The sequence below is a fragment of the Anopheles merus genome, chromosome 2R, assembly GCF_017562075.2.
Source record: "Anopheles merus strain MAF chromosome 2R, AmerM5.1, whole genome shotgun sequence".
NCBI lineage: Eukaryota > Metazoa > Arthropoda > Insecta > Diptera > Culicidae > Anopheles > Anopheles merus.
The window spans coordinates 4173352-4245440 of record NC_054082.1 but is presented as its reverse complement, the minus strand read 5'-3'; positions in this window follow the sequence as shown (position 1 = coordinate 4245440).

The window sequence follows — 72089 nt, the reverse complement described above, 5'->3', positions numbered from 1 at the left end:
GGTTGGAAAATTTTATTACACTAATTAATTACTACTAACGAATATTAATTGCAAGGTGCTTATGAGGCGTGAAGTGATTAAGCGCTGCTCTCGTCGAATGATCTTTTCCAGCACATTCGCTGGATACGGGATACGCTGTATCGTCCTTGCTGTGGTTTTTGCATTCCCCGCACACACCCGTTGAGGGTGTGTCGAGGGGAACCACGGGCCCAGGAAAGCGGTCCATGCGGGCTTGAGCTGGTGAGTGAGCAAAGAAAAATGGTTATTTATATGTGCCTTTTTTCTCACCAAATCGGCAGCAGTGGCCGCACCGCCCGAATGCCGACATTCCGATGACGAAAGGTGCTTTGAATTGTTTACACGATCAGCGCGAAGATGCTTACGATGCGATGGTGTATGATTTATTTGAAGCCGGTTTTCCACAAAATGGTTTGTTTTTCCAACCCCCCGAGCAACCCGACCTGGTTAGTGTTTCTTGTTAGTGCATATTTTTCCGCTGGGGGCTTCCAGGTTTTAATCGCTCGATGGCAAACATCGGTCCCGGTGGTTTTATTTTTTCTCGTTCGCTAGAAGTACACAATTACTGTCGGTGGCGAGCAGACAACGAGGTTTTTATTGCTGTTTTCGATTATGTTTTTTGTGTGTGTTTCCAATACATTTAAGAGTGCTTCGCGCAAATCGGCAAAATGATGGCTGTTCCGTGGAAAATGTTAAACAATTTACTTCAATCAACTTAAGCGATTTATCCTAATTGTTTTGTTATATTTTACAGATTATGTGCTTGTTCGTTCATTCCATTCTTTACATCATTGCTAGCTAAACCTTACTTTTATTATAGGATATTGAGAATTGCTGGAAATTATTAAAGTGCCATTTTCAAACCCGTACTTTGCCAACTTCACCTGACTTCTCCGCATCATTCTTCACCATCATATGAAGTAAAGCAACGTTCATCAACTTCGGCACCTTTACTGTTTTACATTTAAATAGATGAGTTCTCCCCTTCTAAAGCAGCAAACCCATTCCAGCCGATTCAGCTTGTCGAAGGACGCAAACTCTAGCCATAATTCCTATTACAGAAGTTCATCATCATCGTGCCCTGTTATGTCTGCATTGTTTCAGGTTCAGCAAAGATGCATCCCGTCCTCGCTGCTTTTACAAATATTAACAGTGCGTTGCTCGCCGACCCACTCGCAAGCCCAACAATGCGGAAACGGTTTTCTTTGCGATTGTTTATGATCAACAGTAATAGGCGCTTCCTTCTGTCTCGCTTTCGTAAAATCATTTTTCCAGCCGGCGACGCCACCACCGCCGCCATCTCTGCCGCATCTTCTTCTCAAAAGCCAGCTAGCCTTGGCTCCAATCGCGGGGCACGCTTGTTGACAAATGCTTTGTGTGCGGACGCTCTGTGCATCCGCTGGTCCGTGTAATAAAACAAAGCCGGCGAAAAAAAAAACCCCCACCGAAAGACTGCAGACTCTTGCACTCTAACAGGTTGCGTTGGATGCGGCCGCTTGCGAGCGCGTGGTGGGGGGGGGGGGGGGTGGCACAAGTCTTCGGAAGCATCGTACCGCGAATGAACCAGAGTGCCGAGTGCAGCTTCAGAAACAGGCCACAGAAATCGGGCATGTGCTCAGTGTGCCGTACTACCAGCAGGAGCAGCAGCAGATAATGCAGCCAGGCTTGCACTCTTAGAAGCGCATTGTTCTACATTGCTCGCGGTACAATAAGCGCATTTGTTGATACTGCGTAAAGCCCCGGCCCCTCGGCTCGCTCCCGGAGGCCCGAAAGAGCAACAAAGTTAAACAGTGAAAACTGTTACAAACAAGCCAGAGCGGTTTCATTTGAATAGCGCGAAACATCCCGCGAATGAGGAGGATGCACCCCATGCTTCCGAGCTCACAGCACCGGAACCAATACCGATGATAAAGTGTTGCTGTTGGATGCGCTCGACTCGACTCTCGGGGTCAACAGCGCTTGTAGCAACTAGCGGTCCAAGCGATCCAGCATTTTCCTAGTGCTGCCACTTGTGAGCAACTCGAAGTTTTCAGTTTTCCTACTCCCATCGGCTGCTGAAATTGCAGCCAGCAAAAACTTCACCCCAGTGTCCAGAAAATAAAATCTCACATCCACTCCGAGCTCTCCAAAAATTGACGAGATTCGGTAAATGTTGTAATTTCAGCAAACTCGCACACGGTTGAGCTAGTTTTCCAGCTTCAATCTGACGCGCCCCGATCGTCGTCTGCTAAATCCCGTTCGAGCATTCCATTGCGTGAGTGATGCATTCAAGCGCAATTGCCCGCCCGGACACATAAGTGCGAAAACAGCAGTTAACATCAACAAATAATAAAATCACGCCTACGCCTGCGGACAACAAATAATAAAATGACGTGCTCTAGTTTTGGGACCAGCACCATCTCCACTACCGGCTACGTTTGCCCAGCTAGTTTGGCTATTCGAAAGCGATAAAACGCGTTGGAAAATAGTGCCTCCCGAGGGAATGGCAAAGTTCTCCATCCGATGGACATACATCCCGGTTTTAGGCGAGGTTTTACAGCACAGCGTGATAATTGTTTCGCATTGTTTAACGGACCTCGAGTGCGAGCGAGCCCAATGGCGGGGGTGGAAAATGGTCGATATCCGGAAGGGGATTAGCTGAAGGGGAGGAAAACAAAAAAAACCCAACCCACCATGGGCAAACACACGCATACGGGGCTAGTGCAAGGCCGCGGCGCGACATGTTTATAGACACCTGCACGCACGGTGCATCAGTGTTGGTAGTCAGTCATGCACATTTCGCACTATGTGGTGGGATTTAAATGGCAGGAAACGGTCGCATGGCATAAAAGCTCTCGCTTTACATATCGTTCCGTGGCAGGGAGCGCAGCTCAACGCCCTATAAATATTGCTTTAATGTTTTGCACTTTACACATGATTAGCTTTTTGGTGCAAGTAGACTATTTACAGAAATAGTTTCACCGTACCGTACCGTTTCGTTCGCTTTTCACCGATCTTCAAACTATTTTCATCACGCATCCTAAAATGTATCAAGGTAGCGAACAGCCCGATGGCTGCGAAGAACAATCTCACACCAACGATGTACACACGCCATCTTCCAAGGAACGACCATTAGTTTGCGGTAATCGAGAAATCGTTTGCAAACACTCACACGCATCGCAAACAGACCAGCAAATGTTCGCACACCCGCACAAACGAAACACCGGCCGGCCACGCACGGAATCAAATATGGAAAATATAGACAAATAATAATTTATGCATTATTCAATTCCGAGAATGCGCCGGATAAAGGATCGATGTGCGCTTGCAAACGGGCTCTGGCACGAACATTTCCACCGGCAGCTCGGCACCACTCAAACGCACACACGCATCGCCCAAGAGAAGCGCGTGGCACAAAACAAACATCGCTTTCCGCGCCTGTCCTTCCGCGCCGGACGTGTACCTGTGGCTTTTGCCGCGTGCCGGTTGCTTAGCCGGAAACCGGAATGGCCGGAATTTATTTTCCGCTTCAGCACCACTCCTGCCATCGCGCGCTGGCACGCTTTGCGCTGGAGTTTGATTGATGTGTGCAGCGGCAAGGGGTGTGCGTGGGATGGGCTTCGGGCGGCCGACCATTACGTAAACGATTAGATATTGTTAGCATGTCATGATGCTGCTGCTGCTGCTGCTGATGTGTGCCCGGATATGGGCAATGATTGTTTATTGGCCATCGAATGTGGTTGTATCTTCCAGCCACCTAACACGCCCGACACGGATTCAAATGGTCGAAAAAAACACAAGTTTGACTGCCATTTTTTCCACGCTAAAGATAACGTTGCTTGCGTTGATGTTGATTCCGCGTAGAACAATATTGTGTTGTGCTGAGTCAAGCAAACATTTGCACAACGAGCCCGGTTGATTTGGACAAGGAATTTGTGGCTAATTTTGCAAAATTACGAGCCACATGAAATCACGTCATCATCACCTTCGGTAGCTTCCTTGCCAGAGTTTGAGCTGATGGTGGCTTTTTTATATGGTATGTCAAATGGTTCCAATACATTCAGACTTTTATGCGTTTTTTTGTTTATTATAGGTGAAATTAAGCTTTCTTCTTACTACGTTTGATTCAAAATCTGCTTGTGAATTGTACTCAGTGAATTGTATATTAATGTCAAATTACTTACCTTGCTTTGAATGCTCTACCACAATTTATCCTGTACAAGTCGCCCAAAACACTCCCCAAATACTTTCCTCGGACCAAATGAACCTAAGGAAGATACATAGCTCACCCCCAAAGCCTCCACAACTGCCCGAACACGTACACGCCAGCTCTATCTTTCAATGGCACAAGATTGACAATTATTGCGCCATAAATAGGCCCCCACATGCCTGCAAGTGATTTCAGCTACTCTTTTCTCGCCAAGGTGTGTGTGTGTGTGTGTCGGTGTTTCGGTGTGCTGGTGTGCAATACAATACATTAAGCCATAACATTAAGCCCGACTGGTTTCAGCCTAATCTACTAGCACACGCGTTCACGTTCAGTACAGGAATCACATTTTCAATTTACCTAAACGGCCAACATCATCGCCTCCTGGCGGTGTGGCACCCGCGTACGGAGCGTGAAGATCAACTCCTCCCGCTCCGCATCCGCCTGAAGCCCCGGGCGTTCCGCTTTGCCAAGCCTGGCGAATGAAGAAATGGTTGAGCTTTATGGGTTGTACACAGGCTGCTTTTCGCACAGCGCACAACCACCAACCGTAGCCCGGAAGGGGAAGAGTTTAAACTTTACGACACGAGCCCCCTCTGTGTCTGTGGCCGCGTGTGCTCGTTGCCGTGTGCGCCAACCACTATGCCACCCATTTCATCCCCGGAACTCCACCACCCACCATCGTAGGGGAGAAGTTTGACTGAAAATCGTTAAATCGTGCACACGGAAAGCGGATTACCGGGAGATTTAGATGTTGCGCGAAAAACGATTTTTCCTTTCTCATCGCCACACACACACACATACAGTCGGTACACGATTTTTCGGTTGCGTTTTGCGTTCCATTTGCCATCGTCGGTTCGCCCACAGACCCACAGTTGCACGTGTCCCCTCCTGCGCAGCTGGTAGGCAAGATTTGCACCGGTTGATTTATGGATTTCGATTTCACTGTCTTTAGTGCTGATGGTGCTGGAAGGTTAACAACTCCCTGTACTGTATACACTCTTCCCAGCGCATTTTTACCCGGGATGAAAATGCGACATGACAGAGCATGGAACCTGGGCGGACAACGGCATCACTTTAAGGCTGCTGCTGCTGCTATTGTTGGGCTCCATTTACACGCGCTCCGGCCGTTACGCCCGATTTCGTCGATCGACCTTCGACAGCCGCTGTGAGTGTGTGTGTGTGTTGGCGCTCTGGGTGAAAAATGGTTTTCCATCCACGTTTGCCAAATTTGCCTGCCACAGTGGAGGCACGGGGCAAGTGGCAGGATCGTTCACCGTTGTCCCGGGGTTGACAAGTTAAGATACACCACCGGAAATTAAGCCACCAAACATCACGCCATGAATCGGGCGACGTGCGTACGATTTTACATCGATGATCATGTACGCATGGCTTTTCGTTTCAGCTTCCCTTTACCCTCTGCCCGCTCCCCTTTTACGTCTTTATCGCTTGCTGTTTCGCTTTTCATTTGCGGAATTTCCAGCTGTTTCCGCGCGTTCGCGTTCTGGGTAGGGAAATTAATAAAAAATCACGTACCACGCACGACGGGGGGCGCACGTGACGTTGGTGGGCACCAAGGATCAATGCAACAATGTCACGTGCAGCCAGTGCAGTAAAATTGTAGCCAAGGTGTGTGCGTTGCACGGATGGGAACGGTTGCAATAACCATATTTTATGTGCTTTCTTTTTGTGGTGGGAATTTGCTGTGCTCTCCTGTCTAGTAAAACATTTCAATTCCTACAAGAGATTGAACGTAAATTGTTCGTTTAAAGACATTTTTAGATTTTTACATAAAAAAAACATACTTTGACTAGTTTATAAACCTTTCACGTCAATATGTAATTTGATTGTTGCTACTTTCAAATAAATAAACTGTACAAACTTCTCAGCTTCTCAGCTTCTCAGCTACAGTTTGCAGTCATCATTCAGATATGAAAAACATATATTGGCCACTTCGGCTCGGAAAATGCAGCTGTTTATTTGCCCATCAGTCAAATATTATTCTAGTTTGTTCCGCAACAGCCCAAGCTTCATCAATGAATCGCCCAAAATCGCTTCATTCTTCTCGGACTCAGCGTGCAGTGAAGCGTTGTTTAATTTATTAACCAAATATTTCCATCCCCTCAAAACACTGTCCCGTGCATGGAGGGGGAGATGTTTGTCTAACCGCTTGCCTGCACAATTCAATGTCGGCGCGCAATGGTGCAAGTGTTTCCAATGCATTGTGCAAACTTTGGCGCTGCCGTGCGGTTTACTAGCGCCATTTCGCTCGTTATTTGTGACTTTTAGCCATTCAATTAATAGGATTGCACCCGATACGGAATGGAATATTCACTCTTAATCCTTTTTACCACCGGAATTGGCATTATCCATCGCAAATAGAATAACTGTGCATTACCCGAAACTCGAACGAAACTGTGGGCTATATACTTCGTAAAATTGTTTTTTTTTGTTGCTTTTTCCCTGTGGACCAATGTACAAATCAACAGAGAGAAGCAATGTGCTCGCGATGGGGAGTTGGGGTGCTACTGGCAGAGCTGGAAGCTATTCGAAATCGGGCATAAAAATATGAGGCTTCCAATGCAGCATCCACGCGGGAATTGATGCCACCATTTCCATTGTGTGTTTGAGTGTGTTTGTGCACGCGCGACAGTAATTATGCTCGCGCGACCACTGAGCGGTGCACACGGGGCAAATGGCGCACCGGAGCGGCGGCATCTGGCCTAGATCGCTTTCAAGCTGAGATTAACACATCTTTTGCATTATGTGACTGTCATAAATCATCTGGTGGCTGGCTGGATGAGAGATTACATTCACTCCGGTGACCGGTGATGGTGTGGCGTTCCTGCCGTTCATCGCTGGTCAAAGCTCCGGAGCATCGAGCCCATTAGACTGTGGATGGATCGAGGGGATTGGTGGTTCTTAATAACTGCAGGAAGATGAGAACTGAAAGATCAGACTGACATCTGTGTGTCTGTCAAGGGACCGGAACACAATGAGCATGAATGAGTGTAAAAATGGATTCAATAGTAAGCCGCACAAAGCCACCAGCCAGAAAGAGGCATAATGAAGTGGGTTGATGTGAAAAGGAGAGTATTTTAAGATCTCTGAATCAAAAGAAGCCAAAGAAAAACTGTGAAAATTTTACAGTCCGCACAGATTATTAGACGACCTAATTATAAACTCATTATGGCTTTTGATTTTACTCATATCCTTACTGACTGATTCTGGAGTTAATGATTGCACAGTTACCTTCTCCTGCAATAGCTCTGCCCTTAAAAGGTATGTTCTACACTGTTCCCTTAAATCTTTAATAAAACAACCATGATAAAAACCAAGTCCTCCAAAACATCCTGCTACTAACATTACTGTTCCGCCTGTTTCGTTGTGCCTTCCCAGTTTCGTCCAACGAAAAACAACCACTTCACTGACAAAAGCTCTTTCAGTTCAAGGATCGCACCACACAGCTAATGGATTTAAAAGCGAACAACACTTGAAAACACGTGTTACAGCTGTGAGCTGCGTGCTTTACCGGCGCTACCATCCTTCCACCAATCGTGCGCTCGTGTTAGACTGCCATGCTCGACTGCCGTGACCCTTTACCGCTCCGCAAACCCGTGTTGCCAGCTTTTGCCGGTCCCATATCCACCTTCGTAGTCCACGTAGCCTAAATAATTAATCTTCATTTGCTGCTCGATGGGAAAATGGTATTTATGGGTTTGTCTGGGGGCCCACTGCCGATACGATTAGCAGGCTTGCCCCTGCGAAGAACAACACACGTCCAGTAAATAAACGGTGCCTAAGGAAATGCAGTTAAGTGCTCGCACCGGCCAAACTTGCTGGCGCGAATAATCTGCTTTAGTACTGCGGCCAGTTCAGAGCCAGTGCGAGAAAAAAATGCCCCGCTTCGCTCAGCAACAGCTACTACTGGCGGTAAACGCACTATAAAATCAACCCTCTCGTTGCTTCGCACCAATACTACCGCTTCTTGGACAACAAAAAATAACTATGCCACACCACTACACGAAACACAACACAAACAGAGAAACAGTTCGGTAGCTAAGTTAAACCGGCAGATAAATAAAACCAGTCCACCTCTTCCGTGGCATGTCCTATTTGTTATCTGTGAAAGGATGGAGCTGGAAAGGACAACAAAACGGCCAAGAAGTAGGCGAACGTAACGCCATTGCATTTGCCAATCACGGCAACGGTACACGTACACTGCTCGTACACGAAACACCACGAAACACTGTATCGAAGCGTTGGCCATTCCCGAGCATGCCCCGGTTCCAATTTTTCTACCAGCTGGCTGGCACGATCCACGGAAACCACGACACACCGGAAGAATCGGTGTCCCTGAGACGCATTCCCGTTTTTCGCTTCCAGGGCACCATTTTTCACCGTGCACAGCACTATCGGCCGACCCGTCCCGTCTTCCGCCCGGCTCGCAAGGAGCTCGTCACGCTCGATTTAACCGCGCTCGGAGCTTTTGCTGTGCAGCCAGCACCCGGGGCATCGCAAAACCGACCACAAATACAAATAATTGTGCTTCTCTCTTACTTAACAAACTGTTTCCGGTTTCTGCTCAGCAGCCGGCGCAGAAGCAGGAAAAATCGATAGGGAAATTGCCGGAGAGATAACTCCCGAAACCGCACGCCCGCACACCAAGCGACGGAACGGAAAGAAACGCGGCCGGAAATGCATCCGGATGCGCTTGCTGCGAATGTTTGGTTGCGGTTCGACGTACGGCACAGCCACTACATTCAACCCGGCGGTCGGCGTGCGAGACAAATGATACGATAGTGCAAACCATGGCGTATGAGATATTGTGCGATAGGCGAGATAGGGGAGCTTTGTCCATGTCTTTTTGTTCCTTGCCCGCGCGCGGTAAGGGCATTTTGTAACGGAAAGATGCTGCTAAATAAGTACGATATGTTAAGATACATGTAATATTGTACTCATTTCAGCTTACGATAGTATTTTAAGTAACATTTCAAATATAGTGACTTATCCTGCGTTATGAAACACGTTGGGTCGAACTTTTGTAAATTTTGATTCTCCAACTACAAACTCTAAAGAATCTTCATTAATTTTTACTATGTAACAGTATTACAAGATTTCAACCTACATCAAACTTCATACTACATCAAAGAATAGTAACAATATAGAGCCTGAAGCACTTCAAACTCATTTGATGTGGTCAATGATATTGACTGTAGCTTCGTGCTAAATCTCGTTATCCTCCAGCAAACGAACCATTGGAGTTTGGCTTCTAGAATCATGTGTGTTCAGCAATTGCATCCCATTTCCAGCATCACCCATATCCGCGTATTCGCAGTCTAGTTAAGCGATTTCCTGATTGAGTTCTCTCACCACAGTGGACCGATGTACTTGAGCGGTGAAAGGATGCGTTTTGATGTTCAAAGTGAGTAGCGCATAGAACCTCAATCGTATAGGAGATTTTAGGCTATTCAAAGCCAATGAAAGGATTTCAGATTTAAGCTAATATCAGTACAGAATCCCCTATCGTTTAGACGTCCATGACTTTAAATGATCACTACGGATGATCTCAAAATACCAAAACTCAAAACAATACCAAAAATGGAGCACTTTTCGTTTTAAATTCGTAGGCTGAAATTTCAGCCTGTCAGCTGTTTGCATTGTATAGCAGTTTTCGAGCAGCAATCTAAGTGGGTATAATATACAGGTAGGCTTATCTCAAGGTGTATTAATTGAGAAGGCTGGTTTTTATCGCTTCTGTGTCTGAATGAAGATTTTAAGAGTGTTTTGTATATTCGTCAAGCCTTCAGACAGCTTGTTTGAGCAAAAGTTTTCACCCGTCCTGTCAAACATTTATGTTCAAATTTGGTTATAAAAACATGTTATGAGACCACCTGCACTACATACACTTTGATGCTAGATTCCATCACCTGATCTCATTAATGCACCTTGGGATAAATGTAAACACCACCTTGTTTTGCCATTGTTTCGAGCAGGTAGTCGAATCTAATTCTAGCGATGAGACTAGAATAATCTAGACAGAAAATTGCAGGCAAGTTTTGTCTGTGGTTTTTTATGGAGTGTTTACATGATTTCAGCCTCCAACTGTCAAACTTCATACAAAAAACTGACTAGAATCGTCAAGGGCCCCAATAATGGACTATTTTCAGCTCCTATGTTTCAAGGACTTTAACTCACTTGCTTTCATACCTTCTTTCTCAACTAAATGTCTTCTCACCACAGTTCTTTATTTGACGCAAAGAAAATCGAATTAAAGTCATCCCAACAGCACTGTACGCTGATAAACACTGTCCCATAAAAAATAATAAGCTTACCCTGGCAGAAATACTTCATCGTCTTCTTCTGTTTGCTCTCACAAACTCTGCCAGCACAATTACTTGATACTCACCGTAATGCTCACCCGTCACATTGTTACCATTTGTGTGACGTGTTGGGTGTGTTTGTGTGTGTGCGGGTATTTTTCCTCCCAACTTCCGCAGGTGAATAGACGCGCATTAACCCAATCCAGCTGGGCAATTCATCTTCATCAAACTTCAATTCAGCCGTTATCGGTATTCAAATTTTCATCATCCCCACAACAATGAGCCATTTAGTCAGACTGAGACACCGAACGCCACAAAAGGAACCGACCGGGCACCCCCTCCCACACAGTTCCCACACCCGACCAAAACAGTGTATGGTAAGCTGACAACAACAATAATAAAAACAAAAAATCCCACCCAAAAATGTGCAAAGATAGCAACAAACAAAACGGAGAGCCTTTTGCCTTCCGGGATGTTTCTTTTCGCGCTGGCTTTTCCAAGCTTCTCATTCCCACACTAAGTGACATCAGCTAGAGCGGTGGCAGCGGGAAAAAAGTAATCATTCAATTATGATGTTTGCCAGACCGCGGGCACACTGGGTTTCGTGAGGTTCGGACGAACAGGAACGTGTACGGGAATGTGGTATTGCACAAGAAACGCAGGATTAAGCACCTTGACGAGCATCATGCTGCAAGGAAGCTGCTGACCTACTTTCTTCCAGCGGCAATCGTTTTGATTTCAAATTTACCGTTCCCACACTGCTCTATTCTTCCCTTTTCGGGGCCAACAACAAATCTGTGAAGAGCAGCAGCATCAGCAGCAGCAGCAACAGCTCGCATATGAAAGTCCTTCCAGGCATGGAGATTTTTCTTTTCATACGAAAAACTTGCTCCTCTTTGCGGATTTGCATGTGTTCCCGCGCTTAAAGAAACCCTTTGTTCCTTGTACCTTTTCTTTGTTGATTGTCCCCGGAGCGGTTTAGGCACTCTTTTGTCACTGCCGCCAGCTGTTTTGAAGCCATTTCACATTTATGTGCGTGATATGGAGCCATCAATTTCGCTGTCAATGCTTACAATCGCTTCTGGATGGGGCCAAGTTATGAGTTTGCCTTTGTCTTTGCTCCTCTTCTGCGCTCAATTGCAAGCAATGCTTGTTAATTGCAATTGGTAGGTCTGGGATGGGAATCGTAACCTGCCGCCAACGACTCTAATCCTTCGGATGAACACACAGTTTTGAAAGTTTTATCTTCACCACCCGCTACAAATCAACCACCCGTGCGCTCAACGAAACAACTTCGTGGGGACAGTAATCGAAAAAATGAGATACACCATGTAAGCGCATCCAACTGCACTACCACATTACGGGGGTTTAATCATGAAAATGCAATCAAAAATTCAACCAGACACCCATAAAACATAATGGAAATCGGGTCCAAAATGTTGCACAAAATAAAAGAAAACACACAACTACCCCATTCACGTACCCTCTTTGCTCGCCGGTACGTATGTAGCTGGGAATGAAAGTTTTAACTGCTCGTTTGCCAGCTAGCTCAAACCATCGGCAGCATCGGTAATGGTGGACATTCTGGTGGGTGGTTTCGATGGGGGTTTTTTTTACAGCTCAAGGGAAAAAACAAACATATAAATACAAAATATTCATCGATCCCTGCTAGCTGCATCGCTTCGAGCAAGATCCGCCGAGTGAGTGGAAAATGGAAGTGGAGAAAGCAGAAATCAAACACTAGAAGGTTCACTTATCTAGCTGGCGCTGGTATCGTCTGCCTGTACCTGAAGAACATCCCAAGCCTCGGTTGTAAGTTTGAAAAACAATTTCCAATCCACTCAAAGCAGCAGCTTTACGTTGCTTTCCATTCGCAATAAATGTGCAAATCAATCGGGAAAGCGTCATAAACTTTATGGTTGCTTTTTTCGCCCCCTTTTGGATGGATCTCAGGGTTCACCTTCATTACTCCGTACCATATACCGATAAGTAATGAACCATTCCGGTTCTTTAAAGCGAACTGCAAAACGAAAAGCAATACGAGGATGAACTGGTGGAGCTGTACTTTTGTTTTTATTTTCAAACAAAAATGAACATTGCGAAGCAGTACAAAGCAGTAACAGTAAGTTGAGACATTCTAAGATCTACAGAAAGATAACGGTGCTGCACAAATCATAAAAAATTTACTAACTAGAGCTACAAACTTCAAAGTAATGTATTAAAGCCATGTCCACTTCTTTTTACTGATCCAGTCATCCACCTTAGGTTTCATACTTCAAAAATCCCTCTGCTTAACGCAGCAAAATCGTATCTCTGTTCGTCACCGTGCACCGCGATACTAGTTACTTGAATAATAATCACACCGCATAAATTCTAACAGAATATACTTCCAACTCGAGCGGTTATAATTAAAAAAAAAATAACTACAGCAACCACCATAGACGACCCAAACGAAAGTGGACTCTTAATGGAACTCTTGCAAGATCTTTCACTATCTACGGGTGGCTTTCGGTCAAGGAAGTCGTTACGCGAATCTCCCGCGCAATGCTACATTATCCAGCGAACCGTACCAAATTCGCTGCAAAGTTCAGGCAAACGGAAACGACGAATCTTAATTAGTGCATTAGTGCACTCGCGCTGGGTAGTTTGCGCTGCCAGTGAGCACTGTTGGAACGGGGTTTTTTTCCTCCTGCGCTCGCGTCCCTCGTTTTGCATGAGCTACTACATTCAAAGTTCCGCATCAAGATAGTGTAGAGCTGCAATTGTAAATACATGCTAATTACGCTCGCTAATAAGTGCCGGCCCACAAATTTGCCCGACCATCCCGATGGAGGTGAATAAGGACACCCGCTCGGCACAGGTTTGCAATAAGATAGAGATGTAACGGGTGCACCGTCTTGCAACCAATACCTTTACCACCCATCGAATGCACTATCGCGTGTGGATGTGTCCCAACATGTGGATGCGATGCGGTCCTACACTGGGCACGCTGATTGCACCCTATTGTTGGGCAAACGTATCACGTCTTATAATTTTTATTCGAGCTTGCAATCAACTCGTTACGCCACGGCCAAGCGCGGTGGATTCCGTGCCACACCGTTAAAGAACTGCAGCAGAAGTCGGTTGCCGAGCTGTTCAACTCTGCCAGATCATCTCCTGCACAATGTGATTCAGCTCGAGCCAAAGTATAGTCACGTTCACAATGATTTACTTGATCGCTTCACCAAACGAACAAGATGGCGGCTTTCGTTGCGTCCTTGCCCCAGACACTACGTGCTACGAAGGAGAAGCTCTCTTCCCGAGGAACGTTAGGGGAAAAAAAACGCTGGTAAAGCATTCACTCCACTGGCAGCCCTTTTTCCACAGCATGACAATTTCTTAATTGAGGCATATCTGTTGCAGTTCGGTGCAAATCGAAAATAATTCAATTAAACATTTAGCCAGCGTACCGCATTTCTCACTCCCAACCGTGCGGCATACCGCATGCGGTCAGATACAGAGTGGTGGGCGAGGTTTTTGGACCGAAACGACCGGTATCGTTCTGCTATCTGCAGCTGAAATGTGCACTGAAGATTCAATTAACATATTTGAAGCACACACACAGTCTCTCTCTCGCTCTCTCTCTCCATCTTCCCCCGAAAAACCCGATGCGACGGATGCAGCCAACCGCCAATTTCGTGCAGCACATCTGGAGTGACGATGCAGCTAGCGTGCTGGAGTATTGGGACGTACGTCTGGGGTGCGAGAGTGTGCGACAATTTGGAGCCGGCATCCAAGCCGCTGCCAGGAGTCAAACGAAACCGGGTTGTCGTTGTCAATGAATTATTTATAGAATTCTAAGTATGATGGCCAATGTCTTCATTCGACCGGCGCACCGTACCGTAAGTGTGCGGCGTGGGATAGGGGGAAAAGCCGGCAGCCTCCGAAATGTGGTCGGACGTACGTATGTTCTGCTGCGCACGTACAATGTCACACATATGGATGGTGGCATAAAATTAGAATATGCTTATCCTGGGCTGCCAAGAGCCTCGTGCTGGTCGAGCGCTTCGCGGGTTGCATCAGGCTGAGTGGTAGCATATGATGTGATCTAAGGAAGTTGTGAACCAAACACTTTCCTTCTGTTGGGCTGCTTTGCTTTCCCTTTCTACACCGAACTTTATCAGTGAATATAGAAGAATGTGGGAAACTTGAGTAAACTAGCAAACTCTACAAATTGTTACAAGTAATACAAAAATTCTGAAACAAAGAATATAAACAAACCAAACATTGCTTTTATTGTGCTTTTAAAAACGCTTGACATGAGTTCAATCTTAACAAAAAACGAATGTCATTTTCAATCAATTACTCGAATCCTCCGTCTGATGAAATGCTTTTCTTTCTATTAAAATCCTTTGTTCCGTCGCTTGTTGTAAAAACTTCAACAAAAATATGTTCCATCAATACCATCGGATCGAAACACCCTCACCAGGGGCGGGAAGAAAAGGCATCCCATTGTCTCCTGTCGCGCATTTCGTTGTCGCTTTGGTACACACTTAACGAGCAGCAGCAAACAATTCCACGCCAGCTGCTACCCACTCGCCTACAATTCCAGTCATTACGCCGTTGATCATTTCGCAATTTAGAATTGCGAATCGTGCGACAATGCTGAACCGTAAATTATGATTCCACCTTTTTACTGCCCATCCTCCCTTCAGCTCCACGCACATATGGCACACCGGCACACCCAACCCGGGTCGGGGCCCGGTTTTATAAGCAACCGTTTTTGTTTTTTTTCGCGCGAGGCATCTGTCAATTTTGTTTTTCACAATTCTCAACGACGTGAAAAGCCTGCCCCGCGCACTCGGGGCAAATTTATTAAACTCGCTCGTACGCCCGCTCACCCGTCGTCGAATCAGTGCGTCATAAACAACGAACGCCCTTCTCTGCCCCTCGTTGGCAAAAGGGGATGGCAATCGTATCCTTCCGGTTTAATCTTCTCGTAAACTGCAGCGGCAAGCAGCAACAGGATCCTCCTGTCACCTTGACTCTCGATCCGGGCCACCAGATTCATATCAAAGGACGTCGCGCCGCACCTTACTGCCTCAGTCGTACGAAACAGTCATCATCAATATGACAACTTACTCCTGCCTTTCCCGCACCGTGCGAAGCACATACCGCTCTCCCTCCGCTCGCCCCGCACAGCTAATCCTCGACGGAAACGTTAAAGTGCTGAGTAATGTCAAAACGATAACAATCCTTCAATAAACTTTACCGCCGCTGCCGCGTTGGTTCCGGTTTCGGTTTATTTATCCGGGCATTCCGTCGGAACCGAGGGCGCGCACAGCTCCAGACACACATGATCGAGCCGTTCCAACAAAACAACATCAAGGGGGGGCAACAAGAGATGAGTTTTTCCACAGCGAGCCGTGTACGTGGCGCTCTGGGCATAGCATTCATATTTTCGGATGAAATATGAATATGAACCATTTTTTTACGATTCCTACCATTCCTACCTGCTTTTCTTCCGGCCGGGCCCCCGTGTGTGGAAAACACTCCACCGGAGCTCGGAACCGAAACCGGGCCAGAGAAGCAGAAAACAAATCAAAGCACCCGTGAGTCCTGATCACCGAGACCCAGGAAAGGGTGAGCTTCATCCAGACACAAACACCGACGACGACGACGACGACAACGCCACCGCCGTTCGTCTCCCAAACCCCCGGAAATGGGCTGGAACGGCATTCCAGTGTGGTCGACTTTCGAAACGGATGGCTGTTATTTACACCCAGCAGGAAGGAATCGAATTTCCATCAACTGATATGAACTCGTGCGGCGGCTGGATGCGGGGATGGGGTGGTCAGGTTGAGCTTTTTGCTGTGTGCGAATGTATGTGTGTTTTCTGCAACGTTGTGACAAAGTTTACCCACAGTAAGGCCGGAGGTTCGGGCCAACTTTATGGTTTATTATCTGCCATCGCGGTTTCAGCCGGGCCTGCAATATAGTTACATTTTTACGGCTACCGTTTTGAATGTTTTGTTGCGTTGTTTGGTTTGGGATAGTAAATGTAGATTTTTCTACACTTTATCGTCGCCAATCGAACGAATCGTCATCGTGACCATGGGAGAGACGGGCGGAAATTCTGATTTTTTTTTTGCCCACATCTACATTACAATATTGCATTGAAATCGTAGCTTTTTTCCACAACCAACAGGAAATTGTGATTTTTTGTTGTGGTAAATTTGAAAGTTTATGAAAAATACCGGAGCACAAGAGACGTCACCAAGCAGGGGTATAGTTATTTGCACGGCAAAATCTATGCTCGCAGACAGCACATGTCAGCACACATATTTGCTTAACTGTTCATCTCAAAACTACTCAACAACATTCATTCACTCGCTCGCCAGGGTACGATAAGTAAATGAACAAACGATTCGTGTAATGAAATTCATCATTCCACCAGCCACCATCCAACGAACGGCTCGCTGCGGCCAACCATGCCGAGGAAAGATGAAATTAAACCATGCCCAAAAAAAAATGAAAGCCAAACCGTCGTTGTACATCAGCAAACTACGCCAAGAAATTTGCGTATCAGCAGGATGCTGTACAATAAATCCGTACAAGCGGCTTATCGCGCTGTAAGCCGTACCGCAAGAAAAACATATCCTTTCTTAATGACATTAAACTACAGTGCACGCTGTGGGACCCTTGCGCCTTTTGCCTTTAGATGCGAGAACAACGATAATAAAAGCTCCGTAGGGTTGTGAAGAGATAATTTGAGGTACAATAGCACGCCATACACACACACAGCCCAAGCTCCGAGCTCATTTGAAGTACGCACTGGTTCATTGTCATTTATCTCGACGGCACGGCACGGCACGGCACTCCACATGGCGATCTATTATACCGTGTGCGCAACGTTTTTGACGAAACCGCCAATTTTGTACGCATTTACGGCAAAGCGCTAGGAGCGATAAGCGGTACACCGCAAGAACGCTCAAACAGCGACGACGAGCACAAAGGGACGCGAAAGTGGGGACAAAAAATACATCTCACTACGCCACCGAGCAACGCAACCAACCGGCCGTCACACGGAAGAATAGGCACGAGGCGCGGTGCACATGAGGATCATTAAAAACGTTCAGCATTCTTAAACTGTCGGCAAATCATTTGTCATGCGGAAAGCGGAACCTGCCTTATCGCGCCATTGAGCTATCCTTTGGGACTCTTTATGTGTGTGTGTGTGCGTGTTAGTGTGTGCGCGAGAGAGTGCGTTTGGTGCGCACCACGACACACTACCATGGCCGGTGTGTGAAGTACTATCCGTAAAGGAACTTTCGAGTCAGCAAGTGTCTTGCGTGTCCATCGCGCTGACTTTTACCGCGTGTGCGTTCCCCATTGATCAATTGCTGTCAGCACGAGTCGAATCCGTCTTCGTCGCCGGGAGATGGGGTCCTTTCTTTCTTCATCAACATCTTAAACCCAACCATTATGGCACGGACCTGGGGGAAGAAGGTGTATGCCGCATCAGCTTATCAGCCAACAAAGGCACAAGGGAAAAGGATTCTCCGTGCACAAAGGCCACGCTCGAGAGCGCTCGAGAGTATGGTGCATGGGGCGAGGGCTTCACGCGAGTGGTGCTCATATTTCGCATTATAATTGGTAATCATAGCCTACGCGTGACTCAACCTGCGCTGGAGAAATACGGGTGCGGATTAGATGAACCGCGGTGCGATGCCGCTGCTCTTTGGCGTACGACCCGCCCTAAAGGATGTGCCGGATATGTGCCGAAAAGGTATCACTTACATACGTTGTGCCATAGTTAGCGCTTAGAAATTCAATAACCTTCAGAAAACTCTTGAGTATTTAGTCCAGTGGTGGTGCGAATACCAGTAAACATATGTACGTCATTTTCGGGTAAAATTGTGATCACTATAACCGCTCGTGATGCAATGTGACTTTACCAGTACGTAACGAAATGATACTAGATAAGAGTACAAGAGCCATTGCAGTGTATGCCAATGTTATGACTTGCTTTATGGTAGAAGTGCTGTTTTCGGTGGAATGGTGGTTTGTGGTTCTCTGCTTTTCTTTGTAGTATAATTGGTTTACTCAGTTAAGCAATGATAGGAAATCCATTTCTGATTAATACATTTAATTACATACAGATGTAGCACTGGCCTCATAACTCAGTCATTGCATAAGATTCTCAGGAAGTTGTAAGAAGAACTTATACTCTGCTATATTCATTTGGCTCGAATATGTTTCCTCCTGTTTCTCAATGGCCATCAATGGCCTTTGTAAATCATTTGTGGAGGTTGAGCTTCCAGGAACCTCCTCTAGACTAACGCTGTCTAACGACCTCATATATTATCAATCCCTGTCGCTTGTGCCTTTATTGGTCACAGAAAAATATTTCATTTGGGGACTGCTTAATATCCATTATTTTTTATCTCAAAATTACAGTTATTATTGCAAACCACCATCTGTTATTATCAACCAACTGCTACGACTGTTGCCCTTCAATAATCTTTCATAAATGGCACAAATATTTGCTGTTAGAGTTCTCCTCTGTTCAAAATTTTGAATTCCAGAAGTTCTCCATTAGACAATTCCCTTTCACCACCCAGATATTATGATACGACTTCTCCTTACGGACGCTTTTCAGACTCTTTCACCCATTGCTAATGATTCATCTTGCAACTAAAACAATGCAAGCGCAGGTACCGATTGCCGCACATACCGATCCCATTATTGCGTGCCTTTTGTGCACGTGCTGACTTGAAAACAGTTTGCCCCGAATAATACCGGGTGTAGGCGCACGGGCTACCGAAACCGGCTGTGCGGCCCATTTCCGTCACGTTTCCTAGATACGGTACCCCACCATTGCTAGGTACCGATCCGAGGTTTTGGAGCAAATCTTAAACCGGAAACAGAAATTTTCCATTAGCAGGCGCGAGTCAGCCCCACGATTGGTGGCAATTCCGTTCTAATCCTGGCTGCTGCTACGCCACCTGGAACCGTTGCGCGGCAGCGCCTACGAGCTGGCGCTAGCTGGAAACTTTATCCCAATGAGTTCCCAAGGCATGCAAATTGCTACCGTGGTGGTGGAATGCGTCACGGCAACTTACCCAAAGTTTTGCACAGCGCGGGCGGATGTGCAATGCTTACCATTTTACTGGCAGCTGCAGTTTGCTGCACTTTCTTCCTCTCCGCGGTAGCTTTCAATGCCTATCGCACGCCTCTCTGCCCCGGCGACCACGAAGCTGTACCGAAACCTGCTCGGTTATTTCACGTACGCTCAAACAAACCCAAACCAGAATGATTTAGGGCACATTCTCGTGACGGGTGGTAATAATTTTGTGAATCCAATTTCTTTCCCTCTGCATCGCCTGTCTGCGTCCTACCGCGGGCACACAAGTGAGATCATTTTCCCATGATCCACCAACACAAGGCACAGTACAGCTGGCACAGTGTGCCGTGTGTTGGTTTCCCCGTGCCCGGTCCCCACTGTTCCTTCCACCCAATCAGGTAGAATATCTCGATTTCTGCATGTCCTTTCGCTCGCTTGCGCTACCAAATCGGGCAACACGGGAAACAGAGAGCGAGAGAGAGAGAGAGAGTTGAGAGGGATCAGGGCGATTGTGGTCTGATTTGTAAAACGGGTTGGTACGGTTGCAATTAGTTCTTCATCGTGTGGTGCGAGAAAAAGTGCACATGTGCATGCGGAACCATGCACACCACCCGCGGAGCGTGGCGTCGTTGCCGCTGTTGGTGATTAGAGAGTTTTATCTTTTGTAATTATTATTCGGAAAAGGTGTTCGCCGTTCGTTCGTTTCCACGCCGTCCGCTGCGCCCTTTTCAGCAAGCTTTCTTTCATGATTGGGGTGCGGAAAAATGCAAACCCAAAGAACGATAGCATGCACAGTCACAAACACACACACACACAAACACACCCATACACACGCTACACCATTCTCAGACGAGTGTACCCTTTTTGTAGAAGCTTTTATCTTAGGGAAATCTGATTAATTGCCATCGTGGGTGGGTATGTTTGTTTTCCGAGTCTGTTACCGCAACTGCTATCGGTTAAGGCGGGGAAATCCAACCGACGAACAGGTTGCAGATCGATGAGATACACAAGAGCTACACCTACAGACCTGCCCAGGAACGAATGCAACCACAGTGAACACCAGACCATTTAGTAATCCATCCATCTCTGTCGGTAACATTACACGGATTTTCCTGTGGTTCGCTTTTCCTGGACATTTCTGACTTCTGACTGTTGCGGCACTGCATCAAGCGGAAATGCCGGAAACATACGACTATTATGCACGATGGCTTCTCATTATTCTGCAACAAAATTATGCTGTATTTAGTTTTCCCCACCTTCAAAGCACTGAAACTTGTGTTGTTTTGTTCCCCTAAAATTGATATTCTTGGTAAAATCCACCAAATGTTGGCTTTGTTGAACTTGGGACAACATTCCAGGATGGCACACAGCAATCGATTGGTTGCTGTAAAGCCCAACTTTGATATCCCGGCATTTGTAAAAATAAACAATTTCCCGAATTTGCTCCAAAATACGGCATGACATTTGAACTTTACATTACAGCTTGCGCCAGAATGCCACATCATGTAATTTGCCATTCCCAAAAAGCACGCTTCAGTTCATTTAGTCAATGAATTCGCTGGGAAAAGCTAAATTGAATCCCACACAAGGGCAAGGCAATGTTGCCGATCGGTACATTTGATTAAATTTGTTTGCTGTGGAGTTGCAAAATCTCCGCAGCACGGCACAGACCACCGGCACAAGGTAGTTGCTCGAATCAAACTTATTACAAACAATGCGCATTGTCTCAACGAAACAATTATCGTAATCACACGTACCGCTCCAGCAACTGCAATGGTGGTTACGGCCACTCCGGCACAGCTGTGGCACCGCAGAGAGCGCCCAGGACACCCAACAATGCGACGAGATGGTCGAATGCTGCAACACCTCCACGCGTAGAGGGGATGATGGGTGGGCCGGGCAAGAATTGCATCCTCCGTGATTGCAATCACCGGGACACGTGATGCAGTGCGGTTGAGCGTCGGGTCCAGGACCGAATGGAAAACAGTCAGCTGCAGTACGGTAACTGATAACTAACGTATTAGTTTTATGAGATAACTGTAAGTGATAAGCAGTTGACGTATGAACATGACGGGCTAAGCTAGACACAGGGAAACGCTTCCCTTCACCACTTTTACTGCACCTCCACCGGCACTGAACAAAACAATAAGCCACATTCACGGGCCATTGTGCTATTGTGTATGTGTGTGTGTGTGTGTGCTGTATGCGTTGTGTACGACGACGGATGAAGTTACTCTTACACAACTAAATACATTATCATGCTGATAGGTGCATTTATGCACTCTCGCATGGTCGTTCTTCCCTGGAACATTCCCAGCCAAAGGCAGACGGGATTTTCCTGGAGGGAAAGAAAAAGGACCAGCTCCAAGATACATGCAAATTGAATTGTAATTCCATAACCGTCATAACAAGCTATAACATTGAAGCGTATGCTTTGCAGTCAGAGCCATTAGTTTGTACGTTTAGAACCGTTTTACCTTCACATCATAACAATATTCTGCCAACTGCTTCCTGCGTGCCAAACTTAAGACGTGCTAAGAATCTCATGCTTTGCAATCAATCAACTCCAAAGGAAATGTTTACTCAAGCGCAAAGGTGCATACAACACAAGAATCAAACAGTAATTTGTAACAGGTGAAATCTTCCCAGTGTCAATAACAATTACTGCTTGATCTGTTGTTGCTGGGGAAATCATACAGTTAGAAAATGGTTGCCTTGTTGGTATTGTTGGAAACGAAGCCACCTTCACGACCAAAGCATCGATCCCGGGATATCCAAGCAACGGTCACATCATTAAGCGTTAGCCCTTCCTGGAAGACACATTTCGGGACATAAAAGAATGCGCTTACACCCGTTGACATTCCTTGTATCCTGGGATTTGATTCTTGGTTACTGAACTCTTCTGTTTAGTGCCCTTATTCTGTGTAACATTGTTTTGTGCTTCTACCTTTTTTCTAAAGAAGTTTCTGCAAACCTTATTAAAAGTTGTAGACATGCAACAATTTCTCCGAAACTTGGCACGGATTACTTTGTGTACCATTTGCAAGAAACCAATCTCAACGACCTGAGCAGAGAAAACAAAAAGAATCCATTTCCAAACGATATAAATATATCTCCGTTCTAATAACCTTCCCCCACTGCCCACACCGCTAAGTGAATAACCACTAACCACAAATCCCCCTAAAAACCAACAAACCCACTAAAGACACCGCCACGCCAAAGCCTCACGTGGCCACGGATCGGTTTCGGATCCGTCCTAATCCATCTGTTCCCGAAAAACCCGCACAAAGCACCATCGTGGGGTCAAATTTGCCGTGAAAACAGAAAGTTGTGACCCAATTTCACGCTAATTTAACCCGTCACCCACTGCCGAAACGACAAGCAATTAAATGTGACAGCTCGAAAGCAGTCGTGCAATATGTCAGCATAATTTCGAGTGCCTTCCGTTGCCACCGACCCCGGCACACCGTATGTGTGTAGAGATGCTGAAACTCTTAAGCCTAGAACGCGCTATCCGGCCGCAAAGCGAGAAACCACGCGAAAAACGTCCGTCCGTGGCTCAAGTGTGACGAAACTTTTTCTACCAGACTCCTATTCTATCAGCTTGCGCCCATCTTTTGCTCGGGCGAGCTTTGTGCGGGCCACCGCTGTGTGGGGTTGAATTATGTGTTCTTTTTTTTTTACTACACTGTATCTTTGTGTGTGTGTGCGGTTAAGAAGCATCAAAGACACGGCCGGGCAAAGTTTGATGATGCTGCTGTTTTTCCCTACACCCTACACCGGCGTAATGGTGTTTGTGTGTTCAAGGGCGTCCGGGTCCAGGAGTGTGCTGCTCCTATTAAAACGACAACCTTACCCGGGGTGAGGCGGAATGCGGACAGTCATCGATCCACCTGCAAACGAGATAGATCAGGGATCCGTGCCGGGGTGAAAACGCAACAGTGCAAACTTTCCCTATACACGTCCTAATGGTTACAACGATTACTTGTGTACGGGGTTGAGGCTGCCGCCGGTACGTGCTTTGTTGCCGATGAAAAAGGTGTCTCGGTTTTCGCACTGCCAAAGGCATCAATATATGTGGGTGTATGGGTGTGTGTAAGTTTTGGGGGAAGTTTTTCCGTACGTATGTTGCTACTTTATAAGCATCATTGAGCATAAGTGGAGTTGCTCCAAAAGTAGATCATTTCTTGGACAATTAATTTCATGACGTCAATTACTCATTAAATGGACAGCAAGTAGCTCTGGAGACTAAGGCGTGGAACATTCATCACGGAAAGTAAGAAAAAAAACGAACAAACTAATACATTTCAGTAAAATCAAAAGAAATACATTACATTACCACCAAAATCTATTAAGCTGCTCACAACCTCGTATGTTTACTCAAAACCATGTTCTAAGCATTAAAAAGCTCACACTTTCTCTAAGCTACTTCTCGCTCCTACCATTTGCAGTGAAGATTGAGAGTAATCTTTCACACCACCACCTCGCGCACTTTATGAGATTACGTTCGGTTCGGCTTTATGTACTTCCTCATCATCGTTGTCCTTTCGACGATTCAAAAGCCGTCATTTTTCTTTGCCAACGATGCCTTCAGCCCTACAGCTCTTTCAACTACTTCACTACGAGAGAGAAGAAAAAAACAGTACACTTCTGCCCACTACCTGAACCTCGGAGGGATTTTCCAAACCCATCCCGATCAATTGCGGTGTGAAGTGAATCACCCCGGATTTGGCAAAAAAGGCCGCAACTTGCAAACACCAAATCGACGGCGTGGCATCCGTGGCGGTGATTAGAGTGCCCCGTACGTGGACAGGCGTAAAGTGAAGAAATTTCTTCAACCGGTTGAAGTGGAAAATGCTTTCGATTGCTTTTCTGCCTTTTGCGGCGGAAAAGCATTCATCTGTCCGGGCACAAACATCTGCCCCTTCCTTTAATATGGCAACCGCTACCGATGCGTGTCGGAACATTTCTCGGAAGAGGAAAACCTCCATCGGGGTGAAGCATATTTTTCCAAGGCATTTTAGTGCGGTGGCCGCACATCATAACGAGCTGCGGGAACCTTTGCTCCCGTGTGCCCATCCCCCCAAACCAATCCTGCATGACGTTACTGGCTTCTCAAGTACCATCGAATAGGATTTCCATCCTCCCGTTTCTCTTTTGGAGGAGTGCTGAAAAAGGATTTGCGTTGCAAGGCTTTTGTGTTTTTCATTAGTGCATATATGTCAATTGCGTGTACAGGGACGTCAATAAGAGAAAATCTGTTGTTGGTTTTAGATATTGGTACTGCTTTGTCTTACTCAGTGCTTCTGAAGCATTTCCAGGAAGATGGGAAAGCACTCGAGGATCATTCTTTTAGATTTGAGGGGCCTAACACACTCCTTCATTTGTGTTGTAAGCTGAAAGATTGTTTTAAGTGGTTGTGAATGATTCAAACATCAGCTACAGAGCTTGGAGGAGCATTTGCTTCTCGTTATAGACTAACACAAGTTTGCAAGGTGCTTAAAGTGCATTAGAAACAAGACCTCACAATTTTAATTTCACACAGTGGGCGTTTGTTGCACTGATGCGTTGCTCTTAGGATAACCACAGTGTATTCCACCATTCAGTGATTCTTTTCCCGTAATCGACAGTTACATTTCCAAAGAAAATGGTACACATTTTCCATCGTTTCCGAAAGCAGTGGAAACAAATTTCTAGAAATTATCTGGCGTACAATTTCACAATTCACATACGCAGAATCCTCCAGCCACTATGGATGGTACCACCATTTCCGCCAATGCTATCAAATCACCATAAAAAGCTTTTCGGTGTAAATTAAATATGTTCCTTCGTTTTTGCGAATGCGTGTATGTTTCGCAAGATAAACGAGTTGAGCGGGATGAATTTGTTTGCCGATTTTTTAGTTCCACTTCAAAACGTGCCGCCAAACAAACTAGCGCGAATCTACCAAATGCTGTACCATTCAACTCGCTGTTTTTTCCCCTTTTGGAACCAGGAATCAAATTATCAATTTCGCCTTCCGGCTGCACGGGGTCATCAAGTGGCTCAGAAACACGGTTCGCCATGCCAGCGGCCCACACCATCGCCACACAGACTGTGCCACTCATAATCCACTTCCTCGAAAAGAAGCTTTCCTGCCGTTTCGCTTCGGCTCCCAGAAAGCATCCCCGCGGAACGCAACCAGCATCCCGGGCAATGGATGGAGACGCTCACGAAATCTTGCCTCGAGCCAGCCAGCCAGCCAGGACTACAAAACACCGCTGCAAGAAGATGTCATAAATATTTATGAAAATTAACAACTCGAGAAACATCGACAGTGAAAATAAATTATTTTACTCCCACCGCCATCGCAGCACGGGGTGCAGGCACTCTCACCTGGATGCTACACCCGGCGTCGCCCAAGGACTTGCCGTATCTGCCCTAACCCTTACCTTTCTTCTGTGTCTTGCTCTCTCTCTCCCTCGCACCATCCCTTCCCTTCCGAGGATTGCAAAACGGGACTCGTTAGCATTCCGGCCACTCTTGCCAGAATGCCCCTCACCGAGGCGAAGAAAACTCGCGAGAGCTTAAGCCGTTGTCCGGGAACGGCATTTCTGGCTGACTGGGCGCCAAAGCTCAACTTCATCGAAAAACTCCTTCTCGCCGTGGCACCGAAAAGTGCACCCAACGCTCAGCACAACACGGAACCACGCTAGATTGAACTGTTTATTCCCGTGAAACGTTTTACGTGCAAGTGCGGGCGGCGAACGTGAAGTGTTTTTGTTTGTTCGACAGGATCCACCCGACGGCGTACCGTAGGTACGGGAGCGTTCCGTCACACACACACATACACACACAGGACACCAGTTCACTTCACGTCCCAGGCAGGACGAGATGGGTGTGAGTGTGTGTGTGTGTTTGTGCAAAGGAAAATAAAACGTCGCCTAACTTCGTTTGCAGCCGGCACTGGAATGTCCGCCCCTGGCCGATCGCACGGAACGTTACCACGGGCGTACCGGTTTTTCGAGAGGATGAATATATTTGCATATTATGAATTATGCGAAAAACAGCCATTTTCCCGTCACTGATTACTATCCTTGGCGAAGAAATGGCACACGGCACCAGGAACGAAGATAAATGGTTAGGTGTGATACGCCGGAAGCGACCAAACAGCTCCAACCACGGCGCCCTCCCCAAACCTCCCAGTGAGCAGGCCGCACCGAAAAGGACAAAGGTTGCGAAAGGGGGCCATGACGCCACGAGAGCCATGAGCGTCTTAGCAATTAATCACCTCCACGGATGCACGGTTTTTACGCATGTCGAAGTTGTCGATGAAACAAACGCCGGTGATGGTGGTGGTGGTGGTCGAGGTCGATAAAGTTTGGTGGATAAAATTTGTAAACTTTGACCACGGTTTTATGGGGCTATAAATTAATCGTATCAGTGAAGGCGGGGATGGAATGGGGCACACTTCAAAAGACGCACACAACAAGGCGCGCGCTCGCACCAAAGAGTGATTGAAATTTTAATTCCATGGTAATGAGCATCGTAATGGAGTTAGCCGTTATCTTACAGCCTGTTTAGTCTGTTGTCGTGCCGGAGCGACACTGCGAGCCTTCGGTACGCGCACACACTACACCACAAAGCGGTCACGTTTTTCTTCGCATGGGAAAGTGAATTACTCTGCTTCCTTCCTCCCATACTCTCTCACTCTCTCTGTAGTCATTGTCCTGAAAGCGGAAGATCCTTTTTTACACACACACGCACGCACACAGACAGGCACACTGGGTTGATAAATTTCAACACACTTTCCTTTGTCGCTGTCGACTGGCACCACTTGGTGTGACGATGAATGTGCGTAATAACACATCGTAAATTTGAATAACGGCACCCAGATACACCCAACGCACCCGGGTTCCCTGGGAAAGTGCTATCGTGCAAACGGCTGCGCTAAAAACAAGCGAAGACACTTGCGTGCAGATGTCACTGTGGCTGAGAAATGTCTGCCGGAGGAGCTTGGCGCGGTTGCAATTAAATTGTACCCGTTCCAAGCAAGGCTTAATCAGACGCTGAATGCTAATACATGTCACGGTGGAAGTGTGCAAAGGAAACTTGTCTTACACTACTCGAAAAAACGTAAAATTTTATACGACCCTTCATGAAACGCAAAATAATCTTGCGCTCATTAAATCTTATCGTTACAGACACCTGGAAATGCCTCCCAGCACGGTATAAGAAGCATCTACATGCGTCATATAAAAGGGACATGAAAAGAACAATTGAAGAATACAGCCATACAAAAGCCATATAAAGATTCGCAATTACATGCATTATTTTAAGATTACGGTGTCGTACGATACGAGCTACGATTTAAATTGTTTCGTGTGGTTCTATTGTGAAGCAGAATGCTTGAGTTTGACTCCAGAAACAAGAGTTATTAGAGTTAATAGCACTTAAATTTTATTTATTTAAAATTTATTTACATTTATTTAAATCATTTTTTTCTTCCCATCTGTCTCAAACCGCTAGAGCCTTAAAATCGATGCAGCCATTTACGGAACATAAGCCATGCCGCGGTTAAGACAACTTGCAACGACAGAAATCAACACCAGCAATCGTGCCAGCATTATAATCCGACCTATTTGAATGGAGCCATTGTTCTGCAACATCCGCCAAATGCACTTCATGCCGCGACCCGAAAACCAATGCTAGAAATATCGCCAGTCAATGAGTTTACAACGTGCCGGCCCCGACCGGTGGTGGAATGCAATCGGGCTCAAAAGCAAAACCATATGTATCAATTATGATCAAGCTTCAACACCATCGTGCAGCGAGTGTACGACCAATCTAAAACACACTTTCACCCCCCACACACACACACACAAACCAAACCATAGAATTTGTGCCTGACCGACGAGGCTGCAGTTGCATCCGGACTGTAGCAGTGCCCGCGGTGCACACTACATCCGAGCCCCGTCTGGTGCTAGTAAATAATTTACGAGTGTTTGGAATCTATCGCAAGGCCATAAATTAATAAATCTATGTTTTATGAATTTATTGCACTCAAGCGCACCCACCAATGTGGGGGGAGCGAGGAAAGGGGGGGAGAAACCACCCGCGGTCATGCAGTGCATCGCTTCCTGGCACGTACTGCTCGCGTGCTGTGCTCATTTGAAACAAATTAGGGGTTTCGCAAGAGCGGACAGCGGAAAAGCTGTGCCAACGAGCGAACCAATATTGGCATGTTCCATCGATATTGGCGCCGGGAATGCCAATGTCCCCGCCAGATGGATAATGCAGTGCCCTTCAGTGTCTGTATACGGTCGGTCGGTAGCAACGCACATCATCGCACCCATCGCTGCGCACCCACTAATGCTGTTAATCGTACACCAGCGGCATCGCGATGACAACACTCAACCAGGGGAAATAAACTTCGATAACATAAATGAATAAATATTAGCTCCGGCTCCGGAACGGACTCCGGGATTGATCAGCAGCAGCAGCAGGAGGAGGAGGAGGGTGGTCCGAAAAGATTCTCGCCACCCCTGCGTTGGGGTATGCAAAAATACTGCACGGAGGAAATAATATTCAATTGCAAACCGGCACAAACAACAGGCACGCTGTTTATTGCACAGGAAGTGCCCTGTTTAGAAGCCGGACGACAGTTGCCCTGACTACCGGCAGGGGGCGTGCGGCAACGCGAGGTGTGATGAAAAGGGCAGACAATTCATAAATCTATTCCGTTAATTAATTGAGCGCTCGCGACACGGTCAACGGTGGGTGCATTAAGTGCAAACCGGCAAACCTATTATACGTTTTTAACGCTCTTTTTTGTGCCTTGCTGGCGCGACGATGCACTCCAACTGAACCTCCGCTCGGTTTCGGAGCACAAGAGGGGGAAGACAAAGTGGTGGACAGAAAAACTGAACACAACAACTTTCCCCCGAAATTAAATGAATCGCGCTGTCAGAGCGAACGTAACCCCGTCAACCCCCGTGGCCGTGGTGTGAGGGGACCTCCACCTTCAAAGGGTTAAAAGCAGGAAAGCCCTTCAAGTTCAAACGAAACGGTTGGTGTGGAATGCTACGTGACCTATCCCGGGTTGACCGGGGCCGGGCAGATTAGTACCGCATTATCGAATCTGGTCCGGTTCGGTCGTTTTGATTGGAAAGATGCGACGATGATGCCATAAAAATCGCATCTAATAGTCGATCGGTTCGGGTTGCGCGCTGGATAACAATTTTGTGGTGGAGAGCAGAAGTGCAAACGAAATGCGAGGGCTGCGTGGGAACGGAGCTTAGTTCGGACTGAGCCCCGTTCCCCTTTTTTGGTGGCATTCGTTTTCAAAAGACCAGTGCATTGTATTCACGCAATGTGTGGAACAAACCAGCTATTCTAGCTGAACGTAGATCGTTGGAGTTTGCCAATAGGAAAGGCCTTTTTTTCAGTTTGACCTATTTTGAAATTAAACAGTTTTATTACAAGATCTCGAACAACTGCAGCTGTAATTAAAATTGCTCATTTCAGTCATACTTTTTTCTTCCGAACATGTTATGAAATGGCACATGTAACGCCTGAAGGAATGTAATTTCCTGGAAAACAAGCCAGTTATTCGTTTCCGTCAAAGTTCACATTTCATGTAATTTTTTTTTCTCATTCCTACACAAAATCTCTTCTCCATGTACATGTTCCAGCATATTAGATCTCCCTGAATGCACGTACAATGTATTCCGGCTCATTCAAGCGCAACTAAACCATGCCCAAACCCACCCGCTACACTATCCACCACTACTTTGTTGTACAAATTGCTTGCATTTTTTATGACGCTTCAAATTCTTTCGAATTAGTTCCACCTCATACGCTGATGCACCGTGTCGTCCATTCGCCAGTTCGCTATTAAGACATCACCGCACACAGTTCATCTGGCCCGATCGATTTTCACCCACCACTGAACGCGGCAAGAAAAAGATGTACGGAGGCGGTGCTGCCGGAGCGGTTGATGAGGTGGATGCGAGAGAAGAAAATGCATCTCCAGCCTACCAGGGCTACCTTTTAGTTCTGCCCACTTGGTCATGCCTAGTAATTCGATGGGTAAACAGCGTACGCAAGCGAGTGTGTCTTCGCACGTGCCCCGGCGTACGTACGCACTGCCGCGAAGGAGGGCGCACGGCCGCATTTAACACGTTCCCGTATGAGCCATTGTTTGGACAAGGTGTCAATACAAACACCCTCGAAATGAGCGACTTAACATTCCACCGTGCACCATCGTACGGCAGCAGCAGCAGCAGCAGCAGCATCCGTCGTAGAAAGTGTGCAACTTACCAGGGCAGGCGAACGATCGCGTACCGCCGAATGTTGTAACGCGCGCTTCCCGTATCAGATTGAATTCCAAATGAAGGCATCCCACCTTGCCCCGGAACACTTTACGTTCGCTTGTGGCCCTTGTGTATGTCTGTGCGGATGATGGCAGGCAGGCGAAAGTGCATTCAAGGTGAGGTGCGCAAGGGGGATGCGCTACGGCGAAATGCCACACGAAACGTAGCTCACAAAACCTTCAGGGCAGCTTGGAATGGGTTTGCTGCTACGTGGCGTAGAATACGGGAGATAATATCGTGGGAGTACAGCATCTTTCCCCCGCTGCTCATTAAATACTGCCGTATCGGTGAGTGTTGTTGTTCCCTGCACTTCGCCACTGACAGCTTCACTGCTCAACTTCACCAAAGGTTTCGGACACAGCACAGCCCGAAAAACGCGCGTCCGCCCGTTTGCTTCTTCCTGTTGATCCCTCGGGGGATCATAAACGCACACGGCCGGTTGCGGCACGCAAGGCTGTTTCTGCACGGCAGGTTTAAGCGCGTTACCACAGCACAATCATCCGCCCCGTGGAAGTTGGGGAAGGAAACGAACGCTTTACAATGTCGAGATTATTTTTAACCCAAAAAGGAATAAACGAGGATTTAAGAGATTTTATATTTTGTTAATAAACATGACCATTTCTACATAAAATGTGCTGCAATAAAGGATTTACTTTTTTTTATTTACTTACACTTCTACAATGCAATACAGTACAGCAGCAAACATATATTTTCTTTAATCGGTCCACCAACAGCGTGATGCTCTCCGATGTGTCTCCCGCTTGAAAGAAACCATTATTAAACCTGCTGGCAGAGAGACGAGCAAAATTATCACACTTTTTTGTTTGGTTCCCTTCGTCGTCTATCGGTGGCAAACAATCTCTTTCGTGATATGCTCGTACGAGGTGTCAGACGTGTGTTTGTGTGTGTGTGGGAAACCATCCTCTCCTGACTGTTGATTATTATTTTCGGCTTGCCACATCGCAGACTCCCCTCTTCCGCCAGCGAGATCATCGCGTGCTTCGGCTTCCTAATGGGGCTCACACCGCGAAAAAAGCGCAAAAAAAACAGTGCACGGATATCCCACCAAGTGTGAAGATGGTTTCAGGATGCCGACATCTCGCTTTCCGAAAGTAAGACACTCCCGGGGGAAGGCAAACACGATCAGTGTCCTGGAAAGGATGATGCGATGCTGTGGTGAATGCACCTTCCAGGCGGCTTCGAAACCGATACGAACGAACCGAGCTGCACATTCGAACTGCATCCCCTGAAGGAATCCGTCCGTCGCGGACAAGCGCAAGAACACGAGAACGGGAGACTTCTTCCAATTCCCGGTATGTACCTGCACAAGTGCATGCTAATGCACTCAAGATGCACATCTCTATGTGTGTGTGTATGTTTGGGTGCAACCATGTCCTGTAGTTCGGCTGATTGCATGCAGCTGATAACGGTGTCAGACCACTTCCCGCTCGTCTCGGGCACCATCGGCCCGTAGCCCCAGCTACCCACCTTCCACGGGCTTCGTTTATGGCTTGAGGTGCCATAATGATGATGTGTTGCTTTTATGAGCGCGCTTTCGTTCGTAATTAGCTGTCGTTCGCAATGTTGCGTCTTGCCGCACGCTGCAGATCCCGCGTCGTCCCGGAGGTTTTGTGGTCGTGACCGTATCTTTTGCCGGAATTATGACGCGTTTCGCACTGGCATGATGTTGTCTACCGGAGACCAGAGTGAAAAGTGTGAATCTCACACATTTGCTAAACACACACACACACAGTAGTTGCTGAAAACCGGTCAGTCGGCATCGGTAGAAACGAATCGAACACGCCATACCGCATGCACATGCATCAACATCACTTGCCGACCTGCACGATGCAAATGCCGTGTCCTGTGAGTGCCCACCCAAAGTGTGCCGCTTCTCCCCCGTCCGGCAACGGGTTTGTCAATAGGAGGCGAAGAAGATTGAACTTAATTTTTAATGTTCATCGCTGAAGGAACGCACAAAACCGAGCCGCTCGATACGCTGCCAACCGGTGTGTACACCTTTTTCAACAAATAGAGCGAATCGTCGCCAGCAGGCAACCACCGTCAGCTGAGTGGCACTGCTGTTGCATTTTACCGCCCGTACCGTCCGGAAATCTGGCCCGGATGATGGCCCGCGCGGCGCTAGCGGGACCCTGGGTTGCCTTAACGGTAAGTATTCCGCACTTTACGGTGCGTTGCAAATCACGCCGTGCGAAACGCACGCTGCTTTGCGGTGGACGACTGTTGAATATGACGCAAATTGATTGCCAAGCGTACGGTTTCGCTCTACTAATTGAACGTATAAAACGGCCGTAATCCAGCGCTCTTAACTGCATTCCTCAGCGTCGCATTGCGTGAGGATTGCGCTGTTCGAGAAAGAGAGAGAGAGAGAGAGAGAGAGAGAGAGAGAGAGAGAGAGAGAGAGAGAGAGAGATGGTTGATTTAAACTGTCATAAAACAGCATTGTCCGCTATATAAGTTGCAGTGTTGTTGAGTGCTTTTAATGGTAGATTAAGCAAAGTAAGAGCTACAGATTTCTGGCTCATCACAGCTTAAATCCCATCAAACAATATCGTCCAGTTTAAAAAAAAAACCCCATTTCTCAAATTTTTACATTCTAATTCCCCACAGGAATCGATTGAAAGACTACAACACCAGGCACAGAACACCATTCACTCGAATGATGAACTTTTTCCAAATTATTCAATGATATATACACGATCCAAATCGACTCATTCGAATAGTTCTCATTTATAACACAACCTCCGACAAACTTCCAACATTATGCTATAAATCAGACCGGCACACAAACGACAAACCACAGATTAGTGATGCTAAGCCATGCCGACTGATAAATAAGCAGCATCGTATCTCAATTATAGCATTCCTAAGCAACAAGAGCAATCTCCGTCCCTGCGCCCGCTACTCCACTCGCTGCGCCCGCTGTTCACTGGCGCCACCGGGAAAAGTGTTGGAAAACTCTCCCAATCATAGGACGCCTGTGTCTCAAGTGTCTCAAGTACGTACGGGCCCGCCGTTGTAGTGCGCGTAGTAGCGGGCGAGCTTATAAGCTACTTATTCAAATGAGATGGATGGAGTTCGGGGCTGTCGCTTCGGGTACGAGATTTTCTCCCCGTTTTCTCCCCAGCACTCGAACGGTGTCGCTTAATGATAGCACTGAAGCAGCCGATCCTCCGGGCACAATTAGCATAAGGCGATAGAAATGAATTGCATAAAAGTGTGAGCAATATTGTCACTAGAGTCACCACCCGCGTCAGCTAATCCTCTTCGGTGTGCGCCTAGAGGTGGTCGGCGGCAGCAACAACGGGTGGGATTGATTGGGTGAGCTTTCGATGTTTATCAACCCGCTGTGATCGGGGGGTTGAGAGCGTACGAAAAGTGGCGCTCTGCATAAGTAAGCAAACACCCACCCACGATGATAGTTTGGCGTGCGTGTGGAACAACCAACGATGTAAGGGTTGTCCCGGTTTTTGACCAGAAGGCACAAACACAATTTCGTGGGAACTTTTCAAAACATGATTTAAAGACAACATACGGTAACAAGCGTTTCATTTCACGGTTACAAAATGCAATCAAACAATCTGTGGTTGATACAACATAACACACAGTGCTCACCACCATCTCCTGCAATCCAATTTATTACAGTCATTTATTAACGGCCTCGCGTTAAAACAATTCAACACCATGCACGGATATTGCTGGAGCATACCTTCAGATCGAGTTGAGTTTTCGCTTAACCACACACGCACACACACACAAACTGGGCACGGGGCTAACCGAACGTGTGTAATTGAAAATTACATAATTTATATTCCATCTTTGCACTTACGTGCCCGCCAAGCAAAAGCGGACCACAACAAATGGCGAAATGAATAGCGAATTTAAAAGAAAATCCATAAAATAAATCCGCACAACCTCGACCAATCATCGCATGCTCACCACGGCAAACGGCAAAAATACGATCGACGATTCGGGGAGGGCAACATTTATCAGCACAAACAAGCGACAACCATAAACAAGTAAATTAAATAAATAAATTTGATTTCTGCACACTACCGGTACGGCATTTGGCGGGCACTGCCCAGCACAGAGCAGACACACCATCGACCGAAGAGCGACCGTTGGGTGGAAAATCACCAGCATGTGATGCGATGCAGATCGCTCCCGGCCACCCGGGTTACTGGTCAATACTACGGTCCCGGGGCCGCTCACTCCGTTCACCCAGTCAACCAACCGAACGCGCGACGATGATGATGATGATGGTCGATGATCGTTCGGTTGGCCACACAACCGACGGTATAGTCGGTAAGCGCGCTACAAAACGGTTTCACATCTTCCTTGCTTTATTTGCCCTCGATAAAACAGCATCATTTGCCAGCTGGCCGGCGGGCATTGGCACGCCGGTCCTGGCTTACCCGAGCGGGAGAAATGAACGGACCAAGCAAAAATAGAAGTACGCGACAGTAATAAAAAATCGATGTTTGTACATCGGGGTCACCGTCGGGGCTGTGGTATGGTGTGGCCTTGTTCTCAGTTTTGCTTTTGTCCTCTGGCTCTGGCGTTACAACCGTATCCACACTGGTACGTGTCCTTTTTGTCCAGAAACAAACACATAAACTGGGCCGATTCGATATTTCTTTCCGAGCAGCCGCAGAGGGAGATATAGTGTGTGAGAGAGAGAGATAAAGATACTGAGTGACCGAGAAACAAAGAAAGAGGATAAAATCTTCCTCACCAGCGCAAAGATGAATAATGCCGGATAACCTCAATACCTAGAACTCAGAGGGTCGATCGGATGTTGAATCTATCCAGCAGGGCCATCGTTGTCTAGAGCTCCAGCCTTCAACCTCCGTTCGTTTCGCATCCCGGAACAGGACTTTCTTTTGAAGATTTTGTGTCACAAAGTCTGAGGAATGATTTTTGAAGAGCGCTTGGCGACTCGGAAGTGGTTAGTGAAAATGACCCCGGCTTGAGCGTTGGCGGGTGGCTAGGATTTCCGGACGTGCTCTGCTGCCTGCCCATGGCAACCGCCACGCAACCGGAAGGTCGGCCAGAAGCGACGGAACGCTCACTTTAATAAAATAATGAGAAAAGTTACCCAAGCTGCTACGCTTCCAATAAGAAGAACAAGTATTTGACGCCCTTGTCTCGTCACCACTTGGCCCAGCTCCCTGCTTCCCTGCCTTCGATCGATTCCATCGCCTGCTGAACACATGCACCTCCGCTCATCACGACAGATGTTGCGCGCTGGTGTAACGGGACGCCTTTTCGTCAGATCGCTCCGGAATCTGCGCGCCTCGGAACGGTCCCGGGTCCGTGGTACCGTCTGGGAGAAGTTTTAATAGGGACGTGATGATAATAGCACTTGTGGCGCTGTACATCTTCAGACCATCCTTTCCCCGTACCTTTCCCGCAAACTGCCGTAGCGGAGCACTTGAAGCGTTCGGCTTAAGCACGACCCCAACACATCCAACACACAAACACACACACACACACACACACACGCGTACACACTTACACTTCTCTTGCTCCGAAAAACTTGACGAAATAGGGGCGTTAGGTTTATGATAATTATGATGTAAAAGCAAAACATGTTTCCCTTTCAAGAGGATGACACTCACGCTCGGCGCATTCCGACACGGTTTCACCACCACGTCGGTTCCGACGAGCGTCATCATAAATTGAATAGCGCCACTTTCCCCTTCTCTGCCCTTCTTTTCACTTCGGTTTCGTTCTGACACGCATTGCCCCTACCGCTGGACCAGAGCAAGTTCCCGCTTGTGGTGTTTCGATTCGTCTTCGTCGTCAAGAATCCAACGCCCGATAGATGCTGGAGGTATCGATTTCGGATCACGCTTTTCGACATTCACGCATTGCCGTACGCCCACCTCGAACATTGGACGTTCCACTTTGGAGTGTCGTAAGGCGTCCAGCGAACGCAGCATAAAAAGAAAAGACCCGTTGCTTAAGCCTTCCGGGTGTTTCACTCCTCCGGAATGAACCGCTGGGAGGCGTAAAGGTAGCAGCAGCCCTTTCAGATCGATCTGCTAACGCCACCGTAAATAACGTTTTATGTTGACTTCCTGCATCGCCTGCTAGACGACACGCTACCCCGGACGGGGGTCGTTCGCATTTGCCTAAAAAGGCATGTTGGATCGAATTTCTAAGTACGCCTAAAGGATTAATTTGTTTCTCCGAGTGCTCGCGTGCTGTACGACGTTAGGGTAGGTGTGCGCTGCCGGTCGTTTCAAATCTCCAGACGCGCGACCGCTTCCAGATCGGCCTATTTTTGGTAAGCAACGGTTGGCCTTCTTTCAGGGAAGCATTATTTTTGGACGTGTGTTTATTATTGTAAACATTGCTTCTGTCTGACTGCGCCCCGGGATTCAAAACTGCTCGCCACGGCTCAGGAACAATGTGTAGCTAGTGAACTGAAAATGCGGCCTTCGAAGAATAAGTTAGGAGTTAGGAAAGTATGAATCCCGTCCCAACAAACACTCACAGAAGAGTCAAGGCGATAGGTCAAGGTGTTGCTTATTTCCGAAAAATAAAACCCTATTTCCATCCCATCTTGGGACAACTCTCCGCGGTACCATTCGTTTTAGTGACTTTCTTTGGAGTGGAAGAAATTTTCCGAACCCGGAATCGTTGACCTTTTCATTTCCGTTCAGTGAGGTCACATGCCACCAGAAAGTGTGAGAAAAAAAGGTGTAACGAGCTTATCTGCTTCTTTGTATCCCACTTATCTAGGGCCAGTAATCGGCCCTGATGTATTGCACGGAATGGGGAAAATTAGATTTTGCTAGCACATGAAAACACAATCTCATCTAGATAATGTTCCAAGTATTAACATTACTGCAGTATGAAATTGTTCGCGAAAACGACAATCGCCCAACATGATCGTTTCAGTAGATGTTAAAACACAGAAGATTGGTTTTTCTCTGTAAATTATCTTATCGAGGAGTTGTTCAGTTCGTTTAATCGATTACTGCGGTACTCGTAACACACGAAACTCGATCGAGTGTATTATGTTCATGGACAGCCGCATCATGCATGTTTGGAAATAAGTAACGAGGCTAATCATTGATCTGTAAAATATATATGGGCATAGTTATCATCTCTGGTTCCATTTCTGATTAAATAAAACAGCGGCACAAGGAGCAAGAGGAACATTATTGTATTTACTAAGTTCAGTTTTTGTATCTAAGCCTCATGTCATAATAAACATTCAAAAACGTTTAAAACATACAAAACACGGTATTTTGAATCAATATGTTTCACTTGCATGATGAACTCTTCCCATTTATCGCATATTTATATTATTGATCTTTACATTGCTTCAAACTTAGCTCCACCAAAACTACACATATCCTTCATTCTTGAATCCAAATCGTCCGCACAAACGCACAACCGTACCTGTCGACAGCTAAATTGCTTTTCCATGTTTGCAAGCCCCGGTAGCATCGGTCCGGTAACTTAATGCCAAACTTCGCATAATAGAGTGCACCTACCGCAATCAGTTAAGAAGTTGCTCCAAACGTCGACTGCTCAATGACTTTGCCCAAAACTATCCAAATTCCAGTGCCTCCAATCGGGCTCAGAAATCACCAAGTGCCTTGCCAGCATGTAAAGCCCCCTTCTGGGTACACTCCCCCCTGCCAACACCTCGCACCAGCGAGCGTGCCAGTTGTCCGCGGGTAAGGAAGGAAATCTTTTCTGCCAGCATTGCCGACGGTGCAATAAATTGCAGCCCTTATCTGCTTCCAGCCATCGTTGCAAAAACGTCCGGCAAAGGTATCGATACTCCTCCGCAAGGAAAGGGACAACTCACCCGAGACTGCCCTTTAGCCTTCTCGTGTTAGACAGTCGACAGGGTGATGGACAGAACGGGCAGGTTTTACCCGTTTCCGACTACATGCCATCTTCAACACACATCCACACAAGCACGTACGTGTGGATTGGGTGAGCGTTCGGGTTGAGCCTACCACTAGACCGGGCAGGCAGGCAGACAGGCAGGCAGGCACGAGCGAGCAGTGATGGACGTTGACATTAGCGCACAAGCCTGACATGGGCCGGGAGGTAGACAGACACACTGCACACGGCTGGCACGAAAGCCGCATGAGCTGCACAGATGGACTAGGATTGATTTCAGGTGAAAGATTTATTCGACTCGGAATAGAAATGTCAAACGGTTATTGAGTGAGGAATCAATAAAAGTCCTACCGAGAAGTCCGACTAGCGCGAGGAGCTCCCGGACAGGGAGCCATTATCGTGCCCGAACAACTGAATTTAATTGCCGTCCCAGGTTGCCACAGGTACGGCATGAAACTACCGTTTGTCTCAAGTGCTTTGAAATCGATGCGCTTTTCCTCCGTTTAACTGCAGCATGTTATTGCCTGTACTGCAGTGCTGTTCCTCCTTTTTTGCGACTGCTGAACACATTGCAACACCGATTCTTTTGCTGTCACATTCCAGTTGGAGCACCAAGTGTTGCGTGCGGTTTTCGATCGAACTTTCTCCTGGTGTAACCAACACTCGGCTCTACAAGGACGCATACTGCAGACGTTGCCACAGACGGCTCTTGGTTCTTACTGTTCTATGTCCTTTAACACCAGCATGCCAACGCACACAGACACAAACGCTAGAGACATTGGTTCACATTGATTCTAGCGAATGTGATTGAATTTCGTACCATTATCATCACCGCTGCCACGCTCGTTAGTGAGCAACATTTCTGCCGCGCATTAAATAAAGCACCCACACCTTCATATTAACCTTTTTCTGCGCCCCCGTCCCCTAGCAAACACACGGCCAAACCCATCGCCCCACCATAAAACACTGTGCTCCAATCTGCACAAATGGCGTCAGAAAAGTGGCTCTCTGCTTCGGCATGGTTTTGTGCCATTTATCCCGCCTGCCGTACCCGCATGCTGACAGACAGACGCCACACCAAGTACAGCATAAATTACGCTCAATTATCCCGACTGCTACGCTAGCGTCGGAAACGATCCCAGCGCAACATTAAAGAGCAGCACTTTCATCCACCGCCCTTCCACTTCCACAACCCATGGGCATGGGGTGGAAGTTTGGTCTTATCTGATCCCCTTATGAGCGGTGAAAAATCATGACATTATCAAAGTACCGTCGGAGTCGTCGTCGTCGGCATCGTCGTCATCGTGTACGGCCCAAGAAGCGGCCCCGGCTGACAAGATGGAGCCACACCGTTCCACGGAAACCATTACATGTCCGTGGCGCGTAAGGTAACTGTCAACGGGACCACTACCATTCGGTATGATTCCGCCGCTGCGATACCGTGCGCGAAACCGTTTGCCGAGAGGATATTTACGATCGACAAGCAGCAAGGGCGCCCCACTGCTTGAGCCGTGCGCCGTAAGGTGATAATAAGTAATGATAGCTTATAAGCGCAGTACTCGCATGCTCGCACACAACATCCTTCCCGGCCCCACCAGCCCCAACCGGAACGGCAACTACCAGGGGCCAGGGGAGAGAGTGAAAAAGTGAAAAGCACTCGCACGGCACCGGGGACAGCTACTAATGGAGTCACGTTATTCACACGTCCGTAACGTTATTTATTCGTCAATTATCTTCGATTACTGTTGGCTGATATGTGTGTGTGTCAGTGGCTGTTCGATCGGTACTGCGGCTGCTTATGCTGCTGCTAAGGAAGCCATCTCTTGCGCTCCCCTGTGCGCTCCTGCTTTGTAACGCAACGCAGCCAAGACAAGTCGACAATGATAAAGTTCCGTGCGCTTTCGCTCGCCTAACCCAATTTACTGCTACCAGTCGTATACATCATCACATTGCTTCGGGTGCATATCGGTGTCGGGAAGAAGATTAGCGACTGCCACTGCTGCAGAACAATGCCTTCCCCAAATGCCGTACATTAATCCTGTTCCCGTAACACACCTTCACAATCCGCAGCAGTATCGGATGGATAGAAACGGGGGGGGGGGGGGGGACGTTGTGGCGGACGAGATCCATTAGACTCCCGGACAGCTTCAGCACAACTCTGCTCGGGAGCTATGTACATCCCCGCACTTATCCTTATCGCACTCAAATAGTGAGGTTCGCATCCTACTGAAGGGCGAGGGTTAAGAGTGAAATAAAACTACACCATCATCACCGGCATTGACACTACTCTGGGAGGGCAAAAAGACAAGTAACTATTCGAAGGTATCCTTCTCTTGACTTCACTCTAACTCTCCACCGCTCTTGCCTGTCTCGCTCTCTCTTTCTCCATCTACAGATCGGTGCATCTTAATTGCAGTGCAGCGAATTGTTTGTTTATTCAAAGCACAGGGTCGTGCAAAGCGATGGATTCCGAACTCGTCAGACGGGTATGCAATTTTGAATGGACTTAGTCCGGAGAACTGCCTTCTGATGGGGAGGATGGAAGAAGATGCAAAGCTTTTCCAGCAGGTTAAGTGATGAGAGACACAACAACAATTCAACGAATATGCGCTTAACTGCCGCTAAAAATGGAAATTGGAGAATCCTTTCAAACGAACTGATAGAGATGCAAGTCAAACAAGAAGATTTAGAGAGGAATTGCCATCTTTCAAGTTTTGCACAAAAAAAATGCAACAAAATAGTGGATAATACCTCTTCCATGTGAAATTTCATGGAACAAAGAAAATGTTTTATTTAAATTTGTATCGACTAAATGTTGATGAAGTCTGAGAAGGTTCACTCAATTTTGGTTAAAGAATGAACCTTAAAAAAGTTTTACACTCTCAGCTCTTTTCGTTTTCGGTCGATAACCTTTGAAGCGCAAGATTCTGGTCTTTCGTCTGACCTTTGCTGTGCTGGACTTTACACAAAAAGCTTCGCTTTCTCATAATTCTTCGTACTAGCCCATTCTAACATAACTTTTCTACAAATGAATAATAGACACAATAAATTAAGACATTTAAAACAGGTTGCACAAAACAAACAAGAGACACACTGTCTGCTGGAATTTGGTGGTCCCCAAGCGACTGTGCGTTATTTCACCAAAAAACATACGCCACGATTAACATAAGGCCATCGACGTCGCAAAACACAACGTTAGATTTACATAATTCGAACTGGAATTGATCTTTCAATATTCATTAAGCTTCTCGCGTAGACATTTCGACTCGCACCGCCTGTGTGCGTGCATGCGTGAGAGAATGGCTGTGCGACAAGCGACGAACAATCTCATTTGTTTAATCCGTCGCTTAATCCTGGCCAGAATCTTGGAAGCGCTCGGCACGGCACGGCACCAAATCCTGCACGGAATTTGTGCAGTTTTACGTTCACTGTCGCAACGGCCTTTAACCACGCCGTCCTAAAGCCAGCCACAATTCGGATGCACAATTCATCATCTAAAAAGCACCTGCCCCAGCGGGATGTGACGCTGGGAATCTCGTGTCGCGCAGCCCGGCCCAACCCTGGGCACAGGTGCCGCACAGCAGGTTTCGCTATTTCAATTTCTCAACGCAAACCTGCCGAAAACAACAGATCAGACGCTCTCGATAACGTATTCATTTTAATGAAAAACCGGTCACCGATCCAAGCCGGCCATAAAGTGCCGAGCGACCAGATCGCTCGATCGAAAGCGCGATCATCCAATTGAAGTTTGGGGCCGGTTTTTTCGAACGTGTTTTTTGGACCCAAAACAAACTCAACAACCGGTCACCGGCGTTTTTGCAACGAACGCTCCGCAAAGCTGCATACAGCACGCAACGTGAATTCCAACGGTCTCCGCTCATCTCGAACTTGGCGACTTGGCGATGGTTCAACCGCTCTTCGGCGCGCAGTTTGGCCAGTTTTGAGAACATTATCGCATTCGAACTGATTATGTTAATGTAACGATTGTGTATTAATTTATGCTAAACACATTCTCGCGCTACAGTTGTTTGCGAGCAATTAGATAGGCCCATTTCCAGGCTCAAAAGTTGAACCGGGTGAACAAAACAGCCACAAAACGGCCAGTTGGAATGGAACCTACGATAAGATGCTCATTCGTGATGGGAACATGCTACACATGGCTCCGCATGGGTTTTGTTTGTGGACTGTTTTTCAACGGTCGTGACATTGATAGTGCCGAACATTAGGGGAAGTCATCGGCAATCGTCGATCCTGTTAATTGGACCAACAGCTTTCAGTAAACTATCGGCCGCCAAAACCCCCGCCACCATTGTAGCATTTGTGGCTGTAGCATAAACAATCCCATCAAGCCGGAGGGATTTTAAAGGCCATAAAGCATTCGTCGAAAGATCATAAGAAAGCTGTGTTTAAAAAGCAGACATCAAGGACATTGGCTGTAAACGTTGGTCGCACTATGACAGGGGCTGACGGGTTCGCTTATTTGCTCTTCCTACACAACGCGCGCGAAATCTCATCTTCATCTCATCTCGGTACGGTATTTTTCCCACTGTTTATGGTCCATTTGCGTAGGGCTTTAGCCACCCATCAAGTACCCTTTCATTTAAAAGCCCCCTCCCGTTAAATCGACTATCCTTGCGGGCAATCGCACCGGTGATCGTACCGTGGGTAATTTCGTTTAATTTAAATCAATCACGCCAGCTCGGGGCGTGTGTCCTGCGGCCTATTATTCAGCTCCATCGCCCTCTACCCTATTGTTTCGTTCGGTCGGCGCATAAACCATGAAGGATGTATCGCGTTTCGATGAATGTTTACGCCTAAATGGACAGATAGCAAAATGCAAAAAAAAAGCTCCCTAGACTCATTGCGTCCATCCGTTCGTAGTGGAACGAACGGTAATAGAGCTCGGGCAATCACTGCTTCGCTTGTTTGCTTCATCGCTGCCGCTTATGATTTCATTTCTTCGATACCCTGCCTGTCTGCTCGTCTACATCAGCATCAACATGAAAAGCTATTTTGCAGCCTTCCATTGCTCTTTTTGATCTCGCTGCATCATGTGTGCATCACTTTCACAACAAAACACTGTTCAGTTAAAAAAGAAAACTACAACCAACTCATGCCACCCCCTCCGACATCGCTCCCTGCGAGCGCAATGCCCTATTCAAAGCTTTCCATCATGTTTGATTCTCTTCTGCCATAATATTGGAATTTTGCACTATCGCAATGCAGCTATCTTTAGCGAGATCCAGCACTCGGGCCTCATCGCAACCGGGCGAGCATTCCTTGAAAAATGCATTTTTTCACCTCCTCGTGTTTACCGCTCATCCGGCACCCCCGGACAAAAAGCCCCCGGAGGCTGCGGCAGCCGAGCTGCGACCTGTTTATACCGGTGGCGTTTATTGCGCACATTTTCGCTCGATTATGCTTCGATTTTGGCACTTTTGCGTAGCGTAATGAATTCCTTTCGAACGAAGCCTCTCGTTTTTTCTTTTTTTTTTTGTTTCTGTTCGCCACTGCTTTGAGCGCACGCTTTCGTGGTAATTTGATGGGGCTTTTTCATTTCATCAAGCGACGGGGGTAAGAGCGATCACAACGAAAACGCGTAGTGATTTACTGTCGTCCGGCCGAGCTGAAGTGATCGTTCTCGCGGGCACTTAAATTATGAAAGAATTTCGCGCGAACATTCGCGTCCTGCGGTGGTAGTGGCTGACAGGGACTGGGCACAGCTAGTGGCATAAATTATTCCTCCGAACCTGTCAAACTCGAAGCGAATGGTTTATTACGGTCCGTAATCGATTCGCCGAGATCGATAGGGATCGTAGGGTTTCGTTTATTGTATCCGTCGGGTATCCGGTCCTCTCAAACAAGAATGGAGGGTTTTGGAGGAGTGATATCTGGAAATAGGATCACGAGATAATGAAAGGATGCAAAAGTTGTGTTCACAAGTTGTATCCTTTTGTTTTATTTATAAAATCAAACAACTTACTCTCTTCAATACGCAATTTAAAATAAAAAATACGTAGAAATATAAACTGATTACATAAATAAACCACTCAAAACTTTTCGTCCCACCTAATAGAGCAAACTATCTGCAGGCCGATACGATCTGCACGATCGAGTTGATTCCCATTATTCCTATGTGTGGATGGATGCGTTAATATATTAACCGCCGTTTTAAATCGTTCCCTCCCACTGTAACCGTCAACATACCACTTAAACGCAGCCACTATTTCTCGCCCAAGAAATGACCGCAGGAAAAGAGAGCCGAAACAAATCATCCCACCAACGGATAGGCCCCATTCTTCGTCCTACCGTACTAGACGACAGTATCTTCGCCCGTTCGCCCTTCACAACCATCCCTGCTAATAGTGTCTGATTGCTGGGGAATGATAAATTGGCAATGGCGATAAATACCCATTTGGTAAAGTAAACACGCCACGCCAGACAAACTCGTCACTCTGCGCGTCTGTGCTGTGTGATTTGCAAAATTCCTTCCAGAGCCCAAAAGAGAAAGGGCCCATGCCTGCTCTGCCCATGACAGCGCTCCCACACACACAGAAACACACTGACAAACTTCCCCCAACGCCCTGCAACAGAACTCGTCCGGGAGTGCAGGAAGCACACACAAACATATCATAATTGGATTGGGGATGTTTCCGATGACTTCGCCACAAAAGGGCTGCAATTTGTGCTATTAACAGCTAATTATGCTTCTCCAATCCATGCGGTCGTCGGGAGGGGAGGGAGGGCAAGGGTCGGCTCGTCCGAATTCCAAGACTGGCCGCCGGAAAGTGGCCACCGACTCCACGCCATCCAGTCAGGCCGGCCGACCTCAGTTCAGCCCCCACGGGGTGATGGTTATGAGAGCCATTAATTTCGTCTATGAATACCGACGGGGGGAGAGGCCTTATTAGCCTTCAACCGTGACCTTCCCGAGCGCTTGAAAAGCCCCGGGAGATGATGATGATGATTCAGCTCAGGATTACCCTCACCCTTGCCGGCGGCAGCCCGGTTCTGTTGGTAGCTGACGGTTTGCGATGAGAAATTCGCTCCTCACCCAGGCGCACACACTCACGCCCGCGTTCTGGACGACGCCGGGATCGCAACCGGACCACGAAGACACAGTGTGCGGACCGCGTACATAAAATTTAAAATATGGCAATAATTATGACTTTTATAGGTTAGCCTTTGTTGGCCGTGGCACAAGCTGCGGACGCTGCGGACCCGTGCTGCCAGTGCTTTAAGTCATCCTTACTTCAGCCCGAACGCATCCGACACACCGATGCAAGTCCAACACACACACACACAGAGCCCGCCCCGAACGGCCCCAGCAGCACCGGGCCGGACCAATCGACGGAGATTAAGCATAATTGCATGTTTATGCACTCGTTTGTTTATCGTTTCGAGCCGGCGCGCTCCCGTACCCTTGAGTTTTTAGTTCTCGACGAAGATGGGACGCCGTTCTGTTTCATCGCTTGTTTCGTGAGGCGAGTTGCATTCTGTTAAAACGCTGCCTTCTGGCCTGCACCGCTTCAAGCCAAACAGTGGAAGAAACTCGCTTCGTTCGAGTAATATTGCACCGCGGGCAGGGCCAGCGAAAGTGTGTGCGACACATTTATGCTCACTTACTGCTAACGCGCCCCAATAAACGGAACCGCATTGACAGCAGCACGCTCCCCCCCATTAAAGTACGGATTCACAAGCATGGTTGGTGCAGACGAAAAATATAAAAAGTGTTTCCACCGACAGCAGCATTTACGCGCGCGGATTTTATTTATGGATCAATTAATGTTAATGTTTATTAGAAATTTATTTTATGACCTCCGGACTCCGAACTCTCTTCGCATCGTTCATCCTGGTGCTGGCCGCCGTTTGGGTGCCCTCGGGCGGACGCCCCGGTTTCAATGCCCGCGTTTAGTCCACGACCTTTCGCTCACGGCTGCCCCGTACTTCATTTACCTGGGATCGATATAATCCCGGTTCCACCCCACGACGCCCTCCCAGCGCGGGATAAAACATGCTGAAAACGAGTTTAAGCTACTTGAAAAGAATTGCCGCACTTTGCCGGCCGTGCGCTGCCCGGGTTTTCCAGCCCGGCTGCAGATTTTCACCGTGTTCCCCATGGCGTCGAAACATGCGCATACACACACACACACACACACACACAAAACGGCACCGGCCACGACAACCCGGTATGAATGCTAAAAATGCCAACAGCGGCAGTGGCGACGCTTAAGATAGAGTTGATTATAAAGCGCTGCCACTAATGGCCAGATAAATTTGCATGAATTATGCACCACGAGCCCGAGGCATGTACTCGCTGTAACAATGCACCTCCCACCGGAACAGGCTGTTTGTGCTCCGTTCGTCGTGTGTGTGGGTAAGAGAGATTGGTTGTTTCTAGCGCCGGTTGCTAATGGCAAGCGTCTAAAAGTGGGTTCCGATAGGCACCGGAATCAATGGGAATGGGCGAGATAACGTGTAATACCGGGAACCTTAAACTTTAAATAGGTCGATCGGTGTGTTTGCTAAGCAGATAAGCGATCGCTTGCGTTGTTTTAAAACCATCAACCGAAGTAGTTTGCGCTTTTGAAATGCATTTAACCCTAAAGCTTCTCCAAATGAAATAGTTTGATAATTATAGATAATATGTCAATAATTGCCCCAATTCTCCCTTCGAAGATCATTATAGAAATGAAAACTTTATTCTACACCGACTCGATCCGCCGTTCTTTGCGCTGGATAAAAAGCTTTAAAGCTTTTCGCGTCACACAGACCGTCTTGTCACCGACCGTTTGACGTACTTTAAATCCCCCAACTGTTTTCGACCGTACCCGTTCGCCTACACGTTGGCTTTGGCATTGCGTTCAGCGAATGTTTCATGCTTCGTTCACCGTTCAATCACATCCCACACGGTGCTGCTGCTCGTCACGATAAGGCCAAGACGCCAGTCTTACCCCAGTACTCGGGGAAGCGCAAGTACGAACCAAAGAATCAGCCCTTTCTGGTTTCTATTTCGCTAAATCACCGTGCTATACCCAGGTTCGCGAGGGACACTTTCCCCGAACGCAACTTGTCGTTTGCCCAAAACCGTACGGAAGGATAAACTTGCCTCGTGGAAAGTGAGGAACGCGCGCGCGCGCGCAAAAAAAAACGCTTCTCGTCTTGTTATTTTGAATGCTGTCCCCGTCAGCATCGCCCACCTCCCCCTTCCCCCTCCCCCTAAAGCGGTAACACACCAAAGCGCATTCGACGGATAACGCTCCGACGGGAAATTCACTTCGCATACGATTTGCTCGTATAAATTGAAGTGAAATCGAGCATGTACGAATGATAAAGTAGCAAAACTCTTGGCGTTGCCTTTTTGGGGCAGCTACTGCACCGTGCTGCCCCACACACACAATTTTTGCTCCCAACAGCGCGATCATCCACTGTGCGCCGGTGTGTGTGTGTCTTTTTAGCGAGCGAAACTTGATTCCACCGTCACGGGTGTACGTCACGGCTGCTTACCGGGCAGGTTTGCTAAACAAGAAGCTATTGTTTTAAAAAGGTGCACCTTCAAAGCAACGTTGATCTCGGAAAGGCACTGCGTGTGTGTGTGTGTGTCGGTTGGGAAGGAAGTAGAAGGATAGTTTCCGGCTAGTACCGACCGGAAAAATCGATTCCAACGTGCAGCGGCTCGTTTTGGAGCTAACGGCTACGATGATGATGTAGAGGTAGTAACAGCAAAAACGGAAGGATATTGTTCTTTGCTTTCCAATCCAACTCTCTTTTGTGGTAGATTGGTATTCAATGATACTACCACCCCCTTTAGTGCGGGCGGATGATTTTCTTCTCGGATCCGAACTGTTTATTTGCTTCCTTGAGCGGATTTCTGCCATTCTTGCACATTGAGTTGCACGGCTGGGATGGAAAATGAATCGTCTTGATTGAGCGTAATGCTGTCTTTTTTGCATTTGGCATTTATGCAACTGTTGAAGATGCAGTTTGAACACATGCAATAAGACGGGGTTTATAGTTGACGTAAATTGCAATGAAAATCGATCAGCATTCATTTTATTTGTCAGAGATATTGGAAATAAATAAATAACTAAGACCGTCACAAAATGAACCTGTTCCAACATCTTCAAACTCCTTTCCCTTACGTCAGCTCTCCGCAGTTAATTATCCAATAATGCGATAGCTCATCATCAACTTCCTTATCGGTTCGCCGCGTGAAACACTTTAATACCCTCTCAACCGACCTTTGCGATAGCTTCCGACTGTCCACGCACCTCCCCTGATGAGTCCCTGCATCCCCACAGGCGCACTTGTTGGACAGAGACTCCTAGAAATACGACCTAACTCGCACTCCATCACTCAAAACCAGCTCCAAACAACCAACGGAACGGAAACAAAAACTTTACAAATCACTCCCATCCCATCCATCCACTCCCGTTCGCTAAAGATCGCTGCTGCCCTTTTGCCCTTTTTGCAGTGTAAACACACAACACACGGATCTGCCTGTCTGTCTACCATTGGCCGCACCAGCCACAAAAGTTCACTCAGTGGCAGGACTAGCATCTCTCTCTCCCTCTCTCTATCCCTCTCTCATTTTCATTGCTTACCGTTCGATTGGGATGTGTTTCCTGCCGCCATCAAAAAGTACAAACACACAAAACCTTCAGCCCCGAGCCCCGTTCGTGTAAAACAATTCAATTCGTAAACTTTCCTTCCGACCGGCTAAAGTTTCCTGTAAACTAAACCAATTTCCGCCCTGACAGGAAATCAGTCGAAGGACATTAGTTCGGACGGGGCCCGCCGATCTGGCGATCGGGTTCGATGGGAAAGTTTTCCCCCTCCAGACCGCCACTCAGTCTCTCGACGGCAACTACGGACGCTATTCTCTTTTTCGACCACTCGTTTTCCGGAAACCGTCGCACATGGTCGTTTGCCTCGGTCGAGCAATCCCGATCCCACGTGCCAATGGATCATCGCCGAGCTTCGTCACTTCCGCCGGCTTAATGTGGAAACGCTGAACGAAACCCAATTCCAATCCCTCCCAATCCTCAATCCTTCCGATGGGTTTGGAGGCGATTCGGAGGGCCAGAAGGCGTGCGGCGTTGTTGTTCAGGAATTGGATAGTTTGGTCCTGGTTTGTTTTCTTTCGCCCGCTTTTTGTTTTCACCTTTCGAGACTTGTTTCTGACTCGTCCGGAACCCCCAACAACCGTGCTCGAGGGTCCTCGTGGAGGAGAGTGGCGCTTTGTTTCGGATGCTGACCGGCCTGGTTCCGGTGAGGATCGGATCAATTAAGGGAAAAGTATTTCGTTAACTTCATTACCCCTTTTCGGGTCATTTTCGGCGACTGGCAACGGCGACCGGCGACGACGACCGGCGATGCATGCCAACGATGTACCGGAAGTTGGCCCCCGAAGTGGTTAAGCTTGCTAGTTGGCCGCACCAATGCGAATCGTAAGGATAGTTCGTCAGTCCAGCCATTCCGTCCGCTGGCATTCCGGATGTGAAGCGAGCCCAGCCCTCACACCACTAACCGCAAACCAACGCAAGGTCCCCTCGCAACCCTTTCTGTCAACTCGTCAGTCACTGTCCAAGAAGAGGGAGAGAGAGACGGAGGGAAGTGCAAAGTAAAGTTTCTTGGTTTGGAATTTAAATCAGGCTCCTCATTTTGGACTTTTCGGGCGTACTTTGCTGCCCTGATGAGTTAACACCTCCCGGGCATGGTGGCTGAAGTCTCTGCCGTCCTCAATGGAGGGGTTTCGCTTACACACAGCGCAGACAAGACACAAGTTTCCAACTGGCCCGTGTCATCTCGTCATAAGTGGGAAAAGCCACTGCCGGAAGTGGTCTCAAACGAGTGCAACCGCAGGCAACGATACGCAAAGTTGGGACTACTTAAAGAATCTAGCAAGTAGCCAAGCATAGAAAAATACATCCACACACACACGCACAGGTCGTTGGACGGGGACAAGTTTTGAAAATTTAATTAGACCATTTCCTTGGTGGTTTTGAAAGTTTTGCACACTACAGACGAGATTGATCTGTACCCAACTTTCAAACGACTGCCTGCACACCTTGTTGTATCCGAGCGTCGGACGGAGCAAGATCATGCACAACTGTGTAATTAGTGGTTGAAAGAGGCGTCGGTGTAGATTGCATACAGGAAGATGTAAGCTACATTTGTTGACATGTTTTCAAAAACGAAGCTTGAATGTGGCTTGAATTGAATTGAGTATCTAAATTTGAAGGCACATTTTAAATTATTCATTTTTTAGTTTATTATATTATCAATTCAATTCCACACGGACAGAGGAGGCGTGGTAGGCCCAAATTGAGGTAGCAAACCATCTTGCCAAGGTCGGGATAACGGACTGGCAGACGAAGGCGCGAGACGGTGAGCAGGTTTCGGACACTCCTGAGGCAGGCCAAGACCGCAAAGCGGTTGTAGCGCAGGATAAATAAGTAAGTAATTTAAAGTAAGTAGAGCAAGAAGTCTTCAAAATGCTCATCATAGAAAAGTGTATCAAAATCAACACAAATAATGAAAACGAATTCATACATGAAGTCAACTCATACGTCATTAAAGAACAACTTTACTACAATATAGAACTGCATCAAGCGGAAAATGCAGCATATTTGGTTTACAAATTAAGTAAAAACCTTGCAAACGCCCAAACAGCAATTATTCTTCACCAAGGACGCGCAAACATTCCAAAACCATGGCCTCACTACCGTATCGGACTGTTTGTGCAAAACTATTGTACTGCCTTGCCAAAAAACGCTCTAACAGACACATCCTGTCTTTGCTCAGCCAACCAGGGGGGAGGAAGTTGCACAAACAATGCGCTCGCTCCATAAGTTGCTCCTGTTAAATTAGCTTTAATCAACTGACCAGAGCGCGTGCGAGTTTCGTGCCGAGTCAGCATGCATCGGTGCAGCAAATTAATGGCCCCCAAAGATAACCTTCGTGCGGACACCGGGGCAGCGTACCCGGTTCACTGTGGCCCTGCCTGCCTGCGATCGCCACTTGCGACCAGTCATTGTTAGTGTGGAAAACAGAAGAAAAGGAAATGGTCTGCAAAAAAGCACCAGCATAACTGGGGTGGTCCCAGCATGGTCTGGCTGCAAGCAAGAATGCCCAAAGTGCATTCCGATCGTCTTCGGACCGTACCGTGTGATTAAGGCAAAAGTATGGGCAAATAAATTTTCACCCATAAATACATTACGGGTGTAATATATTCGTTCGGCCTTTGTCTCCCGCTGCTTAAAGCTGCCTTTCGGCGGGGCAAGTTGGCGATACGGTCCTGACAAACAAAACAGAGAGGGAGCGGGACTGTTTGAGGGCGGGAAAATAATCGCCTTTTGAAAGGTTGCCAAAAAAGCGTCGGCCTTAGTGTGACCGATGCGACAGGACCGGGTCAAAAGAACAATTCTAATTTATGCTGCCCATCTCTAGATAACTAGCACAGACCAGAGAGGGGGGAGAGGGGAAGGAGGAAAGAAAAACGAACAGAAGACCAAACAGAGAATGAGTTTTGGTTGGCCGTCGCTATTGATGCCTTTAGCTGTGCGGAAGTGGAGTGGAAAAACCCGTCCGTAAAAGTACTGCCCAACTTCCTGTGCATCCGTGGCTATGTTAGTGTGCGTTTTTATTCGCATTCTTACACTCTAAATAACGTCCCTCAACACACCGGCTATGCTAAACGGACCGTGAAAGGGCAAAGTTTTCGGGGTAACGCATTTTGGGCCCTACACTCGCAGGACGCAGCGGATGCGAAACTTCCCCCCAAACACCGGATGCTGATGCTGGGGGGGGGGCAGAGCGGGTGCGAGAGCGATCACTCAGCATAAAGGCTTCCCATGGACCAGAGCGTTCGGGGAAGCACTAGCGAGCAACAGTACTTCCGGAAGTGCTCACTCAAGGGATGAACACCATCCGTCAGCAGCTGAGCGAAAGTACGCCGGCCGTGTGCAGCATCTCCAGGATGGATGGCTGAATTCTGCACTGAATTTGTCCCACATGTGTGTGTGTGTATGTGTGCATCGGTGGGCCTGTGAGAGCGCCGCACGGCACACTAAACATAAAACTTTGAGTAGGGCAGGCGGCACAAATTTACGAGCAAACTATCAACGCGCAAAGCCCTCCGGCCGATCCGAACCGGTGGCTAAGCGCAATAAAATAGAATTCATTGAAGGGGCATCAAAACCGAGGCCCCATCGACAGGGCGGGTTTTTGTCGTGCCAAACGTTAGCGGGCAAAGTTGCCAATCCGGCTGGGTGGAGTGTAAACCCCCCTGGGGAGGGTGTGTAAGCTGCGATCCTCCGCGCGACCTGTGAGGTGTTGGTGAAATGTAATTTCACATAAAACGTAACGACAGTCGTCGTCGACGTCGTCTGTTTCGGAGTTTGCCACCAGCAAGGAGGAGATGATTACTACTAACCTCCCTCGCCCTCGTCTCTCCCACGGACGACGATGGTGGCGTTGATAGTCGCTGCTAATCCCGGGCGAGTGCTTACAATTTGTCACCATGGATTAAATGAATAATGACAAGCTTAATCCGGCTTTGCAGCGCCACCGCAGTGCGGGAGCGTTACCGTACCGTAAGTTCAAAGTGTTTTCAGAAAGCGCGGCTCAACCGCTGGCCCTCATCCGGTGGCCGTACCGTCCACCAATACGGCACCGAATGGGTTTTAACTCATCGTTTGCTGTGCTCATTGCTTTGAACGATTGCCTCATCCACCTTCCGGAACATATAAATAAGCAAACGGAGGAGAGGCAAACGCGTTGGCAAAAGCAACTTTACTTCGCAGGAAAAAACAAAACCCTTTCTGCTCCGTAATTATCGTCCCCCGCCCCCCCCCCCCTTATTCGTGTATGAGGAAGGATTACCCACATGTGTTTCTCTTACTCGGTATACTATTTCCCATTACATTTACACTGTCGAAGCGCGACTTGAACACATACGCACGCTTACCTGTGCCAGCTTGAATTGACAGCGACTCCAACCCCTTCCTCGGCGGGTGCATGTGGATAGGTGTTTTCCTTTTTTTCTGCATGAATCTCACGTCTACTCTCAATTGACCGGTTACACTGGAGTGTTATGCATTATACTCATCCTCCAGCCAACGCCGCCAGCAATGTACCACTGTAAAGGCACACAGACACAAGCTCGACCCACTCGCCCACCTTCCATTTACATAGATCAAACACACATGGCAGCTCGCGCTCGGCTCGTACGTGCAGTTGCAATCGCGTTTTGCCACATTTGTGACACCCGTGTGTCACCGGGCTTCCAGCTACCATCAATCTACGGTCTACGTCTCCTCATCTCCTGCAGCCTTGGGTTCCATGGTTCCATTGGCAGACTCGCGACTCGTTTTCACAAAACATAATGCGACATCATTCATCTTTAGCGTCGCCGTCTCTTCTCAGGATACCGACGGTGACGCCTCGATGGCTCGATGCATCTTTTTGACTGTTTCGTTTCGTTGACGCCGTTGCACCAGAAAGTGCCGGTGATAAATACTCTGCGCGATGGAATTCTAAGAGTAACGTTGCACCTTTTGTGCCGCCGACTACCTGCCCCGTTCCAGGGGCACTCGCACGTGCAAGGAAACGTATTATTACACCGAGAGTGCTCAGTGATGACGCCGGTGAAACAGATTTTGACATAGAATCTGGTTGGAGGGTGGTTCTAAGAAGAAGCCAAGTGCCTCTATACAACATTAATGAGTACCGTGTAGCAACGTTAGAGTGTCGGACTAGAATGGGTCGGTAAGGTGATGCACAAGGATGGCTTTGTGTATGATGCTCACATACGAGCTCGAGTGCGATTGAACCAATAGAATGGGTCTTCCTTTTCAGTAAGCAGGGAGTGTGGTACAATGTTACAGGGTATGAAAATAATTCTGGTAGTTTTTTAACCCTTTCCCTAGAATAAGTGTGAAACTTTTGATTGCATCGCACAAATGCTTTGAGATACATCAGAACTACTTCCTAGTAAAACTGCACCGAATTCACGATAGTGAAGATGAAAAATGCAATATTGAATGTGAATGCAAACTACGAGAAATTCTCCATATCACCTCTGATTTTCTGATTGAAACGTAGCTATTCCTGAAAGCCATCGTTCTGCTCCACTAATACATACTGAGCTAATAAATGCTTCTGTTGTTCAAACTGACCGTGTTGTGATCGAACATTTAGGACAGAAGCAACCAGCAGCCCTTAACTCCGCCATCGTTTATATTGGCCTCACTAAAGCAACAAACAACTTCATTCGCGATGCTTTCATCCTGACAGTTTCAAACAGTTTGCAGCAAGGCATAGCATAGCATAGTCACTCTGCTGGAAGCGAAATTCCTTCCAATGCACCCAGCACACAGAGAGAGAGAGAGAGAGAGAGAGAGAGAGAGAGAAAGAAAAACACGCACGCACACACATACACAACCCTTCCATTCTCACTCAAAAGAACGAGTTTAAAGTTACGCTTTCGGTCATAAGTTGCTGCACTGTCGGTTTGATGCCGATGCTTGTGAGCCAACCCTTACGGTGCAGCTTGCGCACCGGGAAGGCCAAACTTAAAGAAAGAACTTAAAACACTCACTTCTCAAGCAGCAAACCCGACGAAACGATCCTGCTGTTACGCTACCTACCTAGCGAAACGCTGCTGCTACCACCCTTCAAACACACAACCCTCCCTGGAACCCGCCTGGAACGCGATGCGGACGCTTCAAGGCGCCACGAAGCAGCAAGCTACACGTCGCAGGGTCGGAAAAAAAGTTGTTCCACAGCAAAGTGAAAACAGCGAGAAAACGCGGAAACAAGCACATAACATAATATTAAACTTTATCTCTTATGAACGTCATTGTGCGCCGTTTAAGCACCCACAGCTCCGAAAGCAATCTAGTGGCCAATGTACGGTCGGTTTGGTGACAGTGGTGGGTTGCATTCGCGACGGCACTTGGTGGAAGCTCGCAACATAGAGAGTGCGAACAACGAAAAAAAACCTTGCCCTACTATCGTTATTACACTCCCCCGATGGAACATGCTTGGTTTCAGCTTTTCGATCTTTGGGCAGGTTTTTTTATGCTGCATGGATCGATGCCACACGATGGCTTAGCTTTATTTTGCATACACTATTTATGAGCTTTTTAGTGGTGGTTGGTTTTTCCGAGCACTGGATACGGCATGGTTCGATGTTCGATGGATCCGGACGCATTGAGCCGTATTACAAACGCTAATCTAATGCGTTTAATGTGCTGGAACATATTATCGAATATCATGAAAATTGGGATAATTTTGTCAATCATAAAAACTTTATAATAATTATCAATTTAATGGAATATACCTCTGTTATTTATCAAACCGAATTGTTTGATACTGTTTCATGCTTATCTTTGTAAATCTTCCATCATGCTCGTTTATTCAATTACCGCCCCAAGCGACAAATTGACAAACGCTCCACTCTCCTTTTAGTCTACAGTGGAATATCAAAACAAAACAAAATGCAACGACCCCACGACACAAAAATGCATAATTAATAGTAATTTACACCTAACTCTTGAATTTTCTAAGGAAAAGGTGGAAAAATGCGACAAAATAAAACTCTTACCCGCTACGGCGTAAGTGTGTTTGATATGTAGATTATCTTCCGCCCAGTGCGGCACACCACAGCCACACAGAAACACACACATTTTCAAACACTGCCCGAATGATCATGGAGACGCCTAGTGCCTGCGGCGACACACCAGCTGCGCCGGAAGTGGTAGTGTAGCGGCCGCCGTGAAAGACGATCGTACCCCTTGCGCGAACATGTGTGACTGTGCTTCATTTGCATAATTACACTGAAGCACTCCTGAAGCACACGGCTTGGTGGGTGTGAAACCGAGCTAAATGTTAGCCAGAGCTTGCTGGAGCGTTCAAGAGGTGCAAAAAGCTCCCACTTAGGCTGCGCTCTAATGCATTGCGCGCTGTTACCTCACAGCACCCAGTTGAAGTAAGTCCATATAAAACATGCTTGTAATGTGAAATGATAGTAACCGGCACGTGTAAAAATATATTAAAAATACATCCAAATAGAAATGTAATGCGCATTCAATGCAACACCAGTGCACTACCTCATCGGGCCGACTTCTGCCTGTACTCGAACATCCGTTCCATAGGGTCTACGCGTTTTCGCCGAAGGTGTTGACAGCACCGTAGGGAGCTGTAGCAACCATCTTTGCACACCGTGTGTTCCTGTCGTCGTGCAGCTAGTAACTAAAACGCGCCAAGCAGGAAGCGTTGATTTTAGCACCACATTTTCTACAGTTTCAGTAATTTGCAACTCAAGATATGCTTTGAAGTGTAAATTAACCATCGTTTAGTTGTAGCATAATTGTAGAATTGGATGCTGCAAAATTCAATGCTTTATTTTAATTCCTGTCATTCTTAAATACATACAACATTTAGAAAATCCCACGCAATCATTTTCCACGCAAACGAGAAAACCTGAATCGTTATGTCGTTTTAGCCTAAGCCAACACAAAACAGGGTACAATCGAAACATTTTCCCGAAAGCAAGTGAAAGATCTCCCAAATATGGCCAAAGTTTATTTGTGTTGCTTGCACTGCTGGTGCACCTATTCAAAGGACTATTCGTACTACATACACTCACACATAGAGATAGTCACACAATTGGAAATAAAATAAGAATAAAACAAAAAAACAGACAAAACCAAAGCATGGATTCGCCCTTCTCCACGTGTCCGTTTAGAATGTGTTTTTTGTTACGCTTCCCGGTGTCCATGGTGTTGCACGATTGTACGTCAATATCGATAAAAGAACCACTTTCTTTGCGCTTCAATCGCACAGTTTTGCTCCCATCTCCGCGCACACTCCCCACCTCCAAAGAAGAACGTGCGAATGTGTGAATGTGAATATGTGTTGCCGAGCTGCTTCTTCTAGTCTGGATCGTCCCGCGTCCGCGACCATGGAAACGACGGTGGTGGCTCACACCCTACCATCCCGAAACAGACAGACAGACCCTGTTATCCACCGTCGAAATGCTGGAATGCCATGCCGGCGGCGACAGTAGACCAGCGGAACGGTGGGAGCCAAGTCGGTGGAGGGAAACAACACCAAACCGAGAGGAAGCCGATAATTTACCGCTTGTCTTTGTGGATGCTGTCTGCCTTTGTGTTCATTTCTTTCGATTCGATTTCGTGCTGTTCTAAGGAACTGTTTACCTTCCTCAGCCATTTCACAAGGGAGCGGAGAGATAGAGAGAGATAAAGAGAGAGAGAGAGAGAGAAAGAAAGAGAGAGAGAGTGACAGAGTGGTGCGGTGAAAAAAAGTAAACGACGCCTCTAGGCTTATGGAGAGATAAAAGAATTTTCGTTTTTATCACCAAACCCAACGAGTGGACGGGAAAGAGTGTGGCGGTGGAATCACAAGAAAACTCAGCATCGGCAGCAAATCGATTGGAAAATAGGAATGTCGTTAAAGGAATCGCCCCCAATCCTGCTCAATTTCTGGCATCGGGACTAGCGGGAGCTCCTGAGCAGTGGAGCTGGAGCAACACGGGCGGGAGAAAAGAAAATCCACCCCGAAACCGAGGCGTGTACGGGCGATGAGGATTCGGTTGCTGCGAAGCGATGCTGCAACATTCACCGATACTGTCAGACCGTGTCGAATGGAGCAGGGCGCCGAAGTACCGCCCGCAACAACAACCAAAAAAAGAAACTTATCCTGATCCGTCCCAGATCGATGTTTGGACGATACTCGGCGAAGCGTCTACCGTCTTGCGGGTAAGGAACTGGGCGTTGCAGTCGTATGCGTGTGCATGCGATTGAATGGAGAAATTAAGCGATGAGTGTTTGATTTGGTTGATGTTAACGTGCAATGATTCGATTAGTGACGTTGTGTCAAGCTTTCACGACAGTGGCAGGATGTATTTTTTTTTCTTTTGCTCGCATCCACGTGTCTTACAGGTTGGGCCAGAGACAGCTTGGCTCAATCACCGGCTGTTTCGAAACGACACGCCGTAGCGCTCGTTTTACGCCCCATTAGATTATCAAAGAGCAAAAAGGACGAGGTCAGCATCCGGCGGGGCCGTTGCTTCTAATCGTCGGTTTCGTTGAGCCATACGCGGGCTGTCTGCGTGGACGCAATTCACATTCTAAGCGAGCTTTTGGAACGACCCACTATAAACGTTCTCTCAATTTGCAGTACGAGCTCAGGTGGATAACTGGAGCAGAAAAAAGAAACCATAGAACCACACACTCACACACACACATACACGAATAATTTTGCACCTCAATGGCCTGATCCCCACTCCTGTCGCTAGGTTGAATCGTCTAATTTCTGCACTAGACATCCTACCCCATGCCCATCCCTGAGCTGTTGGAGAAACCTCATTTCGTTAATGATGATATTTATAACTTCGCTCCTCCACCAGCAACTCCGGTTGTACATACGCTTTGGCAGTAAATTGATTTTTCCCCTCATTAACTTGGGTTTTTGGCCAAGCCGAGCTTTTTTAACGGTCGATGAATTATTCACATCCGGACCGGTGACCTCCCTAGCCTTAGCTCCTGGAATCGTTTGCTCATTTGCGTTGGGCTTTCGGAGCGGTTCTTAAATAATTGATAAAGCTAAAACCTTCTCACTGTCGCACGTGCAACACCCCGGGTTGGCAAATACTAAGGCCCCTTACCTTGATTTGAATAATTTTCCTTTTGCTCTAGCCCCACACCAACAAAAACTGTCCCTTTTTGCCTTTGGCTAACGGTCTATTTTAAAATTCTGTCATAAAAATATCACAACACACGCACCATTCATTGCTTGCCTGCGAAGTCGTGCTGCTCTCAGATGTTCAGGAACAATGACGACCGGTCACTTGACACTACTTCGAACGACAGTTCACATCCCAGTTCATTACAGAACGATAGTTTATCTACACTTGATCAGATTTGATACTTTTCGGATTAAGTGCACAAATGTGACGGGTTTTGTAATTACACGCCCGCCCAGTACGTATGAGCACCTGTGTATTGGTCTGGCTTCGGTCCCATCTGTTTTTTTGTTTCATTCCCCACCAACCACTCTCATTACAAAGACGCACTACTGTGCTGGGCTGGTGCGGTTTGCTGGGCAAAGTTTTACCGAAACCACAAAAAGCGACTCTATTTTCCAACTGGTCAACTTTTTCACTGCTCCGGAGTTGCCGCTGGCTACACTTATCCTCAGTCCAGCGTTGGGGCACAAGAAATTCCTCTTCCCGGAAAGACCGAAGACAGGACTTAATGCCTCATCACCGCTACCCTTGCATCCTGCCCTGTCCTGCCCACTTGTCAGACAGGGTATTTGTATCTTTTTCCATGGAATCGTTAGGAAGGTTTGAAGACATACACACACAAAGAAAGACAAAAAGCTCTAAACCACACAGCATTCGAATCGGCACTGGCAAGCGTCAACCGATTCCGTGGTGTGGGAAACGCTTGCAACGCTTTCTTCCCCACGTTGGAGTGTGTAACTTTGCCCCATCTCTGTCCAATCTGGTTCAGGTTTTTCAGCACTGCTACCAGCCCGGCGATGGAAAACCCCGAAGTAAATAAATTGAATCTAAAGATTACGGATCGACTGCACGAGAGATGAATGGGTTTTGCTGTGGAACTTGCCGGGAAAGTGTTTATCTATTGGCTTTGTTTTTGTGCAGACGCTTGCGAGAGCGTATCTTGGGGAGACATTTCGTATCTAAGCTTCGAACGTATGCTGCTCTCCGATTGGGAGGACACCGAATGTAATCGAAATGTTACTAATGCAGCACGGAACAGAAAAACTGCGATAGAGCTGAGCATGTGAGCACGGGATGATAATGATAGTTGAATGTGGGAACTATTTCTTGGTAAATGAATGAAAAACGTGTTCTTCATGATCTGCTACTTGCTTACTAACACGTGATACATGCATACGAGTGTTATTATTCAATTCTGTATGGTTGAGATAAGGTTAGTTATATATTTTATTAATCTTCAGCAGATGCACTTGCATCCACCCAACCCTGTAGTTATCCTTTGATCAATCGTACTAATAGCAGCTAACTAACAATTTAACCACGTTCCAATGACATCAGAAGTCTGAGCAATGGTTTTTCCACAGTTCCAGCAACATCACAACAGAAGACCACATGACTCATCTGTCGGGCGATGCATTTCATTGAAAAGTTTGATGAAAAGCCCACTACACATGTGGCAACACTGCCGCTTGGGTTCAAAATTGACTACCCTACGCTGCTGGAAGCTTTCTGAGATTTTTCAACCCCAAAACCAACGGATTTCAGACTGCGTTCGAACGATTTTCAATTTGTCAGATTATCGAACCATGAATACACCAGCATCTACAACACTTTCTGGCCCAGTGTCAGAACAAAGCGGGACGCAAATTTCCCCAATCATCGTACCCAAGGCACCCCAATCGTCAAGCGATCGGAACCGCTGCCGGCTTCTGTCTGCTTTGCCGAAAACCCAAAATCACACACACACACACACCCAATCTTGCCACTCGTTGGTGGGCTGAATGGTCCCGTTCCCGATACCTCAACAATGCCGCGCTGATTTCCCGCATCACCTGCCGTGGGCGCTGACGAAGCTGACACCCAAGAGATAAATTGCAAATTGTATGCAAATAGACATCGGCACTCCCTGCTGTCTCTCCGTTTTCGATCAGTTCTTCTAGCTCACTTCAAGCCACTTCCTTCCACCGCTGGAAAACTTTACACACCCCCAGGAAAGGAACAGGAAAGACGCACGTTTTCCTCTTTCTATCTCGCCCTTTCCAACGAATCTCCCACGCCCGGCGACGAATCTGTCGATGACATATCGTCAGATGTATCTGCAGGATGAAAATTATCATTTTCATCATCCGTGTCGTGTAGCCTGGGCGCACTTCACCACTACTACACCGGGACACCTCCCTCACCGGGAGGACACTTGGACGGGATGGGCGTCGTGAGGCATTTGTTGCGACTGCGGAAAATATATTATATACACATGTACAAACGTTCGGAAGGCAACACACACACACAACAAAAAAAAGCAACAGCAAAGGCATCCTTCAAGTGAAAACACAATCACTCACGCTCGCAGCACTTCGTTCTAGGAATCCGTCATCACCCGGAAAAGCCTCAGATGTTTGGCATTACGTAGCATTTTTTCACCCGACTTCCTTTACAACTACTCCATCCCAGCGGGAGGACCCACTGAGACCCGGGGAGATTTGGGGTTCGTGATGCTGGATTTAACTTTGCTGGCGGACGCCTATTGACTGCTGCCGACCCCAACAAACGCCACAAATCACGCGCAATACTTCAACAACTTCGCACACGGCCGCCGCAACCATCGGGGGAGTTCATTTATGATAAAATGAACTGAAAAAAGCCCTCCCACCGCTGTGCCCTCTGTGCCGCACTCACACTGCCTGTCACATTCCTTAAGCATGAGTGCTTCTGTGGCTTCAAGGAAAGGCGAATGATTTAGGGAAATTTATTCCCCCCACAAGGCAAAACGCATGTCTTCGGTGACATTGACTTGAAATTTTTTAAGGATCGTTTGGCGTTTTTCTTTCTTCTCTCGTTCTCTCTCATCTGCCTACAAGTTCATTCGCTTGCACAAGATGCCACGAATTCTGGGCCTGCCCTAGGACTCGTCGGTAAAAATCTCTGTGAAAGGTTGAAATTCTGAGAAGGATTCGCTCGTGTCATTGAGTTCATTTTTCACCCGTTCGTGAAGATGTAAATTCGGTTTTGCCAAGAATGTGCCCTTTGCCATCTGCCAGTCCTACCCTTGCGAAAGCCATTCAAAACAATCCATTGTTACTGGTAGCTATTTCGGGATGATTTCATAACGTTGGGCATCCTTCCACGGGCGTGCAAAGCTGCTGCTGTCGTTTCCCGCTAAATGATTAGTAGTTAGTAATCTTACTAATAGAACACTTCACGAGGATGTATGCAATTCTTTGGATAATGGTGACTATTTGACAACAGTTGACTGCATTACATTATTTGCGTGGCACAGTTTACAAATTCCAATGAATGTGATCCTAGCATTTTAAAACACAATTAATCAACATAAGTTCTTTCCCTGTTTTAATTCGTTTCATTAAAGACTTTACTTCCAAGAAGCGTGTACCCTTCTTCAATACTGGCACACTCCACTCACTTCCCGTGCTAAGCCAATTAAGTAGGTGACAGAATATCACCATTCGAAGTGTAAAATTTCTACTATGTCCCACCCTAGCCCAACACATGCTACCGGTCCGCAATCCGGTTACGCGACAAGGGAAACTGTTGCTGTCTGTTACTCGACCGGCAGCCCGGAAGCGCGCCGATGGTCCCGTTTTCCGATGTGCAACTGGAAACCATTTGGGTAATCGAGTCCATTCAGCTGATTGCAGTCAACAGGACGCTATTGTGTCCATCGCTGCCGTCGGTAGAAAAGTACACGCTGGAAACAAGTACAGGCGATTGCCCCACGGTCCAAGGCCTAGTTGGCCTAAAAGCATTTCATTGTTCTATACCCAAGGCACGATTTCCTCCGGAGAGAATGAAATTTCTCAAAACCACTCACACCGAGTCCCGTGAGGTGTAGGGGCGGGGGGGGGCAAATGGTGGAACACCCGCACAGGACAATGGCCAAACTCTCGCCCTGCATCCCGAAAAGTTATTCAAATAGAATTCGGCCAAACAAAACGGTTGGTCGGTTTCAATACGGGACAGGGCATTGGAAAGCATCGAGAACAACAGCGTTTGGTGAACCACACAAGTGATACAAGTGAGCTACGGGGTTGAGAAAAATTAGTTTATTTTCACAAGAATAAGTGAGAAAATTAGATGGTTTGGTCGACCAGGTGCCACAAATGAACAGCCTGATCATTAAAGATACAATAATGTTTTCTCTGGTGGCAAATAGTTCGCTTAGTGGTTGACATACTTTGCGATAGTGGCTTATTGTTTGGGGGTTTTGTTGTTTAATTGTTACGTTCACTGGTGTCACACCTCCAAGAACATCCGTCCAATCGACATAAACTGTTACAAAATGGTTGATTGTCTTGTTCTATCGTCACTGGATATTGGTTAGTCTACCTTTGATTAAAGTAATCTCACTTTAGATGCATGAAGAGTAGATGAAGGATAACATGTTTAACAGTCAAAATTAAAATTCACCCCAGAGTTTGTTGTACATACAATAACTTCAGCCGAAACTTATTTAAATCTTACTTACTTGCGACCGAACTCAATAACAACGACTTAACTCAAAACAGCGCACAGTAGTCCATGACTAACTATGTCGACTACAACTACAACGATTCACCAACGACGTGAAGTTTTGTTATGACTGTAATCATTGAGAGCAGGTAGCTTACATAGAACAACAGAATAAAAACATGACTCAAGTTACAACTGTTAGAAAGCGCCTCGAGCAGTCATTGGACTCTTTGGAAAACTCTGGAGTCCAATTCAAGGTCACCAACCATCGTAAATCAACCGTCGCGAAACGTCGATGCTGATTTTAAAATACACAAACAAACACAGCTCTGCTCGCGAAGCTGCTGTTGCTGCTACCTTACCGTTTCGGAGGACAAAGCACTACCCCGAGCTGCTTACACCACAACACCACGCCGCTTCCTCCTAATACATCTTCAAATGCGACAAAACTAAACACCATCAAGGCTCAATAATACCAGCTCGGGAGCGCTTTCAACGCAAGACGCACCACCGCGGCTTCTGAGCGTGCCAAACGAAAATACTTTCGTCTTTCCTTTCGAGGAAGCCCGCTGAAAGAGACAATATTTATCTTAGTCATTAGTAACACTCTTTCCTGCCCTAGCCCGCGCTGGGTGGTATCCATTTCCGCCGCCACCGTGCTAGGCGCTGGGAGCTTACGCGCGCAGCAGTACCACCACATCGCGTACCGGTGTGCACGCACGCGGGTATTATGTTTGTTAGACATGTGTTCATTGCGTCGAATAATTAGGCGCGCCGGCCAGGGTTTCTGCAGTTTACCCCTTGAGCCTGGCACAACCATCCACACACACACACAGTCTCTGGCCACTCGGCGCGCGTGATGGTTGCTGTGCTGTGTTTGTGTTTTGAGTTATTGGCGTTTGTTCTTAATGTGGGTATTAATATTGTGGGTCCCATAAAAGTTAAATGTGTTGTGTGCAAAATCAAGTAACAATGATAGTACTCCTCACCCCGCCCCAGCAATCCACCACCCGTTGCTCGGTGCTTTTTTTTTATTTATTGCTGCACATTTCTCACACTCCAGCGTGTCCGGCCGGGGCGCAGTCAGGTTACGTTTCTTTATTTCATCCGAGACGATGAAGCTTCCATCTGAGCGGTAGGAGATAAAAATGTAACCGCACCTTCGCACCGACTCGGTTCTATTTCACCTTGCCCGCTCGGGGTGGAAGGAATTTTGAGCATCGCCAAACGATGAGCCTTAAAAAGGGAACACGAATTGCCCGTGCGAAGATTGTACAAATTGTGGCCACATAAACGGTTCTTCCTTTTTTCTCTCCTTTTCTTCACTTTTGCTTTGTTGCTCACTGTTTTGATTTGGATTTGGGTGTCGGTGTGGTGCTGTTTGTAATTGCAACAAATCTCAAGCAACAAAACAAGCCGCTGCCATGGTCAATAAAAACCAGCACCGAGCGTTTTCTACTCTACTTTAGAAAGCACTTTACGGATGAGATCCAATTTGAAGCGAAAAGCTGCCACGGAATACCTTCATCCCGCTCCCTGCAGCCCAACGATTCGATGAGCCATTTTTTTATTTCCCTTATTTTTAACACCATGTTTTCGTTGTTTTTTTCCTTGTTGCTTCACTCCCATTTGCGCTTCTTCAATTGTTGATGCTGCTGCTCGCAGTGTAAAACGAATCCATTTCTCATCCGGGTGTCCGGGACGCATCGCGGCAAGGCAACAAAAATGTGAATTAATTTTTGCAGATTTATTTCCACCATTCTTCAACCGGTGGCACGGTGCATCGCGCCCGGTGTGGATACACGGGAAGCTTTCGTTACTGAGGCATGGGAGAATGGGAGAGATAAAGAGAGAAGAAAACACACACATTCTTTTGGACATTTAAAAGGGTCGTTACGAGCTTTGCTAACAAATAGGCACTATTAAACGATTTTAATACAATTTTTCATAATTATATTCACAGCAAAACAGTATTTCTGCAGCAGCGCAACAAATCCGAAACGTACACAAGCACGCTTGTTCAACACAAATAAAGTGTTTATCATCGCTTCTGGGCCCTTCTGCCTGTCTGCCTGTCTGTCCATGGGTAGCACTCGTAATCGATTTACCTAAATAAGCCGCCGGCAGTCAGCAAACATACGCACACAAAATTGATCATTAAACCATTCGATTCATCTTCGATTCGATCCAATCGATATTCATCCCTCTGCAGCAGCAAAAAAACCAGTCAATTTTCAAACATACACACACAATTACGAAACATTGACACCGGGCGCGCTAGGTGTCGGTGTGCCGATGGTGTGTCCATGCATGATATGTGCCCTACCCTCGTGGCTGGGTGGCACACTGAAAACACAGTCCCGAAATCGAAAACACATCACGCGTCGCATAAGCCCTAACCAAATGTTTTGCCAGTCATCGTAATTTATTTCAATTTTTATCTCACCGACCACTCTCGGGCCACACTTGACACCACCAGTCCCGCGGAACACTGTACCGGAGCCCAACCCCTGTTCCCTTTCCGTTCGCGCACGGGGACATCATCATCGCTCGGTCGACGGACTCGCTTGGTCGAGGAAAAGTTTTTATTTGTATTTAATTTGTTTGCACAAAAGCTCACCGGGCTGCACGGGCGCATACAACGACGGGTGGAACGGAGCGAGTCGTCATAACAGCCGTTCTGTCCTGTCACTTTGGTCTCTTGATGCATTCTCCAGCCCCAGTGACCTCCATTTCAGAAAACCGCAGGACCGTCCTGGACAGACAACCGAACCCGGACCGTTCGATGGGGCCGATGCCGAGCTGGCCGACAGATCCTTGACTTCGCAGTGACTCGGTTTCGCTCGGTCGGGGTATGTTTTGATTGCATGCGTGACAATGGCGCGACACGCGACCCGGCCCTTCAACGGGTGTTAGAGGTTTTTCAACGATTTTTTTTTTTTTTGATATTCGTGTCGTCCAAATCGTCAAAACCTGTCTCTCACCCTCTCTCTCATGCGCGCTTCCCATTTTCCAGCCCTTTTTGTTTAGAGATGTCTGTAGACGAGCCGGGCAAGATTTATGGTGGCGTAATGCAATGCAGTACCGCCGGCGTGCCAGATCCAGCCAGATGGGCCCACTGTTGGTGTCATTTTCAACAATTTAATGGTTGCCGCATCATCATCCCTCTCTCCTCCCCCATCCCAGACAGTCCCATCGTGGCCGTGTTATCTCCGTGTCTATTGCGCACCAGTCCCGCAGCCACCAGGGTTTCCAATTACCGGCGTCCAGCCCGGGGGCAGTTGTTTACATGGCCGTTTGGATTAGTGAGGCTGCGGCGAGTGCAATCGGGGCACAATTGTTTATCGAAATGCGAAACCCGTGTGCATGATTTCCAGCCCGTCGGCACGGCGAGCATATATCTGCTAATCCTTACCTCGTACGCACAAGATCGTGCTCTTCAGCCGTACGTGCGCACATGGAAAAGGAGCTTTAGTTACCGTGCAGCTGCTTGTACTGCTGCTGCTGCTGCTGCTTATCCTTTTTCCAACCCGAAACCCACACACCCAACCCACTCAGTCTCCTGCCCCTCATCCGGTTGGTAGCCTGTGGCAGAAACAATATTAGCTTACAGAGGGCAGGGCAGAAAGTGGGCCCCAATCTGCCAGGAGAATCCGAACGCTGCGTCAAGAATTCAACTACATTCCCCACAGACGGCACAACTATTTGCGAGCAATGCAGCCATATTAATAGTTCCGTTCCATGCCATTCCGTTGCTTCCTTCCCGTGCCTTTCCCGTGCAGGCCGGGCACGTTCGGGCCACGTTTCGTCGAGTACATCATACTGCATCATTTGCTTCTTTTACTGCAACGACCGGAAATTCAAACGATATTAGCCGTGTCACGTCATACACGGACACACGGAGTGGAGTGGTAAATGACTCCGATACTCTTTGCCGGTTCCGCTCCGTACGGCTTCGAAAAGGGAGCAGTTCTTGTTGCTCCCGGTTGTGCCACTCGGACACTAACTTTTGCTGCAAATTAAGATACACATCGCACACAAACACAAACGCACATCGCTACGCTAAAATGACCTATTTGTTGTTTAAAGCGTCTACTGTGCTCGACTGTCAACTTCGAGCGCTTTAACAAACGAGCCGCACGAAATGGCGTCCTGCTAAAGGACCCAAATGATACTCCGATAAAAAGAAATGTCACGTCCGGTGTGGTTTGAAATTCAACCGTCGTAAACTTGAACTCCGCAAAGTGCCGGAGAAAGTTCGACCTTGATAATGCATTCACTTGCCTTGGGGCCTGGGCTGGGCCTATTTTTAGGCGATTTGAATTTGCTTCCTTTGTTTCTTTAACATTTTTACACAAATATAACGTTTTTGTTTTTTTTTTCATAATTTAGAAAAAAGTAATACTTTAAAAAGAATCTAAAATATGCAATGTATGTGTATGTTCTCCGTTTCCCAAAAAAATCATATCAGCAAACATAGTTAATGTTCAATTCCTTCATTGAAATGTTAAAGCATTGCTGCATAAATGTTTGCTACAATTTCCATTACTTAACAGCTTAAATTATCTTCCGTTTATATGCGGGAGAGACAGAAGACGATAGCATTCCGGCAACGACACTCCAGCCCTTTCGGGTTCGGGAGAGAGTTTGGAGAGAAATTTGCTCTCGTTTACCCTTCGTACTTTGTTCGTCATTCATTCGGATTCACTTCCTTCCCCAGCTGGCAGAAGAACTCAGAGAAACACTTTTGGAACTCAGAGACTGAACTGAGAATAGTCATAACTCTCTCAACTCTTGTGTGTTGACTGTGAGATATTCATGATTTCGCCAGGTGCACAAGAACACTTGTTCTAATATTCGTATTTTAACTTCTACAAACACAATTCCGCTTATCAAAAACATCACAAATAACTAATAAAATTACTACAATTTCGTGTCACTTAATATCTCTATTAAAGACTTGTGTTCATGAGTGTTTTTGTCGAACTGTACCAATCAATTTCAAAAATCGATCAAGTCGACGAAGCCTTCGACATCTGGCTGCGTACTTTTTACACATTCAGCCAGACCGACCCTCTAGGAATAGACCTTCAGGCAAAGCTTGAAGTAATCGTTTTCCAAATCATTATGTGATGCTATTTTTATTTTTAAAAAATCTTTCACATAAAATCATGTTTATTTAGCAACACTTGCTCTTGTCGCATCTTGCCATCCTACACCTCAACATCAAGCGCACCAGCGAAGCATAGCAGCTTCCTTCCCTTGGGGCCTTTTTCTTCACGACCGTGGCTATTTATGGTCACTTGGTGTCACCGTGACAATGTGTCGCTAACTGCTGCCATTGCAACCGGTAACCCATCCACAGGAAACTGCAGGCTCCTTAAAAAAAAAAGTACACCTACGGAACAACACGGCAAACGTATGCATGACCAGAACGAGAAAGAGCCCAGCATCGCTTCCCGTATCGGCCACGGCCGGCGACCGGTCCGGTGCGCCCACAAACCAACTAACGCGGGGACAATGTAACTCGATTAGAAAAATGATATATGAGTGTGCAATATTTCCCGAACTATTTATGGCACTTCGCTCCGTACGACCACATTATATTGCGTACCGTGTTTCAGCGGTGCAACCAAACGCGACCACGGTTTCCTTGCCTTGGCGGAAATCTACAGCAAAGAACAGGCGTAGAGGTGAGAGAAAAAATCGACCATCGCTGATGCTTTCGCTTGTTAAAAATGGAGAGAATGCAACACAAATTAAATACACCGCATGGGCACTGGCAGCGTCCACGGTGCCATCAGCGCAGCGCTACGAAGGATTATAAAGTAAATAAAATCAAATTACTTCAGTGGGCGAGTGTTTTGCGCGTGTACGTGTTGCTTAGATGCTCGCAAGCACCACTCATATTTGCTATTTCCCCTGGGATTAAGCGCTAACGATCATAATTTAAACAGCTTTTTCCTGGGCTTTTATGGTTTATCCAGCAATTTTTCTATCGAGAAAAGAGTAGGGAATCATCCAACACAATTACTTTTTGTTTTGCCAATATGCCAACGGCTCACAACCATTTCCATTCAGAGCACATTGGTTGCACCGTACATTTACGATCCTTTTTTTGCACAACTATTTGTAGAGAATATAAATCACTTCCATCATTTGGGACGCATTTTCGCACGCACTGTTTATCGCTCGGTTAGGCACAATCAATAAAACTGACCTGGTTAAGTCCGTTAAATTCGTTTAAACAGCATGATTCGCACAGCAGCCTGCCCGTCCCAGCAAACAAAGCACGCCGGGCGTTTAAAACGCCACACCGAAGAAAGACGGTGCACGGTGGTGCCCGATCGCGTGAAGATCATCAATTTTCATTCATCGCAATGATGCGGCCCCAAAATCGTGCAGCCTTTACTTTCGCATTTCATCACTTTGCTGTTCATTCGTTGCTCGCTTTTTTTGTTGTTGTTGTCCTCCCCGATTCTTTCTCATCCTCCCAGAAGAAGCCTTCCGTATCCGAGCGAGCCCTCTGATCGATATTTCATTACGCCCGGCCGCGATGCACACAAACACACGCGCACACACACACCTTTTGGCCGGTGCCGAAGTGTTAATAAACCCCCTGGCCGGACCTCGGCGGGCAAACGTGGCGGATTTTTGGCGTATCTCGCAAATCAACAACGCCCCGGCCGAGGCGCTGATTATGTGTGAATTTATTAACAAATTGCAATTCCACGCTTTGGTGCAACCGATGCACGCTTTTGCTGCACTCCTTTTCTTGTTTTTTTTTTTTTTGGCGCTGCCGGCGATCCATGATGTATCGCATAATTTGATAATTACAGAACGACTGGCACTGGTGAGGATGCATGAGTGTGCGCTTTTATGCGTACCATCGACACTCGTGTTCGTTCTTCTGCATCTTTCCCGGGCGTCCCGTGCTCGACTGTCATAATGTAGAACGGGGCCGAAGAAACGGGATAACGCCAAAGCAGCCAACGATAGGGGTTTTGCGGTGAGATGTGTTGCGTTGTCTTTCGCTTTTGCAAACACACAATTTCGCCGAATTCTGCTAGTCAACTCATGGTTTCGGTTAAATAAAGTGAACGATAAATTATTAGCTCTTCGCGCGATGTGTTAGCTTCGGTAGATTGGTTAAACATTGTGCAGAAAATCGTAACAAACGGCAGCATTCGGAATGGATGATTTTTATGCTTTATGTTTAGCATACTAGCATGAATGAGTTTAGCTTTTGAATTTCACGCTAGATAGATTGCACGATAAACGGTTAGTCACAATCAGGCGTACGAAGAATTCTCGTACCAATAAGAGGAATTGCTGTCGACTGTATTAAAGCCTGACATAAACGCATTCTATTTATGTGGACGTTCTTAATTTATACATCGATCATTTCTTCTCAGAAAATAGATTCTGTAATTTCTAAAATTATTTTCTCTCTTTTTGCACTCATAACGTACACTGTGTTATAACCACACGCAACACCAAAAAAGACTCTGTAACAGTGTCAGCAATGCTCATCAATAACGCTCTTGCGCACTTCAACATCTCTCAATCGCTAACTCCTGCTGTCCATGGCAACCGAGCCATCGGTGCACTGATGGTAAGTGGGCTTCCCTCCATTGTATCAAAATAATGTGTTTTTCTTTACAGTGTATTGTTGTTGTTTTTTCTTCGCTCAATCTTCTCAGTTGAGCAACGGAGTGGTCTTCAATCTTTGGCCAAAAGCCATCTCCTCCCAGGGCACACGCGCCCACCTGACAGATTCGTCTTTTCCACCCCCCCCCCCTCCTGGGGGGAAGGAAGTGGCTCATTTAGCGCACCCGAAAAGCGCCCGCGTTGATCCCACGGCGAGCTGCCATTGTCTGTTGATTAGCAAGTATGCCCGTGCGAGTCGAAAGCAATCGTCCCATTGTGTGTTTCGAAATGAAAGGATATTTCCCTCATTGTGACG